Source organism: Sphaerodactylus townsendi, linkage group LG08 (assembly GCF_021028975.2).
Source record: "Sphaerodactylus townsendi isolate TG3544 linkage group LG08, MPM_Stown_v2.3, whole genome shotgun sequence".
NCBI classification, from domain to species: Eukaryota; Metazoa; Chordata; class Lepidosauria; order Squamata; family Sphaerodactylidae; genus Sphaerodactylus; species Sphaerodactylus townsendi.
In genome coordinates, this window is record NC_059432.1 from 88,292,274 (window position 1) to 88,364,362 (window position 72,089).

The window sequence follows — 72,089 nt, forward strand, 5'->3', positions numbered from 1 at the left end:
AAACATCTCTGCAATAACTGAGCGATGGTTGTAGAGAACTAAATATATAAATATATCTCAAAGTAGATCTATTTAGTTCACTGCATACTGTATAAGCCAAGAATAGGATGATTCAGTAATAACCTAGTAAATTAAAGAAAAAAATTAGCTTTTCAGCCAACAAAGACACGGCATGCTTCTACGGGTGTGTGAAAAACAAGGACAGAGAAAAACCTGCAAGAAGAGAAGAAGTCAGCCTAGATCAGTGATGGTAAACCTTTTCGAGACCGAGTGCCCAAATTGCAACCCAAAATGTACTTATTTATCGCAAAGTGCCAACACGGCAATTTAACCTGATTACTGAGGTTTTAGTTTAGAAAAAATGGTTGGCTCCGAGGCGTGTGTTACTCGGGAGTAAGCTTGGTGGTAATCGGTGGCTTTGTTTTGAAGCAACCATGCAACTCTTCCAACGGGTGAATCACAACCCTAGGAGGGTTTACTCAGAAGCAAGCCCCATTGACAGCAACTGAGCTTACTCCCAGGTAAAGGATCATGCTTTTGTTCTTTGCATGAAAATCAGTGGGGTTTAACAGCGCTTAACAGGGTTACCTACACTGCTTCCCCAAAACTAGGTTTGAGGTTTAATGCTAATAATTGAGCCCAGTGGCCCAGGCCAGTCTAGATATATGTGTGGGGAGGGCACTCTGTTTGCGTGTGCCCACAGAGAGGGCTCTGAGTGCCACCTCTGGCACCCATGCCATAGGTTCACCACCACTGGCCTAGATACACCTTAGATGTCTGCTACTATTTAGTTTCCAGCACGCCAGTAGGACATTCATAGCTTTTCCCCCTCTCCGAGAAACTGGGTGCTTCTTCATGATTGCTTCCTGAAATGCAGTGAAGTTAATTCTGCTGTTCTATCATGCTGATCAATGTCTGTTCCAGCTCCAACATCATTACTCTTCTGCCTCTCAGACCCCTCAGGCAGCTGTGGAGGCAGCAGATTCTGTTCCAAACATGAGAACTAGTAATGTATTAGCTAATAGGACTCTTTGATGTGCAACTTTACCTGGGACCCACTTATCTGAAGTGTGATTTCAATGGACTTAGCCTAGAATAACCTTGCAAGGGATGACATTGTAAATGCCTCTATTTAACTCTTTCCCCTTAGTTCTAAAACTTATCTTGATGAGTACGACACAGAACAAATAATCTGCAAGGTAACGATTTCCTTTTCTGTTGTCCCAGTTGGCAGGAAACATCCTTCCTTCTTTGGTCAGATCACATTTTTCTTCTCTTTGAACTCATGAAGGAGAAATTCTATCACTTTCCCACTTTGCCTCTACTGCAGCTTGATTTGTCCAGCTCTGCCTGAGTTTGTTAGAGTTTGAAAGCTAAGTAGGGTCAGCAATGTGGTTAGCACTTGCACGGGAGCCAAAAGATACTGGGTTTGCTACTTGGAGGAGGGCAATTGCAAACCACCTTTGCTCATCTTCTGCCTGGATGGGGTTGTTATGAGTTGGTTGAAACTGGGCAACCCATTCTTCTTTTTCAGTCTCTAAAGATGCTTTCCTTTCAAACAAGAGATTTATTTTTAAACACAATAGAGCCCCTACTTCATATACCTGGTGGAATATTCCATGCTTTTGTTTCCAGAAGGTATGAAGAAAGGCATAGCTCATGTGAATGTCTACTATACTCCAGGAAATTCTCTCCTGTTTCATTGACTCCTCCCCAACTGCAATTCTTCCTACTCTGATCAATTTCAAACTAAAGCTAACTAAAGAAGCTTGTTTGTTCTACCTGAGGCACATTCGATATTTATTTTTGCCAGTGGTAAAAGTGATATAAATTACCTGTGGGGGGAGGTATCATGTTTAAAACTGCACTCCTGTCATTTATGCAAACACATCAACAGACCCAAGACACATATGTAGGACATGTGAAACAGGTTTTCCAGTTTAGCAGCACGCAGGAGAGACGTGACCCAATATGATCTTCAGGTTCTTCTGATTTTGTCAACAGTGGTTGCAGCTACCCATATTGAAAATAAAATGTCAAAACAAAAGTCCTCTATAAAAATCTACCCTGATGAAGAGTTCTGGGTACCTTGAAAGCCAACGTACTGTTTTGTGTCATTTTAATAAGTTGTGTTATGTGGACTTTGTGTTGGGGTGCTCACTGTATAATCCTGTCATAGGAACTATGTCATTGATAACTTATGCACCTGGTGCACCACAGTTATCTGTATTGGATGCTTTCCACAGACCACTGCTAATCAGCTGGCCTTGGAGAGTTTGAGATGTATTACTCCTCTCAAGATCAGTTATGTATGATTACAAACACCTGTGAAATTAATTATTTTAAAGATATTTCTAGAGAAGCCCTGAGATTAGAGCCTCACTGAAGACTGAAACCATGGAACAGTATTGTGCAGCTGGTCAGTTCCACGGGGATCTTCTGTCATTCTCCAAGGGTTTCTGACTGCTGAGGAATGCAAGCATATTATATTCTTGTACTGACTCTTCTACAGATGGCATGCAAGGGAAGGTGGCATGCAAGGGAGGGGAGGCCTAGCATCTGGACATGGCCCACCCACCCTAACAGAGGAAGAGGGAGGGGAGGAAGGGGGAGGGGTGGCATGCAAGGAGGGGAGGGAGGGGGAGGGGCCCCGGCATCTGGACATGGCCCCCCCACCCTAGCGGAGGAAGGGAGAGGGGAGAGAGGGGGAGGGGTGGCATGCAAGGGAAGGGGATGGAGTGAGGGGTGGCATGGAAGGAAGGGGGAGGGAGGGAGGGGGAGGGAGGGAGGGAGGGGTGGCATGCAAGAGAGGAGAGGGAGGGGAACTTAAGTAGTCCCAAAAGAAACAGATGTATCAATGTATTGTCGAAGGCTTTCATGGCTTTCCACTCCACTCAGACCTATTGTGAGTGCAATTGGATCTCCTACATATGATTTTGCAAAGTTTCTGGCCACACAACTGCAAATCCATATTGGACTTACTACACATTACATTAAGGACTCAACTCACTTCATTGAAAAAATCAGCGAACTCAAACTCAGTCCCAATGACAAACTGATCAGTTTTGATGTGGTGCCCCTGTTCACCAAGGTCCCCATAGCAGACACCATGACACTCATTAACCAGAAATTCCCAAAGAACCTTTATCCACAGCCCTGTTTTCAACAACATGTTGTCTCACTACCAGCTACTTCCAGTGGGATAATGAATACTATGAACAGAAAGATGGGGTAGCCATGGGTAGCCCTCTTAGCCCTGTAATAGCTAATTTTTATATGGAACATTTTGAGAAACAAGCCCTGAAAACAGCACCAAAAAAGCCCACCATATGGTTCCGTTATAAGAACATAAGAACATAAGAACAAGCCAGCTGGATCAGACCAAAGTCCATCTAGTCCAGCTCTCTGCTACTCGCAGTGGCCCACCAGGTGCCTTTGGGAGCTCACATGTAGGATGTGAACGCAATGGCCTTCTGCGGCTGTTGCTCCCGATCACCTGGTCTGTTAAGGCATTTGCAATCTCAGATCAAAGAGGATCAAGATTGGTAGCCATAAATCAACTTCTCCTCCATAAATCTGTCCAAGCCCCTTTTAAAGCTATCCAGGTTAGTGGCCATCACCACCTCCTGTGGCAGCATATTCCAAACACCAATCACACGTTGCGTGAAGAAGTGTTTCCTTTTATTAGTCCTAATTCTTCCCCCCAGCATTTTCAATGAATGTCCCCTGGTTCTAGTATATTGTGAGAAAGAGAGAAAAATGTCTCTCTGTCAACATTTTCTACCCCATGCATAATTTTGTAAGACTTCAATCATATCCCCCCCTCAGCCAGCCTCCTCTCCAAACTAAAGGAGTCCCAAACGCTTCGCAGCCTCTCCCTCCCTTAGGGAAGGTGCTCCAGTCCCTCAATCATCCTTGTTGCCCTTTCTCTGCACTTTTTTCTATCTCCCTCAATATCAGCTTTTTTTTGGAGATGCTTGGCTGACCAAGAACTGGACACTGAGGTACTCCAAGTCTTGGTCAGCATCTCACTGCTTTATAGAAGGGCATGACAATCTTTGCAGTTTTATTCTCAATTCCTTTTCCTAATGATCCCCAGCATAGAGTTTTGCCTTTTTCACAGCTGCCATGCATTCGAGTTGACATTCCCATGGAACTATCCAACTAAGACGCCTAAATCCCTTTCCTGGTCTTGTGACTGATAGCACTTTGACCCACATAGCGATGTTATGTGAAGTTTGGATTTTTTGCCCCTATGTGCATCACTTTTACATTTTGCCTACATTGAACTGCATTTGCCATTTCTAGAGCCCACTCATCCCTAATAATTTATCAAAGGTCGCTTGGAGCTCTTAGCAATCCTTCATTGTGGTTCTCACCCACCCTCACATAATTTGGTATCATCTGCAAACTTTAGCCACCACGCTACCCACCCCTACTTCCAGGTCATTTATGAATAGGTTAAAGAGCACTGGTCCCAAAACGGATCCTTGGGGGACACCACTCCCGACATCTCTCCATTGTGAGAACTTCCCATTTACACCCACTCTTTGTTTCCTGTTTCTCAACCAGTTTTTAATCCATAGGAGGACTTCCCCTCTTATTCCTTCATTGCTGAGTTTTCTCAACAGTCTCTGGTGAGGAAGTTTTCTCAACAGTCTCTGGTTATGTGGATGACACATTCACCATTTGGAGCCATGGAGAAGAAGAACTAAACAAGTTCCTGGACCATATCAACAAGATCCACCCAAACATCCAATTTACTATGGAGAAAGAAAATGAAGGAAAACTGCCATTTTTAGATGTTTTAGTCATCCGCAAACCAAACCAGCAATTGGGACACACAGTATACAGAGAAAACCTACTCACACAGACAGATATCTACACAAAAACTCCAATCACCATCCAGGGCAAAAAAGGAGCACCATAAAAACTTTGGTACATCGCGCAAACAGAATCTGTGAACCTCACCTCCTACAAGATGAATTGAATCCGCACCTAAACAGGGCTCTACAGGGGCTAATGGTGCATACTGTAATACAGAAATCAGAAGGGCTGCAAGACCAAAGAGAACAAGCCCACATGAACAAAGATAAAGAGCCATCTAAGAGGGGAAGGTGTTTCTTACCACCCATGTACATCAAGGGAACCACTGATCGCATAGGAAAACTGATGAAGAAGCACAACCTACAAACAATCTACCAGACCCACTAGGAAAATTCCCAGCAGATGCCTCACGTTCAGCCAAAGGATAAGAGGGATCCTTTAGCTACTGCAGGGTCTATCGCATACCATGCAGCTGTGGACAAGTCTACATAGGAACCTTACCAAGCGCGAAGCGGCACAGACACGCATATATCAAAGAACCACGAAAGGCACTGCAGACTATTTCCAGCCAGAGAAAAATCCCAGCGAAAATAGCAGAACACATGATAAACCAACCTGGACATGGCAATATTATTTGAAAAACAGAAATCCGGATGCCATCTGAAAGCCACTCGATCCAGACTACCACCCAGAGAAGCAACTGAAGAATCCATAAGCACGGCGGACGAACATTTTTTTAACAGGAAGGGGAAGAAACTATGAAAATGGACAGAACTTACTGCCGCAGTGTTAGCAGAAAAAATACTAGGAGTCCAAGAACTGTGTCAAAACCAGCTCCCACCACGAACACAGGATGACCATAGAGCAAAAGAAACAAAAGGCCAGGATACTTCTATTCAGATGCTCCCTCCATGGTGACCTTACTATCCTACAGAAGAGGTTACTCCCAGGCTATAGTGCTTCATTTGTTGCTCATACTTCTATTCAGATGCCCACTCAACTTCATTGACCTGGTTGCCTCCTTTGTGACTCACAGACAAGGTTTCCCCACCCACCCTGGACACGCCAACAGATATATACTCCACTTGCTTTCCCTACATCAGATCCTCTGAAGATGCCAGCCACAGATGCAGGCGAAATGTCAGGAGAGAATGCTGCTAGAACACGGCCATACAGCCCGGAAACCACACAGCACCCAAACAGATGTATGTTTCTTTTGGGACTATTTAAGCTATATAATATAATCTATTTTCCTTCATAATTTGTGTGTTCTTTGCCTCCATATCCCTTTAAAAGAAAAGAACCATTTCCCATTGACAAGACAAATACATAAACTGTAATGTCAACCAACTTCACAGAATTTTTTCACGAATTAAAAGGTAATGGTGATTACTGATATAATATGTGTGGAGTTGGACTGTATAAAATTATGGAAAAATCTAGTTCAGTAAAAATATGATGCTAGGACTAGGCTGTTGAGCTACTTCTGCTCAATAGTATAAGAATCTATTCTATTTGCATGAAATGTTAGTACTGTTGCCTATATTCATACTTATTTCTTTTGGATGTTTTATTGGGCTTTGTCAGCTATATAAGGAGACTGTGCCGGCTGGGCAAAATCTGTGTTATACTCCAGGTTAGTTTTTGTGAAAAATCACTGAGCTAAAGATGAGTCCACACATGTAGGAGAATGAGAAGCAAAGAATTTGGTAGAGTGCTGAGATTAACGGATGAACAGATGGATGGATGGACCACACCACTTCAGGATGCAAGAGGGGATGGATTCTGGTTTTGAATACTCTCTCTGCAAATAGAAAAGCAGCATAGAAGGGAGAGATTCTGTCTGTTGTCTTCTGTGCTTACTTTTTTAAAAAAATGACTGTTTTATAAACTGTAGAGGAGCATTCAAAATGACCCCCTCCCTCGGATTTCTGAAATGGTGCTGTCCATTCTATCGACACATATGGCCCTTCCTGCACAAACCTCTGACAACGTTTCTAAAACATTTTCAGTGCCCTCCTTTACAATGATTTATGTCTGCACTTACCCACTCCAAGCCATTCCTGGCCACCAGTTTGTGATTTCTGCTTTTTATTTTGCATTGTGTGGAATTGCTGTTTCAGTGCTTCACAACAGAGTGCTGCAATTCTCTGTGCATTCTACATCCTCTCCTTCAAAAATTATTCCTTCAAAACTGGACAAACTCTGCTCAAACGTTTCAAAATGCTGCAAAAACAGTCGAGGGGCCAGGAGTGAGCTCACAAAATGGCACCAACGAGGAAGTGTGGGGAAGGCAGAGAGGTGTGGAAAACATCTTAAAGAGACCAGATAAGCAAATAAAGCCATTTAAAAATGTTTCAGCCAGAAAATCATTTTAAAAGGTACTTCATTTAAAACATTTTGAGGCTGCAAATAAAACGTTTTGGGATAAAAGCAATGCATAACTCCACAGAGAAAACATTTCATTTCCTGCCTCAAAATGTTTTAAAGTGTCTGTGCAGAAAGGACCTCTGTTACACATTTAGATGAGACCAAAGTCATTGCTAATTTTAATTCAACCTTGTATATCTTTCCCTCCCCGCTTCTTTTTTGTATTGCTTCTGTTTTCTCTTTAATGAAGCCACAAAAGTGAATGCAATCAGTAAGCCCAAGGGTAGCCCTCAATCTGACAAACAAACAGTACACAGGCCTTAGGGGGATTGTGCTAATTTGTTTCAATTACCAATGCAAAAGAGGCTACATATGGCAGGGTAATGTACCATCTTGTGAAATACCTGACATGAAAGTAACTTTGTGCTGTAAATGTACAATACCCAAGGTTTTTGAGGAGAGGGGGGGCTTATTTTTTTTTTACATATGGCAAATTGCCTGCATTTAAAATATATTATGCACATTAAATCACTTTGATTTAGGAGCACAAAATATCTTCTGGGCCCTGTGACTGATGCTGTAAGCAAGTTCTGATAATAATGTTCTAGTCGAGGTGGTGTGGGACACAGAGGCAAGGATTTAATATGCAGTAGGCTCAGAAAATGAAATCCCCCAACCATCACCAGGCCACAACAAGTGAAAATAAACCAGGACTAAATTTCCAGAGTTGAGCAGATGTAGCAGAAGATGAGATAGCTGGGCTTATTTATCCACACCTCCATCTGCTGTAGCGAATAGGGATGCCAGCCTCCAGATAGAACCTGAGGATTTTTCAGAATTACAGTTCAGCTCTGGACTGCAGAGACCAGTTCCTCTGGAGGAGATGGATGCTTCAGGGGGTAGACTCTATGGCACGGTACCACACAGAGGTCCTCCCCAGACTTCACCTCCAAATCTCAAGGAGTTTCTCATCCTGGTGCTAGCAACCATACCCTCTCTCCTCCCCAATTCCTGCCAGTGCCTAGGGGGGATCTGGCAACTCTGGTAGTGAGCAACAGGGCCGGAGCAAGGGGGAACTGTGCCCAGGGCACACATGCACCCTGCACCCCTGCCACATCCCTACCTGCCCCCTCCACACCCCACCATGCTATGCCCCCAAACCAGCGTGCGCCGGTACATTGCAAACACCCAGTCCCCTTGGCGCTACGCCACTGGTGAGCAGGAATCTAGGTGTATCACACACCAGATCTGGAAAGAGGACACACAACAGGACTAAAAGAAAAATAGTTGAAGAAGCCATGGTTGCTGCCTCCTCCACTTAGTGGGAAATATTAAAGATACATAGGGTTGCCAGGCAACATCCACACCATGACATCACTTCTGGGAAAACTGGAAATAAAGTCAGGTTGGTCTAGCGATAGTCAGAACCTCTATGGTAAAACCTAGTGCTACCTAACATAACTTTCAGGTCTCACAGGTGATTCTTTTTTAAAAGCGGGTGATGCCTTTTAGTTTTTTTTCCCCCACCGCTGTTCTGAGAAGTAGCAGGCATGAAGGACTGCTGGCAGTTGCCCTAAAGGTACATGTATATCTCTGGGTTATGGCTGGGAAGTCCTAGTTTGGGTTCTGAACTGTTTATTTACTTTATTTATAGCCTGCCTTTCTTCCCAATGGGGACCCAAAGCAGCTTACATTACCCCCCTCTCTTACTTTTATATCATCACAACAACCCTGTGAAGTAGGTTAGGCTGAGAATGTGTGACTAACCCAAGGTCACCCCATAAGCTTTCATGGCAGAGTGGGAATTTGAACCTGGATCTCCCATATGCTATGAACACCAAAAAAATCTCAAACTGACTACAATCAGTCACACTGAAACCATGATGCATTAGTGTAAGTAAAACCCATGATCTATCAAAATCAGTATGGCCTACTGTGATTGGCAACAGTTCTCCAAAGTCTCAAGCAAAGGCCTTTCACATCACTCGCTACTGACTGATCCTTTTATTATTTATTTATTTATTTATTTATTTATTTATTTATTTATTTATTTATTTAATTCGATTTGATAGACCGCCCTACCCCCGAAGGGCTCAGGGCGGTGTACTGGAGACATCACAGATTAAACCTGTGACTTTCTTCATCCCAATCCAATTCTCTGCTACTAAGTCATATCCCCTCCCAGCCCTAAAGCTACTCATGAGTAAGTTAAGCCCCATTACTTTCTCTTGGTTGTGCAGCCATGATTTTGTGTGTGTTCATTTAGACCAGGGGTCTGCAACCTGCGGCTCCAGTCTTTTGTCCTTGCACTGCAGCTCCATGTGGCTTGGGTCCTCTCAGCCTCCTTCAAAGAGTCTCCCTAAGGGTTAATGGGAAAGCGTCCCCGTTCTTAGAGAAGCACAGCCTAAAGCTATCCCAAGCCACTTCCAGCTTCTCTGTCCCAGTTGCCTGGTTAGCTGATGCCGGTGATGATGGCACAGGGTGGAGGCTTAGCACCGCTGGTGGATCCTCTTGAACAGGTGAGCGGTGAAGGGCGGGAAACGGGAGGGAGTTGCAGGAGTGCAGATTTTCAGTGTAATCCTAACCTCAGTCTACCCCCCTTGAATGGGGGTCAGGGGTCAACCCTGCTTTGGGTGGCCTCATTTCCCCCTCCCCCGAGTCCTTCTTGGGGGTTGGACCACATGGGGGACCCCAGCAATGCCACTTTGGGTTGCAGACCCCCCCCCCAGCAGCCCCACTGAGCTCCAGGAGCTTTCCTAGCGGATGGCATCCTGGCTGAGTCCAGGTGAGAAATACGATGTCAGATTTTAAAGGAGCTATTACCTGCAGCCCTGCAAGGTTGCACTCGTCAGGGCTGTTTGATGGGGAGGCAGAGGTGGGTGGTAATTGTTTGCTTCTGCATTGCCAAGGAGGGCAGGAGTGCATGGGGAAAGCCTTGCACATTGAACTTGGAAGGTTTACTTCAGAGTAAGCCAGTGGAGGGTAAGCTTGTAGATCGTGGAAGGGAGGAAGGCCGGGATCATCCTCAGCCATGGTTGTCGTGGGTTGCCAACTCCCAGCGAGCAAATCCCAGGACATTTGGGGGTCGATTCTCAGAAGCTGTGGCTTTTGGGTCCAGGGCGGGGGCCATGCTCAGTGAGGAATATGGCTGTCGACCCTCCATGGCAGACATTTTCTCAGGGGGCGGGGAGAGAAGTTCAGCCCCCCTGGAAGTTGACAACCTCATTAAAGGCATCAATTTTGATCCACCATCCAAGTGGAATTTGAGGGGGTTCTTTTTTGGGGGGCATAATCAGTGTCTTTCAACACAAGGAAATAGAAATGTGTGAAACAGGGGTTCTATTGCTGGTCATTTGAATCATGTACAAAAACAGGCTTCCCCCCCCCTCCCTTTTTGCTTTGATGGGCTCCAAAGAAGGGAACTTCTCCCTGAATGAGAATATATACAGTGTTAGCTTCATTTTAGATGTCAAAAAGTATTTGCGGCTCCAAGTGTTTTCTTTTCCATTGACAGGTCCAAATGGCTGTTTGGGTGTTAAAGGTTGCCGACCCCTGATTTAGACCTATTGTGTTCAAAGAACTTATTCTCAAGTAAGAACACACGCTTAATCCAGAGCTGCCTCCACCCAAAAAATCTTCAAAAGTTACTTTAGCAAAAGGATGTGGAAAAAATTTCCAGGATGAACAAGCAGAACCATTCAAATGAGCAGTATAATTACTGACTTTTGCCCTGAAAACCTGAAATGTGCTTCTCCAGTCCTTTTCAAATCCATTTTTGTTTATTTTTTAAAAGAAAAGTAAATAAAAACAAAGTAAAAACCTTTTTAAAAGATGTATAAAGACCAGAATAACAACAGCAGAAGTGGATCTACACATACATTTCTATAAATGGTTTCCAAATATCTAAAAATAAGTCTATACATAATTGCTGCCTATATGCCACGCACTCAAATAAGAGTTCTAAGGTCCTCAATCCACTGATATACCAGGCTTCAATGTTTCCATTTTCTTTGAGCTAGGTTAACCTTCGAGAAACAGTCAAGTAATTTAAAATCATACAGATATCGTCAAAAAGCAGTAACTAAAGTGCTTTTTGAATCCTAAAATCCATCCCTTTGTGCCAAAGGCTACTTCCTATTCCTAAACGTATCCGGAAGAAAACTGCTGTTGTGAGGCTACAGCACTAACTTCCTGTGAAGGAAACTGTCCTTGGAGAAGCCATCCTGGATTTCCCATTACTCATAGATAAGGGAAACAATGGGCAACCCAATTTAAAATTGCATCATAACAATCCTCTCCTGTCTACCAGCTTGTGGCAGTAGATCTACGACTGTAGAAGGAATGAGTATTTTATAGCCATGTGGAATGCTTATAAGCACTTGCCTTTTCTTTCCACTCATGCCCAAGCAGCATTCCCTGTGCAGCCACCACAGCTTCCTGATCTTGTGTAAGCTTTGCTCACCAATTGCCCTGGCATCACTACAGGCTAAGATACTCATACAGATTGATTGCTTGATTGATTATTTTTAAGGTTTGTAACTTGCAATCCTCAGTACAGAAGGGCTTGCATTTTTTAAAATTGCCTTAGTTAAACCAATTTTCAAGCACCTGAAAGAAGCTGGCTGAAAACAAAATATACAATACAGTTCTGTTTAATAATTTACGTTATTCATAGTCTGCCTTTCTTACCTGGATTCAAGGCAAATTACACCAAGTATAATTACAATCGATGGATGGGACCTTCAATAAAGAACGCAACAGGATTCTACACAGAAGTCTAAAAACAGAACTGAAGCAAAGCATAAGTGTTAACATGAGGCATTAAATGATATAAAATTCCATAAAAGGATCCTGTTTTCAACATGTTATGTACAGTAGAATAGACCACAGTCCCTAAAAAAAATTCTAAGAAACTTTGTGAATCATTTAGTATAGTACAACTCTATGGTCTGCGCAGAAAAGCCCTCTTGAATTGGTTCTGGTGGGTTTTCCGGGCTGTGTGACCGTGGTCTGGTGGATCTTGTTCTTAATGTTTCACCTGCATCTGTGGCTGGCATCTTCAGAGGTGTATCACAGAGAAAAAATAGACTTCTATGTAGAATCCTATTGAATTCTTTATTGAAGGTCCCATCGATTGATTGCAATTATACTTGGTGTAATTTGCCTTGAATCCAGGTAAGAAAGGCAGACTATGAATAACATAAATTCTTTTTTCTCTCTCTGTGATACACCTCTGAAAATGTCAGCCACAGATGCAGGTGAAACATTAGGAACAAGATCCACCAGACCACGGCCACACAGCCCAGAAAACCCACTAGAACCAGTTGAGTCCGGCCGTCAAAGCCTTCGACAATACTCTCTTGAATCATTCAATTTTGTATAGGTTGCAGAAAATCAGGAGAGTAGCAGTGTTAAGATCTGGCCCAGGTCTAAATGGTAGTGGGAAATCAGTGGTAAGGGAGGGGCTGTTGCTCAGTGAAACAGCATTTGCTTGTCAAATAGAAAGTCTCTGGTTCAATCCCTAGCATATCCACTTGAGGAATCAGGTAAATATCTCTGGCTGAGGCCTTGGAGAGTTGCTGCCAGTTTGAGCAGACAGTACATCTATAATTATGTATCTAACATATGGATGGGGTTATTTTGTACTTTTGACACCCTCAAAAAAATATGTGGCTCCGGCCCTGATTTCTCCTCTGAGTCAATAAATAATGTTTTATTTGATATGCATAGCAGGCAGGCAGTTTCAGTGGCTGTTTGCTTTTTATGGCATGCAATCTGCATTTTATTTGGAAAAATAAAATCGCAATGGGTTGGATCTATGCTAAACCGGCAATTTGCAATGATCCCCCTTCCAGCTGTAGACACTCCTCATGGCGTTATACGGCGTCCCTACTAGGAGCTCAGTGGGTTGCAATGGGAAAGGGAAGGCAGTAAGTTCCTTTTTCCTAATGGAAAAATTAGTCTGGACCCAACCCACTGGATGCACATGGTAAGAATGTACACACACTTTTAGAAAAGATGCCTCTTCAAAGCTTTATTAACTTCACAGGAATGCACCAACAGCTCGTGTACCAGGCCAACATTCAAATATTGTATTTTCATTCATGATGGAGTTTGAATTCATTTTTACACTAACAGCCCCATCCAAAGCAGGGCTATGTGTGTGTGTGTGTGGGGGGGGGGAATCCATCAGTGGAGGCAGCATAGGCCTAAGCCAGTGGATTTGCCCTCCCTGGGGCACTTGCCATGGTGGAGGGTGGATTAGCTGGTAGGTGGCTGCCAATGGCCTACTGAAACAACTGGACATGGCAGCATGTGCCATGCCAGTGTGCCTGCACCCCTGCAGTCTGCGTTGGTGTCATGGGGGCATTCTGGAGTCATCGCTGGGGTGGGGTCAGCATTAGTTAGCTCCCATTCATGCTTCAGCACTGGAAATGCTGGTGCCTGGCTCCTGGACTTAAAACACCTTTTCAGTTCATGGGAGTCCTGTGGAGGGCTGACAAGTGGCAGAGGGTTTTTTTTCCCCTTTTTGGCTCCCATGGTACTGGACAGCCCTCCTGGGCACTGCGGCATGGTGTCCAGGAGCCTGGCCATTTGGATGGGGTTGCCCACTGCTTATGCATCATCAGGGTTCACTTAAGAGGACCTCCATCTATCCATCTATCCATCCAATCTATCTATCCAATCTATCTAATCTATCTGATTTTGGAACCACCCACCCCCCACCCCCCAAAGGGCTCTGGGCGGTGTACAGCACACCATAAATCAACAATAATACAAAGTAAATAAATTAAAATCATACTACGAACTCTATAAAAAACATAGCAGCATTACATATACAGTACAATAATGGTGGCGCCTGCTCCCAAGGCCGGGAGGGGACAGGCAGTGCTGAACAGATGTTGTATCAGGCACGATGATGGTATAACATGCAAAACAGGGGCATCCAGGAGGGGAAATCCGTGGCCAGTCTCACCAAAGCCCGGTGGAACAATACGGTTTTACAGGCCCTAGAGCAATTCTAAGCAGGTGTACTCAGAATCCTACTCAATTTTTTCCAATGGGGCTTAATCCCACAAAAATGTTCTTAAAATGGCACTGAAACAGAACAATTCTAAGCAGAGTTCTAAGCCAATTGACTTCAGAGGACTTAGAAGAGTTACACTCTTCTTAGGGTTGCTCTGTTAACCAGTCCCCACCATGCCCCTCACAGTCAAATTCCATCCTGCCAGTCAGTGTTTCCCTACTGCCAGGAAACTCCCAAATTGGAGCTGGCCACCCTAACCAAAATTCAGAGCCCAGAGGGATGGCAGCTTCAGCAATTCTCAGTCAGACTTTCGGTGCAAATAGCTTGTGCAAGAGGTTCAAACAGAAGAATATGCCAGAATTTTTATTATTACGATTGACTTGGTAGAGATAATCACATTGGTCCAAAGTAAAATCTTCCCTTGCCCCAGAAACCCCTCAAGAACAGAAGTACATAATAATAACTTTTATTAGAACCAACCAAAATGACACTACACTGTTTCTCTCTTAGCTTAGCTGTCCCACTCTTTAGTTGTACGGCTCCCATCAGAGTATATTTGACACTTGCTAGTTTTTCAACCAGCCATTGACAATGGCCTGAACCTGTTGGGCTTTATCAGTTCTGCAACAGCTGATTTTTCAAGATCCTGTACTTTTCCTCTGTGGTTCTTTTGCTGTGTTTTCATCACAGCATCAAAGCATCACAGCTTTGGAGTTATATATAATAAGTGTTAGCTGTGCATGTAGGTGTAGATATGCCACTGTAACCCCACAAGTGATGTTGTCACCTCTGCAGGGGTTTTTTTTATTGCCCTGCTTTGGGACTTCACAATAGCCTATTGCCAACCAACCCACCTTTCATGGCTTTTTAAAAAATATCCACACACCCCCTCTCTCTCGGTAATTAAGTGCCAAGACTTGTGTCATTCAGCACAGTGTTGTGATACTCTCATTGAGGGAACAATTTTATCTTTGCGCATTGTTTCTTTCTCTGTGTGTGTGCGCCTAAATCAGATTATTGCTTTCACACATGGTCGGGCAGACAATTTGTATGCTGATCACCATAGAAACCTGCAGATATTATATGGAAGCATTTTGACCAAGTGATGTGACTGTGAGCTGGCAGAGGGAAGAGAAAATATGGGATGGAGGAAGTGCCACAGAAACAGCTCATTACTCTTTGTTCTTTATCAGGCTTAACCCTGTTCTCTTCTGATGATTCTTTCACTGGCTAAGGATTAGGTTTTCCTTTTAACCCTTGCCTTCTGAAATTGCACTGTCACACTATTCCTGCCTTTTTTTTAAAAAAAAATCTGTTTTGTTGTGCTATTTCTTCTTTGTTGGTGTTGTCAAGTGTCTGCCACACTCAGTCATAAATGGGTTAACTGTTTATGTGTAAACAGGATGCCGAGGTGATATTGTAATGAGCTGATCTATTGATTACCTACTGATCAGTCAGATAGCTATTGCTTACATATTAGTGAACACGTACATCAGAAGGTATAAAGTTAAATTGTTTTCTTTGTTTTAGCGGAGAAGAGCGCACGGACAGAGAGAAGTAGGAAGGAAGAGCAAGACGTAGTCATAGAATCATGGAGTTGGAAGAGACCACAAGGGCCATCAAGTCCAATCCCCTGCAGTGCACATAATCAAAGCACTCCTGACAGATGGCCATCTAGCCTCTGTTTAAAAACCTCCAAAGGAGGAGACTCCACCACATTATGAGGTAGTGCATTCCACTGTCGAACAGCCATTACTGTCAGGAAGTTTTTTCTGATGTTTAGGTGGAATCTCTTTTCCTTCACCTTGAACCCATTACTCCTGGTCCTAGTCTCTGGAGCAGCAGAAAACAAGCTTGCTTCCTCACCAACATGACATTTCTTCAAATATCGAAACACGGCTATCATGTCACCCCTTACTAAACTAAACATACCCAGCTCCCTAAGTCTCTCCTCATGGGGCATGGAGCCCAGACTTTTTACCATTTTGATTGCCCTCCTCTGGACCCGTTCCAGCTTGTCAATATCCTTCTTCAATTGTGGTGCCCAGAACTGTACACAATATTCCAGGTGAGGTCTAACCAATTCAGAATAGAGAGGTACAGTTACATTCCTAGATCAGACACTATACTCCTATTGATTCAGCCCAGAATTGCATTGGTTTTCTTGGCTGCCGCATCACACTGCTGACTCGTGTTCAGTTTGTGGTCTTAAGTGTATAGTTAGTACTGGAAATATATAACAGAGCAGTACAACAGTTATTTGTTTTATTCCATGTAACCCTGCCATTTAAGTTAGTAAACTTTTATATAAAGCAACTGAAAGTATATCTGGGTCTCTTCTTCCAATGGATCCTGCTTCTGCATCTCTGCTAATAAGTATCTCTTTTAATCAAATACACTTCCTCCTCCTCATTCTGAATCTGTTTACTACCAACTATCTTGTCCTTTTTTGTTCTTCTGTACACACCTGGGATGTTTAATGTCAGAACACTGTTCCCCATTCCTGTTAGTATGCTGTGACAATGTCCCTGGTCCACCAAGGTCAGTATTGTCTACCCAGGGTGATGGCAGCTGTCTCGGCTTTCAGGCAGAGTTGACGTCTTTCACATTATCTACTGCCTGGTCCTTTTAAACTGGAGATGCTCGCAAAGCAGAAGAGCTATACCCCCCAGCCAGTGTCCCTAGTCAAGCACAGTCCTTCTCTCTTCTCTTCTACACTTTTTTATTGCCAGGCCACCAACATTTTCCATAGATAGATGTGTGAGAGGAGTTTTTTTGGCACTTGTACTAACAAGTTAGTTTGCAGAGGAAAACCATGTTGGCCTGCAGCAGAACAGCTGCATTTGAGTCCAGTAGCACCTTGTAGATCACAAGATTTTGGGGATATGAGCTTCTGAGAGTCCAAGCTCCCTTCATCGGGTGTCTGAACATAGGGCTGAGCACAAGTGTGCTCAGGAAATTTTGGGTTTTTAAAACCTAAACATTTTTGATAAATCTGAATAAAGCCAATACCTATCAGCTTTATTTGGCTTTTCATCAAAATTTTTCAAGTCTCAAAAACCTGAAACTGAAAAAAATCAGTTTTCCCCACCACTGTTTCTCAAGACCACAGGGGCTTAAAAAACAGCACGAGAAGGTTGCTTGCAGAGCTTAGAGCGCTCTGTTCTCTGCAAGCAACCCAGATCCCTCTTTGATCCCAAAGACAGCAACCATCTTTGAGACTAGGGAGGCAGTGGATGGGGTTGATTGCAGAAAGCAGAACACTCTTCTCTCTGCAAACAATCCAGTTCCCTCTCAGATCCCAAAGCTGGCAACTTTTTTGCAATCAGAGTGCTGGGGATGGGGTGTTGCTTGCAGAGAGTAGAGAGCTCTGTGCTCTCTGCAAGCAAGAGCCGAAAAAGCTGAAACCTATTCGGCCCGTTTGGCACCAGGCAAATGCAGCTCAGCCAAATAACCGGGGGGGGGGGGGGGGGTGTTGTTTAAAAACCCTCAAAAATTAAGGTTTTTTGGGTGAGTTGGGTTTTCCTAATCACCACTCATCTGAAGAAGGGAAAAGCTCATGCTTCAAAAACCTTGTTAGTCTCTAAGGTACTACTAAACCCAAATCTATCTGTGCTAATAAGGTCACCTACCTCCAATCTAGTTCAGTTTCTCAACAAATAATCCCAAAAGTCTACAAGCCAGATGGAGAGTCCAGTTGCTTACTCCTAGTAATTGGATTCAGGGGGACATACACTCATGAGTATTCACCCTTTCTGGACCTCTCCTCCATGAAGTATCTGACTACATTTTGTGGTACTTCTACAAATTAAACATGTGTTTCTGTTACTAGCTCTGCTTTCAAATGTGTTTGCTTCTTGGATTTTTTTTTCTGTCCTGGATACTCTCTAGGGCAGTGGTGGCGAACCTTTGGCACTCCAGAAGTTATGGACTACAATTCCCATCAGCCCCTGCCAATTGGCCATGCTGGCAGGGGCTGATGGGAATTGTAGTCCATAACATCTGGAGTGCCAAAGGTTTGCCACCACGGCTCTAGGGTTCTCTCAAATATTTGAAAGATTGAACAACTAAGGGAAACATGACTAAGAGCTTTCTTCCCGTAACCGTATCTTTTTAAAACAGGGAGATGCAGTAGGAAGTTTTGACTCTGCATGGGAGGTAATAAGGCTATTACTCTTGCCCATGGGTAGATTTTGTCAAGATTTTCTCCAACCGGCAGGATTTCTGCAAACTCAATGATTTCTTGAGTGGTAACTTAAAGGAAACATGTTCTCTTTCCCCTTCCCATATAACTCTGAAAGTGCAATGATATATATCTAGGTGGATTCCCAGATGTTCTCTTTTTCCCCCAACATAGCTTATTTATTGCAAATTATGAGCTTGAAAAAACACAATAAGATAACATTATATTCAGCTCCAGTCTCTGCACAACTATAAAACAAAAGCAATTAGTTATCTAAAACCAGCAGTAACACTATTCCCATGACCTTCCATACTGCAAATTAAATACGTCTGTTTTGCCATTTTTGCTGTTTCTGAAAGCCCTTTCAATTATTCATCAAATAGTGCATATAATTGTAACTATTCATCAGCAACTGCATAGTTACAATAAGCCTTAATATCTCACCCAGTGTGTTTGGGCAGAACAAGATGATTCATTATCAAGCCTTCATTTTTATAAATTTATCATTAAAAATCTAGTCCAAGAATCTCTCTTTAGGGTCATGAGGAATCTTCTTCTATATATGACCTGCAATGTTTTCTTCCTGTGTTTCTTGGCACAGGCTCCCCAAATATAGCATAGATGAATATATGATCTGCTGCATGGAGGGGGCAAATGTCTGTCGCAGCAAGATTTCTTGTATGGATGTACTTCCTTAAGCACTGCTTCTACTTTCCATTCTCTCCATGGCAAGTGAGACCACTTGTAGCATGATTTTAATTTTGCTTCACCACCAGAGTTGGCATATTTGCCAGAGAACACAACTTTGTCCCATCATCTTCCCTCCACCCACAGCCAGCCTACCTAGCTTCATCCTTCCTACACTCTTGCACTGCATGTGTTTCCCCCTCACACTCCCCTTTGTTGCCTGTTCACAGAAAAGTCACAGAAAAGAAGCTCACTGACACAGGCTTAGCCAAAACACACTGACCTCAACCTTCTCATGCTGATCAAGATATTGACGTAAGAACAGAGAGTGCTTGGATATAACAAGCCTCTGTCCTCCGGCAGCAGGAAAGAGGGGAAGAAAATATTAGCTATGACACAATGTCCCCTTTTTTGGGCAGGAAGGCATCCTGGGCAGGGGGAGCCCGACAAGGTTCCAACATGCAAAAACTTTGTGGTGAGTCAAGTTGAGTTGCTCCTTCAGTCCACCTAGGTATTGAATGTGTCTAGTTCCCTCACGAACAACAAACTGGACAATATAGTAACCAGACTGCAGCCTGTAGCTTGAAAGACATAATGCTGCAATAAAAATACAATTACAGTAATCCTCCCCTTTTTACTAATTAACTTTTCACATACCAGTTATTTTATACAAGATGATTAGATCCCAGAAAATCTATCCAGTTCCCCAGCAAACAGATTGTCCCTCTGCTGCAGATCTCTGTTCACTGACTCTACTTCTATTGAGATAACAAACTAGTTATTGAGGATTACACCTCCACAAAATGACTGCCACAGGAAAGCAATCACAAAATGGGTCCATGAGATATTGTCACAAAATGAGGGGAAGCCGCAAGCCTCCATAATCCTCCTAGGATTAGGGTTGCAATTTGCTCCTGGAATTACAACTGATGTCCAGGTGACAGAGATCCCGAAGAAAACAGCTGCTTGAGAGAGTGGACTCTATGGCATCATACCCGCTGAGGTTTCTCTCCTCCCCAAACTCCGCCCTTCTCAAGCTCCACCTCCCAAATTTATTTCTGAATGGTGGCTCCCTGTAAACACAGAAGATAGGTAGTGTTTCATATTCTGAAACACTACCTAAACTAGCAAGGTAGTAGAAGTCCAGGACTGACTTTTTGTTGTAGAAAAGAGCTGATTAATCAAAGAAACAATTTTTTAAAAAATTCACCTTTGAAATATTAGTTGTCTGAAGGCCATGACACAGGTTTGACGCTGAGAGATCCATGGTAGGTTCTTCCCAGCATTTTCAAAAGGTAATAGCTGCTATGCAGTGGCCTGATCCTGGTTGGGTCATGAAAGGGAAAAAGTCTGCAAAAGTCTGTGTTGATTTCAATTAGTGAAATGAGGTATGGGTGGAAAGGTTAACCTTTACTCTTCTTCTCTGATAGCTGCTATTAGACTTCAAAAAATAGATGTATTTGTGGACCTGCTAGCATCATGGCTGCTTTAGCCTTGACTCAGTGGAAATTGTTTTCGGTATATGGGTAAAAAAGGAAGATACTACCTAGCAATTTGAAAGTTATCTTCGCTGCAATTAAATTGCCTAGAAAAATAAGACGTGATGAGTAAGCACATATGTAGAACTTGGAAACCAGCAGTCGTGGGTTTGAATGTTTATTTCATTCTACGCCTGCCTGTCCTATTTTTTTGCATCATTTCAAATTGTTCACTGTCTATCACATTCATTTTGCTAATGACGCAGCTGCTATCTGTCCACTGTTATGACGGGTAAAGAGCTCCGAATGGGTCAGCTGATGTCTACTTCACTTTCAGTTTAGCATATCCTCCCCCGCCCCCAGATCTGAAAATGTTATTTTGCCTCTTTTAACACTAGGTTTCATTTCCCTCTATTGCCTCATAGCATCAGATCAAAGACATAAAATATTAGCAAGTCACTTTTAAATATATCCCCTTTTCTCCTGCACCGGAAAATCAAAGCATCTTCTAGGATTACAACTGATCTCCAGACTATAGAGATCACTTCTCCTGTGCCCCTTCTGCACATAATGCACTTTCAATCCACTTTCACAATTGTTTGCAAGTGGGTTGTGCTATTCTACACAGCAAAATCCAGCTCCAATCCAGCTCCAAAGTGCATTGAAAGTGGATTGAAAGTGCATTATTCTGCCTGTGCGTAAGGAGCCTGGGAGGAAATGGCAGTTTTGGAGAGTGGGTTGTGTGGCATTATACTCCACTGGAGTACTGCCCCTTCCCAAGCAGTACTCTGCCCATGCTCCACTCCCAGATCACTAGAAATTTTCCAATGGGGAGTTGGCAGCCCTAGTTCTTATGGAGAGTTAGACCTGCTTAAAGATCTCAGTGACTGCTAGAATATTAAAAAGGACAAAAGTTTGGAAGAATACACTGAACACAAATGCATGTAAAGATGTGACTCTCCAATTTCCGAAAACGTCACCTCCTTCCATTCCCACCGGCAGGGCAAGATCCTTGCTTATGCAAATAGCTCCTGTCATTTACTGGGCCTTGCAAACTGATTTCTGATTGCAGTTCTTGATAATCCAGAAGTGGTTGGGAGGCATCCTTTCCAGTATTCATGTCATGCTGCCAAGGTTCCTGCAGAAGCCTGGTGACATTTTGTCAATCAGCATCAGGAAATGCTGCTTCCTAAACAGGGGAAACAACACAGCATGAAACAGCAGTGCAGTTGCAAAGACCAGAGTAATTACGCAAGTTAAAATAAGAACGCTATTAAAAATTTACAAATTATTAACGGTGAGGGAGGGATGCTGTACATTTTTTTTAAAAAGGCAGGCGAAAAGGGATATTCTTTTGGAAAAGGAAAGGGGTGAAGACAGCTGTCAAATACCTGGGGAGAAAAAGCAGTCTAAATACTAGCAGGTGTTTTGATTCCATGGACCAGAAAACATATGCTTACCTGCAGTAATGGACTGGAAGGGAACACCTCACACAATATCCACACAATATAGCAAAACACAAGGAATACTACCCAACAAGCCACACCCGCTTTTCTGAATTCACAATGGGGATATCAAGTGGCTAACCTTAAGGCTTACAAGATGCCCAAATTCTAGAGCTCAATCCCACCACATCAGGATAGAAATATTCAAAAATATTCTTTCATTTACATGAGCTTCAAGTCCTCATTATTTAGGGTTGCTTCATCCTTCCTACACTTTCGCACTGCATGGCCTTCTTCTACTATTCCAGCCCCCAAAATATTGATTCTTCCCAAATGCTCTTTTTTTTGCCCAGAGAAATCACCCTCTCTTAAATTGGAACGATATACTGCTATATTCTACAATTCTCTGCCACCATTAGAGGTAATGTAATCTGCTACTCACTCTCCCTTTAGGGATATATGAGTAAATTAGTTAGTTGTCACATTTAAAAAACAATCTCAGGTTGTCACCGTGCATAGTACGGAGTTCTACAGGCCTTCGGCCTTTGGACCACAAGAGAGCTGTAATCCACCATAGAATGTTACTGACAAGTTTAATTAATGCATCACACAAACTAACATGCAAATTATGCAGACTTACTCCAGCCTAAACTAATTAATTTCTCTGCATAAGACTGCACGGTAAATAGAACAAATTAATGCTGAAATCTGCAGTTTATTAACTCAGTCTTGACTTTTTAATGTCAAACAATGACAGTCAAGAGTCCTCCTGGGAGAACTGGCAGGGTATAAATGCAATAAATAAATAAATAAACTTGGAATTATTGTAAAGGTTGTCCCCTGTCAAAGCACCAAATCATTACTCACCTATCATGGATAACGTCAAATCCCGACATTTATTAGACAGACAATGTTTACGGGGTGGTTTGCCATTGTACTGGTACTAGCTCAGCTGGTTTGTGCCACAGTTGCTGAATCTCTACAAATCATTATATTTAGTGACCTTCTCATATTCTTTTTCATCAACTCTGCTGTCACCAGGTACCGCTATGTTAGTGATGGTCACTTTCTTGTCCCTGACCACTATGATGTCCAGTGTGTTAGGCACCAACCTTCTCATTTTCCATGATTTTCTCTGGACAATGATCCCGTCAGTTTCCAGCTGTTCCTATGTTGTAAAACTTGCATACATTTCAGTGAATCATCTTGGTCACTGAGCTGTGCTTCTGTTTGTACTCAGTCTGGGTGATCTTTTTGCAGGAGCTGAGTACATGATGTACTCTGCCAACAGCTTTTTGGGGAACAGAGTTGTATCGGGGGGAAATGGTGCCCGGAGACAGGGAGGCGAGGGGGCAGGGCAGAGGAGTAGCTGGGCCAAACTGCGCGCGTGTGCATTCTCCATTGCATTTTCTGCCCTCGCGGGCACTCCCTCCTTCCTTCGGGTATAGTATCCTTCTGCCTTCCACGGTAGCCTTCTTCCCCTTTTCCACATTTTGCATCTTAGTTTCGAACTTTTTTTTCAGAACTGTGTTGCGGGCTTCCAAAAGACTGATTCGCAGTAAAAAAAAAGGCCTGATGGGGAACTCGCTTCCCAGGAGACCTTGTGAGCCCCAAGGTCTTCTGGGAACGGTAGTTTCTCAGGCCGTTTTTACTGAGAACAAGGCCTTTTGAAGCCTGAAAAGTTCTTGGAAAAAGGAACTAAGGTGAGTGTGGGAAAGGGGGTGGGGCACCACGGGGAGCGCCGGGGTGCCACTGTGGAAAGGGGCAACTGCTGGGGAAGGGAGAGGGCCTCGGGGCAATTTTGCACCCCCCCCAGGTCTGCGTCCGATTGATTGCACAACTACAGGGGCTCAGTGGTAAAAGCGGCGTGGGACTCATGCCTGATTGATAATGCGTGGCAGAGCCCGGCGCCTCCCCACATGACACTGCTCAAAAAAAGGCATACGCACTCAGCGGTTACACATGGGTGACCATACACCTCTGCTGGGGAAGGTATGAGGTCTATATCAGTTATCACTCTACATGGGTGTATAAGGTGTAATGCATTGTCCAGAAGTTTCAAGTTTTTTCTATCCAACGATCCAAAATCAGCCTGTGTCCAGTTAATATCTCATGATGAAGGTACATCCATTGATGACAAGTATGGCCCAGGTGAAGGTGATGGCCTTTGATGGTATTCCCACCATTTAATTTGGATTTCAAATTTTTCCTGGCCCTCTGGGTATATTCTCTGCTGACTACAGTCTTCACTTGCCAGTGCTTGATGTTATCCAGCTGCAAAATGCCCCAGTATGCATAAGTTTCATTTTGGTTGCATTTAATTAGTTGGCCATCAGGCATTTCTATCCCATCACTCTCAGTGATCCGGCCCCTTCATTATTGCGATAGTGGCACAATTTTCCGGGCCAAACTCCATCAAAATGTCTGTGCTGAATATTCGGATTGTGTTCGCTAGTGACTGGATTTCTGTGACTGATTTCCCATACAGCTTTAAATCATCCATTTGCTGCGAATGTGAGATTTTTTCCAAGCCTTTGGCCATTTGATATCCCAATTTTATTTTCTTCAAAATTACTGTTAGTGGGATCATGGCAATGATAAACAGTAAGGGTGTTCTGTAAGGAGAACCTTGGAAAACTCCTAGCTTCATATTGACTGATCCATAGTTTTAATTTCCGACTGTCAGTTCAGTTTTCCACTGTCTGATTGCATGAAGATAGCCATGTTGTAGGTGGTTTGGCGACCAGGGTTAAGGGTCATAATTTCAGCAGCTCTTTCGATGGCGTTTAAGCCAGAGCATCTGTATTTGTGGCTGGCATCTTCAGATGATCCTCTGAAGATGCCAGCCACAGATGCAGGCGAAACGTCAGGAGAGAATGCTGCTAGAACACGGCCATACAGCCCGGAAACCACACAGCACCCAAGTGATTCCGGCCGTGAAAGCCTTCGACAATGCATTTATTATTATTTTTATTGGTTGCTATTATTACGATTAGTAGTAATAGTAGTTGTAGTATTCACAACCGCCAGATCTTCAGCTGGTGTTGGTCTTCATACGGCTCTTCCACATCGAGTTCTTCTCATGAACCTAGGATGACATAATGACATAAAGGATAGTGTAGTATATGTGTGGATCCAAACCATGTGGCCTTTTGTAATCAATAGATGTAGATTTTATTAATATGTAGATGGCTCATGTGCTAAGGTTTTTTGGTGTGTTACCCAGAGAGCTGATAACCTCTGGGACCACAACTCTGGTTTGTGCCATAATCTCTCAACTTCCATTCTCAGATCTAGGCATTTCATCATCTTTTCCAGTTCTTTTTCTTCAGCCCTGCGGTCACCAAGTATTGCTACATCAATTACCCACACTTTTTTTTCTTTTCAACCATTGTTATGTCTGGTGTATTATTTACCAGTATGTTATCTGTTTTTGGAAGTCCCACAATATTCCGACCTGCTAATTTTTTACTGTTTTTTCAAAAGCGTGTTCCCATTTTTTTTTCTGATGACACATTATAATCTGTACAAATGTTAATTTGTTATCATCATCATTTGCCTAGAGGAAACAAAAAAGGAGTTGCATAACCAGTAACTGAGCTCTGTGAGGAGAACTTTCAACATCTGGACATGACCTTGGTAGTGGCATACAGAGAGTAACTGCCACACTAACAAATCCTCAGCCTCCTATGCCATTAAACAGTCTCTTCACGATTTAATTGATAAGGTTCTAATTCACACTATTGACACATGCAGTCAGTCTCTTAAGCACTTAGGGAGGCATCTGACAATAAAAAATGTACACACAGCTTTTCACTGCTGATCAAACAGACAATCAGGATGCCATAATGCATCATATCAGTTTTGACAGGGTATTCATTTAAATCTCCAGGAAATGAAAATTATGGCTGGAGTTTTCCATTAAATTTGTTCTGCTTTTAAAATGTCTGCAATAATTTGGCTTGACTAAATTCTTGAAATACTGTGCAGTCATTAGCCTTCAAATGAGTACTTTTGGCTCTAGAAGTCTTATATTAATACTTTCTGGTAATTAAGAAGTCCCATGTCCCCCATGTGATGGGAAGGCCAAAGGTTTTGGGACAACTTTTTGGAGGATCTGTTACCTTGCTAGGTGAGGTGTAGAAATCTGTGGTTTGAATTAGGGGCAAGATAGTGGGACGTAATAGTTGGACTTTAGAGAAAAACAGGATATAAAGAACTAAATAAACATATAAATTTTTATACAATATCTGTTTGTTTACTGCTAATTGTATGGTAGCAGGCAACTTTCTGGATACATAATACCAGTCTTTAACGTACCATTGGTTGCCCTAAAAGCAGTATCTATATTAACTCAGAGGTAGAGTATACGCTTTATACACTATAAGGTTCCTGGTATCTTTAGTTAAAGGAACTGTGATAGTTGGCACCTTTCTTTATCACAAAGTGTATGAATAGTGGCTGCCAATCAGTGTGGTCAATTCTCGAGAGGACCAATGGTGTGACATTGTAAGGCAGCTTCCTATGGTGATATCATTCAAAAATGGTTTTCTTACCGGTCAAATTCAGAAACATCTGTTTCCTTTGCTGGCCACATTCCAACAGCCAGAATAAGCTCCAGCCAAACCAAGTGAACGATGCAAGCCTTTTCTAGGCCATTATATCTTTTAAGGAAGCTTCAAAAGATAGTTGCCTCATTATCCGTCACACCCAATAGAACTTCCCTAACACTGGCATGATGCACAAAGTTTTTCTTCACTTAAATAACACTGCATGCCTATGCATGCTTACACAGAAGTAAGCTCCATTTAACACAATGTGGCTTACCTCCAGGTAAACGGGCACAGATTTGCAACCTATACGTTATGTTTTGAAGTTGCAACTGTCTTCGTGGCCTATGAATATACATCACATCCTACAAATGTTTGTAGTTTACTTTCACTCAGCTGACAGTGAAGTTGTTTTCTCTCCAGAAAGTGCTTCACTGAGTCCATTTTAGCCAGCTACCTGCTAGGAGTTCAAATACTGTTTTTATTTTACTGAAAATGAATACAACTCTTAAATTGCATGAATCCAAAATTGGCAGGATAAACTTCCTGATTGTGATGAGCCTCTTGAAACCAAACTATCCATCTCTGCAAAATGTTTTCCATTCCCATAATTGGAATAAAAAAAGTGCATCTGATTGTATTTGGTCTAATTTTTTGCCTTGCTGAGGTTGATACCAAAGCAGCACAAGGTGTCCAGAGCAAGATTGCTTCTGATGAGAGGGATGCTCAGTTTTGCTGATTGGAGGGCAAAGGATCATTACACCCAGCCTTACAGAGCCCATTCTTTTATCATGGAGGCACCATGATTCTCTAGCTATAAAGCACAGTCCAGATAAACTTAAGATATATTGTGACTGGAATAGGGCAAATTAAGAAATACTGGGGTCCTAAGCTAGATCTAGCATTACCAGAAATGTGTTTTTAAGCAATTTCCTTTTGTGACTAGTTGCTCATCATAATATGAGGCCCTCAGATGTAGCTTATCTAGCTTGTACAGCTGCAGCCTTCTCCCACCCAGAGGCATACCAAGGGAAAATGGCAGCTGGAGACAACTAGGTCTCAGGGTGCCCACATTCAGGGGCATAGCTCAGGGGCATGCCCACGCCCACAAGGCCCCCATGGGTGGCGCCCCACCCTGGAACACCCCCAGAATGCCCCTGCCATGCCACAGCCCAGCCACGCCTCCACTGCAGCTCCGCCCAGGGCATTGTGTCCCCCCTGCCCTGTGGGCGTTACGCCAGTGCAAGGTGATCTTATTTGTCACAGGATAGATTTGACCATTTCTATGCATTTGCCATTATTCTGCTATGAAAATGAACAGGCATTCTGTTGATGTCAATTATAAACACAAACAAGCAAGAGAACTTTGTGGAAGGTCCTTGAGAGGATGGTAGTGGGCTTACGATTTTCATATGATCTCGAGGACCAACCAACCCGTGAGACTGTTCCCTGGTGCAAGTCTGTCCTTCAGTGTAGGTGATCAACATAAGCCCTGTCTTTGTGTCCGCATTATCAGCAGTAAATGTTACAGTGCATGGGATGTACATGTGGATGTTAGTCAGACACTGAGCTGACCCACTTCCCTGACATCTAGAATTTTGCAGAGAAATCTCTCTGCTGTTGTCAATCAAATCTGTTTGAAACAGGAACTTCAGAGGTAGGTTTTTAACACCTAGTGACAGTCCAGGCTAGCCTGATCTTGTCAGACCTCAGAAGCTAAGCAGGGTCTACCCTGACAAGTATTTGGATGGGAAGACATCAAGGAAGTCTGGGGTTGTGATGCAAACCACCTCTGAATGTCTCTTGCCTTGAAAACCCCACAGGGTTACCATATGTTGGCTGTGATTTGATGCCAAAAAAAGAGGGGGCATGTTTAAATCTGGATAAGGCCACTGCAGTTTAATAGGTGATAAAGGGACAAGGCTTTTAAAGAAGTTTGTAAGAAAAACTGGGATTTGGGCACGTGGGGAAATTTCTATCGTGGATTATGAAAAAAAACCCCATGATGTAATTATGCAATCAGAATTTTTATTTGCCCTACTTTTCCTTCTGATAGGGACCTCAATCCGGTTGCTGGAGCCACCTTGCAATAAAATGTACCATGAAGTTTGGCCCAAAGAGCAGCAATGGAGCAGAATCCTGGGGTACATTAAAGAGATCCAGCTGCCAAATACATTTTAGGGGAGTCAAGGTAGTCATGACTTAGGAATGGGAAATGTAATAGAAAACAAAGCATTTTAATCTCCTGGGCTGGAGAGGGTGCCGGTGAGCTCAGCGGATGACTATGTAATTGGTTGGGGGTGTGCTGGAGGGAGTTCTTGGCCCTAGAAACTTCTCCAATTAAGGAAATAGAAGATAGCATGAGATGGGAATGAGATGGATTTAGTTACCTTATCAGAATGTGAGGCGTCAGGTGAAAGGAGAACATTTCATTAGTTAGTGGCTGGTGTCTGCGTCAAGCCAGCGGAGCTCAGCAACTTAAGTGCACCTTGACTGAACTCAAATACCTTGAACGACAGGCTAAGATCATTTAGCACAAGGCTGACTCATTTTTCTCTCTAGGTGTCTACTGTGTCAGGGAAATGTCAATCTGAGCTTGTCATGCTGCCCAGAAATGCCTCCGTGGACTGCCATTGTGTTCTGATGTCTATGGTGTGATTAGGTTGGTCATCTCTGTTTCTATTTATTCTCCTGCCATCTCACCTCCTCTTATTGTGCCCAAAGCTATGCTTGCAAGATTGTGAGTGTGGCGGAAGACTGGCCAACCTTGAGCCCCAAAGTGGAGAGGAAGGGTAGAGACAGAGGAAGCCCCAAAGTGGAGAGGAAGGGTAGGGACAGAGGAAGCCCCAAAGTGGAGAGGAAGGGTAGAGCCCCTAAGTGGAGAGGACAGGTAGAGACCAACAAAATGGAAAATTAAAGGCTTTGTATTGGTAGGAGGGGAGCACTGGAGACCAGGTTTTTTCAGTAGTGGTAGTGCTCTGTGGAATTTCCTTCCCACTGAAACTTGCCTGGTACTAAGTGTACTGTCTTTTGGGTGACAGATAAAGACTTGTTTCTCCTGACCTAAGTCATTTAGAAAACGTCTCCCCTGCCTTGTGGAGTTTGTTCATTATCCAGTTCTTATACCACAGTGTTTTTATGCTACCAAAAACATAAAAGCTACCTAACATAAAGAACTTCTGCCGATGTTTTGCTTGCTGCTCTAGTAATTTTATCTGCTTATATGTTTATCTGATCCTGTTGATGCCATTTTGAATGGTTTTGTTGTTTTGGTGCTATGCTTTCATAAGCCACTTCATTGATATTTATGTGGAAAGGCAGGTAATAATACTGAGAAGGACTTTGGCTCAGGGCAGGCTTTGAAGGCAGAAGTCCTTGACATTTCTAATTGAAAGGATCAAGTAGTGGGTGATGTGAAAGAGGTTTTTCTGAGAACTTCTGCCCATCAGAGTAACCAAAATAACCTTAAAAAGGCAATGGTCTGACTCAGGTTAAGGCATCTTGTGCTGCAAGAACAAGATGTGAAACCACATTTCTCAGTATGGTAGAGGAAGAGTCCTGCAGTCACAATTTCTCCTGTTGTGTCCTTGGTGTGATTTTTATTTTAACACAGCAACAACAAGCTCTCTATTTCTAGTGGTTACCGAACGTTGGCTTTCCCAGTTTTCTTTTTCTGCCTTTGGTCATTGCTTGTGGTTTTCACAATTCATCTGATACAGTACAGGAAGGAAGGGTGGATCTGCTGAGAGTTCCTGTCTTGCTGTGAGTCACTGCTAGAGATTGCTGCTCTTGCATTTTGCTCGCTGCTGTTGGGATGTCAGGAATGTAGCTTCAGAGGCGAGGGCAGCGATGCTTGCGTTGGGAGAAGCGATTACTCAGTCTGATAGCAAAGGCTGATGGTTCTAGCCAAGGGTCTGCTTAAACTGGGCCAAAACCACAATAAATGGGAGAGAGAGAAAATAGTCTCAGTTGCACTGGGATCGGGACACTGTTGTTGACCAACAGCAACATGGCAATTTCCAACTTCATTCACTTACAAATACGTTCAATTGTAATGGGTTTTCCTTTGAATCATGTGGGATGGTGACCTTAGTGTTTGTAATTTTTGTACTTGGGCATTAGGAACTTCAGTGTCACTGGCCTTCTCTGCACACACAGCTTATCACAGATTTCCCCACTGATCAAACCTTGTGTCTAGGAAATGTTTTCTGTGAAATCATTCCATTTCCTGCATTGTTCCCCATCCCTTGTCTCTTCAGTTGTATTTATTCCACATGCTACTGCTGAGAACATATCATTCCCAATGGTGGTGGCATGTCATCCATGATGCAGAACAACCCACCCCCATCTTTTCTGTGCAAGCCCTCTAGTATTTCTGCACAGTTCAACTCAAATGGCAACTCAAAAATGTCTCAACTGCCATTTCTACCACTGAGAACTATCCACATGAAATGGAAGCCCCCCCCCCCCCCCCGCTAGAGCAGGTTTCATTACCAGAAGGAACATGAACACACAGCCCATCCTCCCTCAAAACCCTACATTTTTTTTGGCCAGATTAGAGTTATAGTAACATTCAATCATTTTTGTGGCAATGTCTTGTCAATTTCACTCACTTCTAATTGTGAGCATATTGTATTTTTGCCTTAAGGTTACTTCCCTAGTTCAATACAAAATTGACAAAGGTGATTCAAATCGGCCCTGCTTCGGTGCCTGAACTTAACATTGCAAGTTTGATTTGAAATTGACAAAGCTGGTCTAATTGCCCCTGCTTCCTTGTATCTGTTATGAACATTAGCATTGCAAGCTCTATGTGAAATTGATAACGCTGATCTAATTGCCCCTTCTTATCTCAGCCTCAGTGTTACATCTTTAGTTCAATATGACAAAAATGTTTTTTTTAAAATAATTTCAAAAATGGAAGGTGAGGAGCTGGAGAAAATGGCTGAAGGGTGATTACACCGAGGCTGGATAAGGGCTAGTGTTTGGAGGGATGGAAAAATAAAGACTGTTTCAATGTAACTGCATGCTCAAGGAAAACTGGCTCAGAAACAGATAGAAAATTGATAGAAAAAGAAGTGTGCTGGAAAACAACAGAAGAAAAATGAAGAGAAAACATTTCTGGAACCAAATGGAGGAAAAAACGTGCAAAATTCAAAGAAAAATACATAGTATTTGGCAGCAAGATTTGTTGTCAACAACTCATGTGGAAAAGGCCATTGTTTCCTTCCAAAAGTAAAAATGAGCATTCAAAAATGAAACATGGAGCTAGAGCTATTGTTTTTTAACCAGATAACATTACTATGGAGTACTTCATATTCCAGAGAATGTTTGTATGTCTTACATTGTGCCTCATGTTTTATTCCAAACTGCTTGCCTTTATTATTACAGTCATTCTATGGCCATAATACACAGCACATTTTCAGTGCTAACCTAAGCAAAGTGAAAATCTTCTAATGCTATTAAAATTAGTAAGTTTAGAAGGATGTGATTCTGTTTGAAATACCCTGTTCGTCAAAGGGGCTTGCACAAGTGATACAAGGGGAAAATGAAAAAAATGAAAAAAATTCCCCCAAATGCAAGCTTTATGAAAAAAAAATTCCCCCAAATGCAAGCTTTGTTTTTGAGCTAGTCAATGTGGTCTGTCATTGAACATAATGAAGGGAACATCTTTTATTCTGAATGTAAAAACTTAGCCTGTGGCTGATGAATTTGCATGACATGAGTAGGTAATTTTCCTGTTCCTCTGATCAGATGTGCCATACTGATTTAGAACTGGGAGAAATAACCCCTGTTGTAGGTGGTAAACGTTGCCAATCTCTTACTACAATTGATCTCCAGATGGCCAAGATGAGTTCCACTGGAAAAAAAATGGCTGCTTTGGAGGGTAGGCTTCATAATATTATACCCTGCTGAAGCCCCTCCTGCCCCAAACCCTACCCTTCCCTTCCCAGGTTCTACTCCCCCCCCAAAAAATCTTCAGGTATTTCCCAACCTAGAGCTGACAATCCTACATTATACCCTACTGAGGTTCCTCCCCTCTGGCTCCACCCCCAAATATCTAAGAGTTGGCAATAGGTGCCCTGTGTTTAATAGCTGTTTTGCAAGTTATTTCATTGCTTATGTTTGGGGGACTAGTCACATATGGGCAGTGGCGAAGCTGCAATGGGACTGGGGGGGTACCGTGCCCTGGGCATGCACCATTGGTGTCAGTGGGGGCAGAAAATCGCCCCATACCCCCCCTTCCCAGGGGTGGGGTGTGGACAGATTGGGGAAGGGCATGGGCTGGCTGGGGGCAACATGAAAGCAGAATTGACAAAGCTGATAAGCATGCATAGTGTGAGCTGGTGAGCTGCCATTGTGGAGACTTGCAATTTGACTCAGAATTCCATCATTTTTTGCAAAAAGCACTTAAATGCTCTGTACCCAAGTATTCCCTTGTCTTATGAGATTAATAAACTCTCCTGTTCTTGAAAAAGTTATGATGTGGGGTGATTAGCACAATGTCCACTTGCTCTTCCTTCCCGCAGCAAACAAATTAATTAGGTGTCTATGTTCAGCATGATGTACTGACTATGTCCAGAGGTTACAAAACAAATGCATTGCCTCAAACAGCTATGGATGTCAAACTGGTATGTGGTAGAAGCACTGCTGAGTTCTGCCAAGAGGAAAATATGGAAATTCATGTAAAAATGTGAAAAAATGGGGTTGTAAAAACTGGCTTGCTATCTCAGATTCCAGTCCTTAAGATAAATTAATTTCCTCCCTTTCATTTCAGCAGTTGGTGTTAGTGGATATGTGAACAAGAATATTTTGAGGTGGCTTCCACAGTTCTTCTGGGAAGTCCTTCAGCAGAAATTCTAAGCAATTCTTTAGTATATCAGTGCCCTTATGTTTATGCTTCAGTGGTCATTTGACAGAAAGGACAACTAGTCAAAAGCCGGCTGGGCACAACAAAAAATGTACCGAGTTTCATTTTAAGCCACCTCAAAATCTGCACCAGACAGCTGTTGGTGTGTGTCTTCCTGTACTTCTGCTCAAAGTAATGTATTCATTTTGTCCAGACATGCTGAGGCCTACAAAAGCACAAAACTGATAACCCAAGCAAATATTGTAGAGCAATATACATTATGCTTGCAAAAGCAAGCTTCCTCAGTTAGCAAACCCACATCTCGATATGTTCCTAGGCCCAAAAGAGTAGGTAATGCATATATGTTCTTCTATGATGGTGAAGCTCTGAGCTGTGAGATTCATTTTACAGAAAGAACCAGCAGACATGGTGTCAAGATTTGCCCAGTTCTGGCCTGATCCTGCCATATCTCCCAGGCATCCTCTCTCCATAGACTCCTTCCTTCCTTCCTTCCTTCCTTCCTTCCTTCCTTCCTTCCTTCCTTCCTTCCTTCCTTCCTTGGACTATCCATTCTTTGTCTCAAAGTTTTGTTTTCTAGGCGAAGCCTAATCTGCTCATTAGACGCCTGCTGGCTTTTTCACTTTAAAGCAGTAGGGAGTGTGAGTTGTTTGACCTAAGTGAAGGTCTGTGCTGCCTCATGACAAGGTCATTCTGTCTCCTTCCCATGAGAGTGAAGGGGCACCATTCCCCACATAGGAACTGGTCTTGCAGGGGTGATGTTATGTGACATGGAGGGGCATGGAGTGGGATATAATGAAAGAGGTTTTGGTGCTTAACCTTAGTTTGGCAATAGAAGTCTACATGCCTTTTCCTGAAGCTGTTTTTCAACAAAAGAAATAGTCTGAACACAAAGTCTTGTTATTGAACAGTCCAGGGGAACGACACATTGTCTAATGGATATGGTAGAAAACTGCTATTAGCCAGTCATTTGAGTTACTTTTCTCCACAAGCAATAAAAATGTGGAATTTGTTGCCAGATGATGCACTGATGGCCACTTGCACAGACGGCTTTAAAAAAGGATTAGACAGATTCATGCAAGATAGATTATACCTTTTCCAGAGATCTGGTGGTAGAGGCTTTCTGCAAGTACAGCAAACAGTGGAAGAGGAGAAACATACACTGGCTGATTATGTGAAAGTCAAGAACAGGCATTGATTGAAGTGAAGAACAGACATTTTCGGAAGACCCAGAAAACCAAACAAGAATGTAGAAAAAATGTGATTAAAATGAAAGCTGGCACAACAAAGCACTGCATGGCAAATTTCTGGAGAAGAAAGATCAAAGACAAGGTGGACAACGAAAAGACCTGGCTGTGATTAACAACTGGGACTCTGAAAAAAAAACCTGAATCTCTGATTTTAGCTGCTCAAGAGGAAGCCATTAGAGCAAGTTCGATCAAGGCCAGAATAAAAAATCTTCTGATGATGCAAAGTGCAGATTGTGCAAGGAAGCTGACAAAACTGTAGATCCTCAGCTGCTGCAAAAAGATCGCCCTTGCTGAGTACAAACAGATGCACAATTCAGTGGCCAAGATGATCCACTGGAATTTATGCAAGAATTACAACATAAGAGCAGCTAAAAACTGAGGGGAACATTGTCCAGAGGAAGTCACGGAAAACGAGAAGGTCAAGGTCCTGTGGGACTTTTGAATCCAAATGGACAAAGTGTTGGCACATAATAGATTGGACATCACATTGACATAGCAGTACTTGGTAACAGCAGGGTCATTGAAAAAGAACATGAGAAGGTCACTAAATACCATGATTTGAAAAACAAGCTTCAGCATCTATGGAACAAAACAACTGAGGTCCACCCAGTGGTAATCAGCACCCTGGGCACCATTCCTAAAACACTAGGGAAACCCTTGAAACATCTTCAAATCGACAAAACTAACATCTGTCAGATTCAGAAGGCAACCCTGCTGGGATACACACAAATACTACACTGATACATTACAACTTCCTAGGCCTCCGGGTGAGGCTCGAATTGTAATGAAAGGCCAACAACCAGCTAAAAAACTGGCAGCTGTGATATCAATTAATAATAATAATAAAGTGGGGAGATTTGAACCCTGCTCTCCCAGTTTAACACTCTGACTAGCACACCACACTGGCTCTTTTATTCTCACTGCTGACGAGATAAGTTAAACTAAGAGACGGAGGTTTCCTTCAAATTTCATCTTACTGGCCAAAAGTCCCAAGGTCTATCTGCTGTACTTCATTAGCTCTTTAATCTTCACTTGAGCCATTGGCTACCAAATCCTTCTCAGCTTCTGAGACAGTGGGCCTTTCCCCACTTACCGTAAGCCCTGCGCTACTTGAGGAGAGTAGCGCGGGGTTCCTCCTCCCTCCCCACGGCAGAGGCAGCCACAGCACAGCCGCCCCGACGCTGCCGCTGTCGCGCCCCCTTAGCGCGCGGCATCCCAGCCGCTCTTCCGAACGGCTCCTTTTGACAACCCCGCACAGAGCGCGGGGTCGTGGGGACGCCTGGGCACGCGCCTGGGATGCCGCGAGCTAAGAGCAGCGCGCGGCATAGGGGGGATGGAAGGGGATGGGGAAAGGCCCAGTAGCCCAAGCAATGCATGAGTGGTCATTCGGCTGCTAACGAGTTCCCTTGTGGTGTTGAATGAGTAACAAGCGATTGCAGAAACGTTCTGGACATTTTCGGTTTCCTTTAAAACAACCGGCCTTAGCTAGGCAAAAAGAAATAATTGAAACTCTTGTTCTTCTTCTAGCCTCTGAGGTTTCACCTTATGACAGCAGCCAGGAATGTGATAATTCATTGGTGAGAAAGCAGAATGATAAAGCCGCTGCTTAGCTTTAGGGTCCCGTGGCCTCCACTAAATGTGGTAACATATCGACTGGTTTTTAATAGAGCATCTACCATGTTGTATATATGTGTGTGTGTGTGTGCGCGTGTGTAACAAAACACATCTGCAACAGCAGTGATTAATTTTTTTGGCAACCAATTCATTTGAAGCTCCTGTTCTCTTCAGAGGAAAGACATATTTTAGGAAATTAACACATCTTGGCTATCAGTACTTAAAAAATGGACTGATAACCCCACCCACAATACAAAGCACTCAACCACACCTTTGCATAGCAAGTTCCACCCAAACATTTTCTGATTTGTTCCCCACCCTAGACATGGACACAAGGACGTAGATAAGGTGTGGTTCTGGGGTTCAACCCCCCCATTACATGTCCGAAGCTCCGCCCCCCCATTTGTGGTTTTAAAAAATATTTTAAGTGTTATTTTGTTTTTGGCTTGCAGGGGGCGCAGTTTTTAGGCTAGCAGCACCAAATTTTCAGGGATGTTTTGAGAGACTCTCCTGATGACACTACCCAGGTTTGTTTTAGGGGGTCCAAAGTTATGGACTCCCAAAGGGGGTGCCCCCATCCCCCATTGTTTCCAATGGGAGCTAATAGAAGATGGGGGTATACCTTTGAGCATCCATAACTTTGAACTCCCTGTACCAAACTTCACTAAACCTGGGTGGTATCATAAGGAGAGCCTTTTACTGATACCATCCAGTTTTTGTGAAGTTTGGCTTAGGGGGACCAAAGTTATAGAATCCCAATTATAGAATGCCCCATCTGCCATTGTTTCCAATTGGAGTTAATGGAAGATGGGGGCTACACTTTTGAAGGTGCATAACTTTGGACCCCCTGAACCAAACTTCACCAAACCTGTGTGGCATCATTAGGATAGTCTCCTAGAGATACCCTGAAAGTTTGGTGCTGCTAGCTTAACAATTGCACCCCTGACAGCAGGCACCCCCCCCCCAAGTTTCCCCAGATTCTCCTTTTAAATCTATCCACTTAGCCATGGATTTAAAGGAATAATCTGAGGTCCCCAGTTTAAACATTGAAAGTGATGCTGTTCCAGGATGGGGGATAATCCACCCCAAAACAGCATTACTTTAAATCCCTTTAAGGTGGATTTAAAAGGAGAATTTGGGCTCTCTAGTTTATACACCATTGAAAGTCATGATGTTTGGGGGTGGATTCCAGCATCACAGTGGCCACCCATGGGGGGTGGGGTGCGCAAAACTCAGATTTTGCACTGGGCTCCATTTCCCCTAGCTACGCCTCTGCCCAGAGGGTAGGACAGAAGGGGCTGCTGGCTGGGAGCCCAGCTGGTGGGGGGAGGGTGGGGCAGGGGAGTCTGCTGTCCCTGGCCTTGGAGAGCTGCTTTTATAAGTACCGAGGCCGTGGTGGGGCTTGGGGAGGTGTGACCATGCCCCCAGAAGCGGGTGGGGGCATGACCCCATCCCCGAACCCCCCCATAAAAATCTATACCTATGTCCCTGCAAATATACCTCACTAAACTTTCCCTTCTCACTAGACACAGTGTGAAACAGACTTTTCTCTGTGATACACCTCTGAAGATGCCAGCCATAGATGCAGGCGAAATGTTAGGAACAAGATCTACCAGACCACGGCCACACAGCCCGGAAAACCCACCACAACCAGTATTTTAGAAAAGTTTGTCTTACTGTCAAGTTATAGCTAATGTTAAAGAAATACCATGGCAAATGTACAGTTGTTTCCAAACAAAGGAATACATGAGCAAAAAAAAGACTTTATGTTCTTAATTTCATTCATGTTTGGTCTTCACAGTCTGTTTTAAAGGGTTTAATAAGCCTCCAGAAAGAAAAGGAAAAAAAGCTGGAGAATCAGAAGGTACAGAACTGACATCTAAACTTCTCAAAGGAAGAAGTTGGGGAAGTCAACTGATACTGGAACTGACCAACCATCAAAGTCACAGATCTTTCACCAGAAGACAATTGTGGTGATAGGGTTTTTTTTATTCCTGCACAGTATTTCACAGTTTTTCCATTTGTAATTGCAGTGTCAAAGGCTTTATGGTACCAAACACTGGAATTTCCTCCCTATGCCCTGATACAGTGCCGTCTTGAGGATGCCAGGTGCCATGTTTTTTTAAGGTAACTGATATAACTTTTGTCCTGAATCGCCCAAGTCAATCCATTCTTGTTAGATCTCAGAAGCTAAGCAGTATTGGCCCTGGTTAGTGTTTGGATGGGAGACAACCAAGGGTCAGATTACATTTCTCTCTTGACTTGAAAATCTTGTGGGATCACTGTCAATTGGCTGCAACTTGATAGCACATTCCACCACCAACTCAAACCGCTATTTTTCTGGGTGGTCAAATATGTCTGTAATGTTTTCCACCTTCTATGTGCCACATAAACCTTTAAAAATATTCCATACATCTTAAAGTTATTTTTAATTGCCTTTAAAACCATTTGCACTCCAACACACGCCAGCTGGATGACCTTGGGCTAGTCATAGTTCTTCTCAGCTCTCTCAGCCCCACCGACCTCACAGGGTGGTTGTTGAGAGCAGGGAAGGGAAAGGAGTTTGTAAGCCCCTTTGAGTCTCCTATAGGAGAGAAAGGGGGGGATATAAATCCAATTCTTCTTCTTCTTCTTCTTCTTCTTCTTCTTCTTCTTCTTCTTCTTCTTCTTCTTCTTCTTCTTCTTCTTCTTCTTCTTCTTCTTCTTCTTCTTCTTCTTCTTCACTCTCATTACTGCTTGGGAATGAGGAGATGTGAATTTTATCAAAGTAACTGCCCTGAGGGAAAGGGAAGCACTGATTGATGGTTTCCCTATAAAATGTTTTTGTAATCAAAATCACACCCTAAGCTGTTTTCTTACCAGCATGAGTGTGGGGGAGGGGATTTAGGGAACGACTTCCCCTCTCCTCCATTTGGAAAGCAATTTTTGATTGCAGAAGTGGCCCACAGGGAAAAGGTTAAGTACCACTTCCTTAAGCGCTGCTGTACTGATCAAATTTGCATTCCCCTGAATTTTACATTTCATTTACAGAATAAAGTCTAATCATGGAGCTGCCATATGTTGTTTGGCTATAACATGGAAGAACTATAAACTGCAATCTTTTCTCTATATTTATTTTAATGGCAGCCTATCGTAACAAATGAGGGTGACTATAGTTAATATTCCATTTACCTTCTGGACTTTATGTGCCTCTCACGTGTTGTTCGCTGCTACACTTCAGCTTTCATAAAGCAGAGCTTTCTTTCTTTTCACCTTAATTGCATAGAATTGCAGTTTTGTCATCTAAAATATTGACTTCTTGTGGAGACTACATTGAAGTTAAATAAAAGGTTGATGGACTTTCAGTTTTGATAACCTATCTTTTCTTCTTGGCTGACTAGAGGGTTATACATGGCTGGCTGGCTGGTTAGATGGAACCAGTAAAATATTAGTGATAATTCATCCCACAACCTATTTCCATAGGGAAGGCAAGGGGGAAAGTGTGCATGCCAGCTGAAGCTGTTTAGCAGGCTTCTATTTCTGGAAAAGGAACTTGTCTTGCTTATTCTTTGATATAACAGCTCTAATAGCCCACAGTAGCCCAATCTCATCAGAGCTTGGAGGCTATGCAGGTCAGTACTTGGACGGGAGACCACCAAAGAAAATCACTATTACTATGTAGAGCAGTGGTTCTCAACATTCCTAATGCCACGACCCTTTAATACAGTTCCTCATGTTGTGGTGACCCCCATCCCTAACATTTATCCATTTTACAGATGGAGAACACTGATGCAGAGAGTCTTAGGCGACCCCTGTGAAAGGGTCGTTCGACTCCCAAAGGGGTCCCGACCCCCAGGTTGAGAACCACTGATGTAGAGGAAGGCAACGGCAAGCCACCTGTTTTAGGGTGGGATTCCATACAGTTTTTTTTCCTCAAAATATTTGGGAAACATATTTTAATTTTTCCCCCTCAAAATATTTTATTTGGAAAATGCTAAATAGCATTTCTTTTCACCTCAAACATTTTCAAAACATTCCCTGCCTAACCTACCAGCTTCTACTTCCATTTTCTCTTCAGCTAGCATCTGCCGTTTTGTGCTGCTGCAGAGATTCTCTGCCATTTGCTGAAGGTTTGTAATTGCTCACCCGCCCATGATTTTACTGTAGAAAGTATCTGAATAAAGTTAGTTAGGACTGGCAATCCTGTGCATGTATCATTTTTTGTTTGTTTGTTTGTTTTGAGGAAGGTGTCTTCAAAGCTACAATGACTCAAAATATGCACATATTGCCAATTCTCATATCGTGTTGTTGTAGCTTTGAAGATACCTCCCTCAAAATAAAACAAAAAAAAATGACACGTGCACTGAATCACCAGTCCAAACTAACTTTATTTATCTACTTTCTACAGTGAAATCACGGATGGATGAGCTGCTAGCAGATGAAACCTCCATCGCAAACTTTCATTGGGCGGGATGGGGAATCTCTGCAGCAGAACAAAATGCCAGGCACAAGCTGTAGAGAAACCAAAATTAAGAACTCCTAATGCAGGGGGAGGAGGTGGCTAAAAAAATCTGTTTTTGGCTGAAACAGTTTCTCATGCTGTACGGAAGAAAAAAAGGCAAAAAGAATTCTTTTAAAAATGTCTGCAAGATGTTTTATCTGTTTGCGCAGAATAGGTTAGAGTTAAAAAATCTCCATTGTGTTATTAGTAAAACTCATTGCATATGTTAATAAAACTCACAGGAGCAACATTAAGGGCATGCTCATACTAAAATTAAGGCCTGGTGTGCCCACTAGTTTTGGTGGAAGAAATAAGTACATGTTGCACAGTCCAATGTTCAGTGTGATTATGGGTGTGACTCCCATCGAGATGAATGGACCTTATTCCTTAATTAATAGATTTACAGTTGCATCTTCAATCTCTCCCTGAAGTCAGTGAAGCATTAAAATTTTTTCCTTTGTACAAGTTCAACAAAGGATCTATCAAACTTTAGGAAGTGTTTTAATGTTTTCTACAAAACATATACAAATCAAAGCATAAATGAACCCAGATCATTAAAAATAAGGTGGGTTCTTGTTATTAGACACAAACAACTAGGTTTCCATTCAACATGACTGATTAGTTTTTTTAAAATTTTCAACCATCTTTTAAACATTTGTCCCGTCATTTAAATCATATGAGAATCACATGCAAAAGCTGCTGGGAAGAGGCATCACTTTTAACATTTGACTTTCAAAGCTCCCTTTGAATTCTAAGTTCTCGGATATCTTCAAAGAACGATGAGCAGTCCCCCTCAAATTAACTAATAATGGGACTTACATTATATTCTTTTATTTTTGAAATACATAATTCTGTAGTCCTTTTCAAAATCCAGAGTTTCATTGACCTGAAGCTAATTCAATATGCAAAACATACAGCATTGACAAAGGATTATTATCACTGGCATGTGATGCTTTGCCAAATATCCTGGGAGGTTTTTTGGTTTTGTTTTTTGCTGTAATCTGGTATCAACTGGATGCATTGTGTAACTGCTGACTTGTACGCAACTGAACTGGATAACCTATATTGGGAGATGCTGAATGAAAAAGCCCAACTGAAAGAAAATAAAAGATTAGCCTTCATATGGATAGGTTTCTTTCTCTTGAGAAAGGCTGTGAATTTAAGAAAACTAAATGTGCAATCGTTTCCTGAAGTGATCCTAAATGATTGCACACATGGGTTTTTCAAAGGACAAAATAGTGCCCCAGGACCATTTCATTGACAAAGTGGGGAAAAATGAACCCCCTTCTTCATGGAAGCCACAATCAATGATCTGGAACCTGGGGATCCCCCAGAATTTCAGTTCATCTCTTGACTACACACTCAATTCCCATGGAGAAAATGGATGCTTTGGGAGGTGGTCTCTATGGCATTGTACTACACTGAGGTCCTTGTCTTGCTCAGATTCTATCCACAAATCTCCAGGAATTTCCCAATATGCATCTGGCAGCCCTATCTCCCCACTCTATCCCCACTGATGGCCAATTCTACTGTGGATGGGTCAACTGCACAGGGCTACTGACTTCCTGGGATTGCAAGCAGACCACAATACATGACTGGTTTGGGACCATACTCAGGTTTGTGGGTTGCAATATTCTAGAGCCTTATTTCATTCCTTTGCCCCAAAAGTGATCCTAAATAAACACTTTGATCTCAGGAAGCCAGTTCATTATTTCCAGTTGCCTTACCTGGAGCCAGTGATGTTGCAGGCTGTTCTCCAGGTGTGCACAGTAGTCAGGGTACAGATAAAGACAGCATGTCAGACTGGCTATGTGTAGTCAAGCATTCCTAGGTCTCATTTAATTTTTGAGGTTTAGCAGCATTCCAACCACTTTCACCCAAGTGAGTGACAATTGCCATGGAAATGCAGAAGGGCTCATTAGAGCAAGAAATTCAGAATTATGCATGAGGAAATTACTGGTCCCACCACATTCTCTCAATTCCTTGGCATCATTTTTCTCCTTCTAGAAATGAATAGGAGAATAGCAAATTTTGCTACTCTACCTCTGCAAAAATGCAATTATCCCCAAATCCAGGACTAACTCCCAAGCTATACTGCTGCCTACATTTTGGGAACCTGTCCCAAACATTCTGGCAGCTGTAATAGGTGCCATAAACACTTGCTAGATAAACCTGGATGATGGTTTCTGTGTCCTTTTCCATAATGATTAGTCTGCTTGCATTCTCTATTCTTGCTCTGTTTGCCGTTATTTGGATATGTGCACATCTACTTATTTAGAGGTGTTTTTTTTAACCACACAATTTCTCCTTCAAATTCCACACTCTAATTCTCCATACCCTGCTCCTCAGTCCAAAAATTATCTGGGCAGCTCCATCTGATCAAAGCTGCAATAAATGTATAAAGACTTCCCCAAACCCACAGCAAATCAATCTAAACCAGCACAGCCACAATAAAACAATGAAAACAGCTTGAAAACAATCCCCTCGTTTAAAGAACAATCCCCTCGTTTAAAGAACAAATAGCAAAAGGAGAAGCCAGTGCAAGTGAAAAGGCTGATAAGCGTGGGAAACTTTCATGTGGGTCGTGGGACATGTACAATGTTTAGGTTTATGGCAGTAATATGTAGAAAGGGTCTCCAAACTTATTAATTATGTAGGCAGTTTGGAGAAAGGGGAGTGGGCATCATTACAAAATGACAGCCATTGGAGGCGGGACCATCACAAACTGTTTTCTGTGGAGGGGCAATCACGAAACCTTGGGAGGTTGAAAGTCAGCCTTTTTCTGAATAATCAAACAATAAAAACTATCTGCACCAAAAAGCTTAAGGTACCCATGAACTGATTATTTCAGAAATGAATAAAGTACTTAACACTTACACTTAGTACATAATCAGTTTCCAACTGAACCAAAGTTTCCAACTGAACCAAGGTTTCCAGCTGTACCTAAGTTTCCAGCTGTTAACAGCTGGAAACTTTGGTTCAGTGTTAAGGACTTGATTCATTTCTGAAATAATCAGTACTTAGGTACTTCAAGCTTTTTTGGTGAAGATATTCATTACGGTTTAATTCTATCGGTGCACCTCCCACTATTGTTTGACTATGGTGATTTTTCTGAATGGTGTCTGCTGGAGTCTTCTGAAACACCCCCTGCTTTGTGAGAAAGGAGGAAACTAGAACTGGTCTTTTGCTTTGGGGAAAGAACAGGTGGCTGCAAGGAAACACATTATTGAGCATCGTGGTGCCCTCAGGCTCCACTACACTGGGGATCTCTGATTCAGAATGCCTATGCCGCTTAATATATTGGTAATTGAAAAAGACAGCCCCTGCCCCGAGGAGTCTACAATGTTGTCACTGGGGAGAAGCAACACAGGAAAGAAAAAAATGAAAGAGGCAAAGTTTTTTTAATAAATATTATTCAGGTTTTCCTGGAAAATAAACATTTGCCAAAAGGGATTAAAAAATTTCCACTGTGTTGGATCAAGTGTTGCCAGCTGGGGAGAGGGAATCTTTAGTTTGGAGATGAACTGTAATTCTGGGAGGTTCTCCAGGGATTTTGGGGATGGGATTTTGAGGAGAGCAGGGTTTGGGGAGGGGAGGGGCCTCAGCAGCATATAATGTCATAGAATCTACCTTTCAAAGCAGCCCTTTTCTTCAGGTGAACTAATCTTTGTCTCCTGGAGATCAGTTGTAATCCCAGGAGATCTCCAGCTACCACATAGAGACTGGTAACCTGTGCATAATGGCAACTTGTAAATCAATTTAAGGGCTCCCTCTTGTTCTTGATGGCACATAGGAAAAAATAAATCTAGTCTTCCTTTCAGATAAATCAGGGTGGTAGTAGGAACTATGAGATCATAAAATAGAATCATAGGCCCCTTCCGCACAAGCAGACTAATGAACTTTCAATCCACTTTCAATGCACTTGGAAGCTGGATTTTACCGTGCGGAATAGCAAAATCCACTTTTAAACAATTATGAAAGTGGATTGAATGTGCATTATCCTGCATGTGCGGAAGGGACCATAGAGTTGGAAGGGGACATACAGAACATCTAGACCCCTATCCTTTGCTCAATGCGGGATCAGCCTGAAACATACCTGCTAGTGAGAGGAAGATTCCCCACTTCTTTCCTAGGTAGCTGATTGAACAAATCGTACTGTATTTTTGTTCCCCTAATATCCGACAGAACCTTTCTGCCTGTAATTTAAACCCATTACTGCAAGTCCTATCCTCTGCAGCCAACAGGAACAGCTCCCTGCCCTCCTCTAAGTTACAGCCCTTCAAATACTTAAAGAGAGCAATCATATTACCTCTCAACCTCCTCTTCTAAACATTAAACATTCCCAATTCCCTCAGTCTTTCCTCATAGGGCTTGGTCTCCAGGCAGTGGTGTACCACCCACAGGTACAGGTGGAGTCAAATGACCCTGGGTGCAATGGTGGGGGTGTGTGCAAAATTGCCCCCCACCCCCTCCTCCCCACGTGGAAGAACTGAGTTGGAATGGGGGAGCTGCCTAAAGACTGCTGCGGTGCCTGTCTGAGTCGCTTCCTTCCCTCCCCAGGCCCTCGGGGCTTGGGAGCACTGCCGGCCTGCAGTTGCTGTGCTGCCCATCCAAGCCGCCACCACCCTGCCCCCAAGCATGGGGGAGCGGGGGGACCTGGCGCAGGTGTTGTCCCCAGGCACCATTTCCTCCCAATACGCCTCTGTCTCCATGCCCCTGATTGCTTTTCTCTGCACCTGCTCCATTCTATCCACATCCTTTTTGAAGTAAAGCCTCCGAAACTGTACACAAAACTGTAGGTGAGGCCTCAACAATGCAGTGTACAGTGGGACTATGTCATCTTGCAATGTGGCAGTTATATCTCTGTTGATAAACTCCAAGATTGCATTAGTCTTTTTTGTTGCTGCATCACACTGGCTGCTCATATTTAACTTACTGCCCACCTGAACCCCAAGTTCTTGTTTACATACACTGCTACTCACTAGTGTATGCCCTATTTAGTATTTGTGTTCCTCATTTTTGTGAACCAGATGTAGAACTTCACACTTATCCTTATTGAAATGCATCTTGTTCACACCCACCCACTTTTCCAGTGGATTCAGATCTTGTTGAATTCTATCTCTGTCTTCAGATGTGTTCACTACTCTTCCCAATATGGTATCATCTGCAAATTTAATGAGTATTCCCTCCACTCCCTCATCCAGATCATTCATAATAATATTGAAAAGTACCAGGCCCAGAACTGAGCCCTGTGGCACTCCACTGGACACTCCTTCATTCAGAATTAGCTGTCTGCTATGTTAACAAACAGCAAGAAATTGTGGAACCACACACATACCTTAAATGTTATGTGACAGCCAATTAACTTTTGTCATTGAATGTGTGCTCAACAGGGAGCCACAGCTGATCCTGGCTACCTGGAAAGCGTGCTGATGTGATAAAAGTTGTTTGAAAAACATGCATGTGTCCTTCACACTATTTTTAATGGACTCATTTGAAAACTTTGGTGAGTACACCTTTAAAAAAGAATGCGTGAAGCTGCTCCCAGATTTTTTTAAGCTTCCAAACTTCCATTTCTTCCTCACAGTAATTACATCTTCTTCTAGTCTGCTGGTAGCTGTTGGCTTCCATTTTGTCCATTCTCTACAAGTATACTTGATATAATTTTCTCACATATTTCTTCTACTTTCCTCATTTTATTAGTTTATCCTTGGAAACAATATTTCATCCTCTTTGGACAAGAGAGAGGAATTGGAAAAGAATGCTTTAGCCAACTTTTTGGGTTCAGGAAATTTAAAACCTGTCATAACACTCCCTTAACATGGTCAGCTGGATATGTTCTCTGGAAGAAAAATAAGCCAAGTCATCAGCAATAAGTAAACCAAATTTATCATCAGATATTCTGTGTCGAGATAAATTGAGCAGCAGATGCTACTCTTTCGGACCAAATCTTATCTTTTTGTCAGCTCTCTTACATGCAAGTTGAAATGCAATTTTGCCCTTTGCTCAGCATTTTAAAGTGTGATGCTATCACCCCAAACTAACATGGAATTCTCTGTTGACCAGGCTCTGATTCCTCCCCCTTCGTTGTGCTGTGTGATAAGAAGCATGTTTACTCAGGCACACATTCCACTGAGGTCACCAAGATTTAATTCCCAGTAAGTATTCTTAGAGTTGCAAACTTAAAAATCTACATGATATGTCAACAGGCACCTTAGGAACCTAAGCTTTGAGCACCAGCAAAGCAACTGCATGCTATTTCAGCTCCTCTGCAAACTTAGAACTGATCTGAATGGAAATCTGTCTGGGTCTATTGCTATCTGCTGTAAAATGAACTAGAAAGAAGTTGCATGGGTGGCTTTGGATGTGAGCAATAGGATGGTTTAGGCAGGTGGAGTTTCTTATAGGGAGTTGGGAGTCAGGGACAGATTAAGGGTCAAGACAGCAAGAACAACAACCAGAAGCTGGTAAAATAGGCAATAAAGGGTTACAGTCACTGAGGACTAAAGGTCAAATATGAGAAGTACACAAACCGGAATTATGGTAAACTATAAACTGGACTAGACGTCACAAGGAAAGCCAAAGATCAAGGCCTAGAAGAGCAGGAGGTGACATCATCCCAGGCTGTTATCTAGGCACTGTGATTGCAAAGAAAGTCAGGGTCAGAGATCAGAAAGTCAGAAAGGGAATGACCAGCAAATCAGGACTGGCAGTAAAGCTGTTGGTCAGAATGGAATCAATAGCCTTTCTTGGAGTTTTTATGGTGTTTGCTGCTGCAGGGAGCCAGTGATCTGTGTGTATAGGTGGACCATCCCTACAGTTGCAATCCCAGTGGCTTGTCAGTCACCCAGGGAAACAGAACCCTCAATCTAAGGGATGCTGGTTCCCAACAACTGCTGATGAGGGGGAGGGATGGATGACTTGGTTTTTTGTCTCTCATGAATACAGATTTCATATGAGTGATTCTGGTTCAAAATCCAGGAATGTAGGGGGTAGGGGGTGTTAACCATTTATATTTCCCCTCATCACTGCATACATACATAGTATATCACATTTTCTTCTCCCATATAATACACTAAGGAAACAAATCATGCATTGCATTGCACAGAAATAGGCCACTGAGACAGTATTACAAAGCAAGTTGATGATACTTTTACAAAGTGGGTTGTCAAGAGCAAAAATGACTGGAATTGCTAAAATTCTGATTCTTTTGGCATACTATTAATGCAAGTTTGGAGTTCAAGTGGCAACAGCAATTACTATGTGGGTAGTTGTATGCCACACTTAGCTTTTAGAGTCGTATTCTTTGACTCTATTGTACTTCTTGTTTGTGATTTGAAAAAAACACTTTAAAAAACCCTGGTAATTTGAACGTTTTTGTTCTGCTTATCATTCAAATGAAACTGCTGTAAACAGAAATGGGACTGGGCCTGAATTAGCCTAGCATGGCAATTCTTAGAGCCACCACAAAACCAAGGTTATAGAGACCCAGGGTTAGGTGGGCAGCAACCAGGGTCCTTGTGGGTATGGCTGCCTGTTTTTTGAAGGAATTCATTTAAAACTGGGAGGAAATACTCCAATTTCCTTTGCACGAGCTTAGGACTTCTGTATTTGCTTTGGAAGCATATCTGAGCATGCCCGGTATCCCGTATTCTGATTGGCTGTTGTTTTTTGAGTAGCAGCTGCAAGCATTTCTGAATGTGCCTGGTGTCTCATGTTCTGATTGTTGTTTTTGAGTGGCAGCTTGAATGAACATCAGGCGGGGAGACCAGATGACTGTGCGGGAAAAATGAACTGGTCCTGCTCCCGATTGGTTTTTGCATGGTAGCAGGAACCAGCAGGGTCACACCGGGATTTTCTAAAAGAACTTCCAAACTGGAGATTTTTGAAAATCCCAGGATAAGGGAAATATCATGGGGCAACACCAGGGCAGGCCCTCTTTAGGCCCTCTTTAGTGTGGAGTTCTTGGCTGCACAGGGATATTTTTCTTACTCAACCCAGAATATTTTGATTGTGCAGAAATGGCCAGATTGTGTTTTGAGCACAAGCAGACTAAACCAGTGAATTGTTTGGCACTAGGCTTTAGAGTACATAGAGGTTTGTGGACAATCCTTTCTTGGGAGACTAGGGAAGTCTCAGAATTTGTTTTTGGTAATAAAACATGCTAGCATAGTGAATGCTTGAGGAAGAGAACTCAAGTTGCCTCAAGGCCTAGTTCCTAACAAAAACTGACTAATCTCATTTTGGAAGGAATTCACATTTAGGCCATTTATGTACTTGTGGTCTCCTTTTGTAGTTAGTGTGCATTCCCTTTGGGTTGGATTCTCAGTTATGTACAGTTTTTCTCCTCTCCTGAGCTCACTGTGTCTCCAGTCAAACAATCTCTGTGGTTTTCAGAACCTTGGAAACCATGACTTTTCCTCTGCCTTTGCAGAGAAGGCAATCCAAGCAAAGGTGGGTAATCCTTCCTTCAGGTTTTCCAGCCTCTTTCTGTTTTCTCCTACCTACACAACAGCTCTTCTGGCTGTTTGGAATTTAGGTCTTCAAGACCCTTTCAGTGCTTTGCCAGAAAATTGAAGAGGACTTTGGACAGTCATCTATTTGTTCCATTGAAATCAATCACTTTCCTTTCCTCTTTTGCTTCTGGCCAGGGGAACTACTTGGATAACTAGGGCTGGGGACAAAAATACAAGTAACACCAGCAGGATTCAAAGTTGGCAGAATTCACAGTCCATTCTGTGGTCTTGCCAGCACTTGCTCCAGACTGAGACTTGTCCCAATGAGGTACAGATCAAAACACAAGTGACTATGGTGGGGACGCTTCACAGCAGGAGACTTTCCCCTGCAAATGGAAAATCACAGGGAACCCCACTAGGAAACACACAGTCCTGCCAGAAAACAGAAGTACACAAAAGGCCTGAGACTGTGACATCCTTAGGTTGATAGAAAGACAGCAATAACCTTGAGAAAAAAAGCTTGCTTGCTGCTCTACATATCCAAAAATTAACTTCTGAAATATTATGACTTAATGTGCCCAGCAAAAGCTGTGAATTATCTGTAAATAGTTTTAAGTTTTATTACTGAACTATTTCTTCTCAATAGTGAATAAAAGTTATTGCATTTTTCTCCTGTTTTCCTGATGTCTTGTATGCAAGAATTGGCTTCCCAGGTGCCTACTCATGGTGGGCAGACTCTGCAATTTTAGTTGCTGCTGACCAATGCTCAGCTGGACAGCGAGCAATCAGGCTGGCCAAACGGGGGGCACCAATTTTTGTCACTGCATGATGATGTAACTTCCTATGTGACTCAGAAGTACTGGCATCATGCAGAGGCAATGCTCTTCATGACCCAAAAACTCAGGTCTCGCCAGACATGACATTTATGGCAATGATTATCTCTGTCATTCCCACACAGTGAATTCCTGCCTCTTCCCATCTCCCACCTTGCAATCCTATGCAAGAACTACATTTAAAAGGCTACTTAGGATCAGTCTGTCAGTACAAGGCTGGGGTAAAGGCCACTGTGGTCACATTGCACAGCATATTATCTCTTATTAAGTGACATATAGGAGTAAAACCTCAATTGTCACAATTGTTGAAAGGATTACTTCATAAATTATGGCAAATGCTGTGAATACACAAGAGTACTGTATATTACCTAAATTTATTTTTATTAAACTAACATTTTTGAAATAGTGCAAATCTAAATAATCAGCCACCATCCAGTGATATTGTTTTATGTTGGTGGCTTTTCATATAAACAATGGGTTCTGGGATGTTTATGTAATTGGTTTATCAAATATTTATATCTCAACTTTCCTTGTGATTCAGCATGGCTTGAAGAAAAAATTGTATTTTATATCCTGCTTTTCCTCAACCATTGAGGAGTCTCAAAGCAGCTTACAAACTCCTTTTCCTTCCTGTCCCCCCCCCAACAGACACCTGTCCCCCCAAAAAAGACATCTTGTGAGGTAGGTGAGGCTGAGAGAGTTATGAGAGAGCTGTGACTAGCCCAAGGTCACCCAGCGGGCTTCATGTGTAAGAGCAGGGAAACAAATCCAGTTCTCCCGATAAGAGTTCACCACTCATATTGAGAAGTGCAGAATCAAACCTGGTTCTCCAGATTAGAGTCTTAACCACTACACCATGTTGGCTCTTAAACTGCAGCTTAAAATATACAGAATTAAATAAACCACCATCTAGCCCCTTTTTTATAAAAGGGATCAGGAATCCCTCATAAATAGAATGGCCTTGTACCACTTCCTACACATTTCTAGAGATGGTGCCCATTGATGTTCCTCAGGAAGGTTGTTGCATTATCTGGAAGCTACAATAGAAGAAGGCACAGCTATAGCTGATGCCAAGCAGTACGTATGGGGACATATGAGAAGTCGCTGCAGTGTCCAATCTGTTTCTGGTTTTGGAGTCTGAAAAACAGCCCAAAGAAACAAAGTGGTTTTTGCATTCTTTCAGTAACAGTCTATGCATTTCATCCTGAAATGGTTCCTTGTGACTGCAGGAAAGTGGGAACGTTGTGCCTGAATTAACCTATGAACCCTTTGACAAGGCTAATAGTGCTAAAGCAGACAGATGGCTTATTCAATATAGCCTGGATCTAATATGGATAAGGTTGAATTTGATTGCTTGTTTGTAACTGCTAATCCATCACTGAGTTCTTGTGAGTCAATACAATCAGAATCAAACCACCATAGTAGATCAATTCAAGTAGTGATATATGGCATGTGAGCCCCTGATCGATACAAATAATCAGCCTAAAAGGGGCCGACAAGGAGAAGTGTCATAGATGACAATACTGCGGTTTACAGCATTAAATGTATACGAATGAGCACCCTAAATCAGTTGTTTAACCATCATGTTTCTGAAAAACCTATGCCATGACTTTTAAATGAAACAAGATGCTTCAGGCTATGTTCAAGCCTTGCCCTGGGAACCTAATTTACCTCCCCCAATAGACTATTTGCCTTATACTATTGGATTATTGATCCCAGTAGCTCAGTATTGTCCGCTCTCTGGCAAGCTGTGGATCTCAAATATTTTTCCCAGCCATATTATCTGAGCGCCGTACAAGTGAAAATACTGGGAAATGCAGGTAGAACACAACATGTGAGTGTTGATGCAGAATCTAGCTTCTTGAGAATCTCTGCTGTCAGGTATTTGTTTTTAAAGCAAGTTTCACTTGTGGCTGTGGTAATATTTGCAAGTGTTTGCAATGGCAGTTAGAAAATATGAATTTTTAGACAGTTTGGGGTTGTCTTGGCTGGCAATCCAAGAGACACTGAAGGAAGGGAGATTCACTAGAATAGCACCTCATCAGGTTATGGCATCAATTCAGGCTGCATAACTGGAAGAGATATTGGCTTGTTCTGCACAGCACACACAAAAAGACGTCTGTGGGACATTTTAAAAAGAAGCGACTATTTCTTTTTACCCTGCACACCCAAAATAAGACATCTGGGGAACATCTGAAAAAGAGGCAGCTTCTGGTGTGTTTTCCGGACAGCAAAAGCATCAGAGGGGGAAAGAATCCTTTCAGCTGTAGACAAAATGTCTGGCACAAGCTGAGGGTGAAACTGACCAGAGACCAAAATGCTCAGGTAGAAAACATGAGACACCACCTGAGCTCTGCATCCCACACAGCCAGGTAGAAGACGTCTTGCAGGTGGCATAGGGAGAAAAGGTGCACTTCAAAGCATTCTCAAAAAAAAAAGATGCCATGAGCAGAAATAAGGTGTTCTGAGGACATCTTGAAGAAAAAGCTGTGTGGAAGTCCTCTCCAAAACACTTTTTTTTAGTGTCCTCGGGATGTCTTTTGTCATGTGGTGCTCTCAGCTTCATTGGAAACTGTATGGTAAAACCATAGTCGTTCAAGTGAATCCTGGAGTATCTTGCTGTGTGGTGATGTCATTTAGAAATGATGCTCAGGCATTGCTGGATGCTGATTTTTCTGGTAATTCAAGTAGGACTTTAATTTCATTTAAAAATTACAACATCACAGTACATGTAGAAAGTACTTGTCCTGCTTCCCTCAGGAGGGAAGCATGTTAAATTATTTCTGTCATCCTTGGGAAAAGATGTTTGTTATTATCGAGATCATTAAAAACATCATAATTGATTAATCATATAAGTTTTCATGTATGAATTCATTTAATCAACTTAATCAGTATACATTTGTATGTGAATTAAATCAACAGCAAGAAAAAGAGCATTTTATATTATGCATGTGGAAGCGGCTCTGGTTCCTGTGCAAAAGAGAAGAGGGGGAGGTTAGTTTTTAAGAGATCACATTTTATGTGTGGATTTTGGAAGCTGCCCACATTAATTTCCAACTTTAAAAGATATGCCACCCAATTAATCTGGGATACTTGTAAAATTTATTACATTTGATTAACTAAATATGGTGACACAGCACTTTACTTTCTCTCAGAGTTGTGAATGGCTCCTATTAGCCTCTATGGGAGAAAGTATACACCTAACTCTTTCATAACTACAAAGCAGGACCATTTGTTACTCATGTGGTGGGATGAAGAATAGTGATAACTGACTCACACAAACATTATGTAGTGCTGTACTAAGGAAGTTTACAGAGACTTTAGGAAGTGTAACCAGAGGCGTAGCTAGGGAAAATTGAGCCCGATTCAAAATCTGAGTTTTGCGTTCCCCCACCCTTGTCCGTTGGTGTTTTTTGTATTTTTAGTGTTTTTTTCAGTTTTTGGCCTACAGGGGGCACAGTTTTTAGGCTAGCAGCACCAAAATTTCTGGGTATCTTTAGAAGACTCTTCTGATGATACCACCCAGGTTTGGTGACATTCAGGGGGTCTAAAGGTATGGACCCTCAAAGGTGTAGCCCCCATCTTCTATTTGCTCCCATTGGAAACAATGGGGGATGGGGCACCCCCTTTGGGAGTCCATAGCTTCCTGGAGCACACTTCCTGAAGATGCCAGAAAACCTTGTGACATGCTCAATGGTCCAGATTCTGAGACTTTCTTTGTTTACATCTGCGATCACAAGTCTGATAGGAATGCCAGGGCCTTTAGTGGTCAGGGTGTTGAAATAGCCCTGGGGAGACCCATCTTCATGAAACTCTCTGGAAGATCTTGGATCTTGCCTGACAGTGTTGTTGTGATGGTAAATGGAAGATAGAAGAATCATAGATATCAACTGGAGCTTGTTGGAGGAACAGAGAGCTAAAGTGGACAAAAATATGTTTATTTGCTGTCTTTAGTGAGCTAAAATATACAGGTTATTAGGTGCTGTGTGGTTTCCGGGCTGTATGGCCGTGTTCTAGCAGCATTCTCTCCTGACGTTTCGCCTGCATCTGGGGCTGGCATCTTCAGAGGAATACAGGTTATTACTTTGTGTCGATAAATCTAATTCACAACTTGGTCAAATCTGTGATTATCTAATTCCAAAGATTAAAGCCATCAACAGACAAAATATATATTTCTACAAACTTTAAAAATACAGAAAAATTTTAAATCTTAAAAAAAAAACCTTAAATCTTAAAAATACATATCATGGGGGTCAGTTCCTTAAAATAACAGAAGCAGCATTTGGAACTTTAAGAAATGCTCTCAGGGGTCATTGCTAGGTAGCCACAACAATATTGCCAGCCTTATGCATTGGTTTCTGTCAGTAAAGGGCAAGACCCTTTCCATGGCTGTTTTGGCCTTTGAGGGGAGACTTGTATAAGCCAAGTCTAGCAGCAGTCACCAGATCACTTGATAGCCCATGACTTGCATGATTCATCCAGGATTGGCCACTTGCCACTGTTGAACATCAGTCACCCTACAAAATCCAGTATAGTATATTGGTTAAAGTTTAACAGTAGGATCTGGGAGACCCAGGTTCAAATCATTATTTTCCCATGAAACTCAGTGGGTGATCTTGGGCCAGTTATAACCTTCAGGCTAACTTACCTCATAGGACAGTCGAGAGGATAAAATGGAAGAGAGTAGAATGATGTGTGTGGAGAATAGTGTGGAGAATATGAAGTAACCCTCTGGAAGCCCTTGTAGGTTCCCCATCATGTAACTGGACTTGCCCCAGTGACCAACATTGGCCATAGTTTTCCCAGGTAGAGGCTGCTAGAGAGAGGAAAGGTGGGAATGTTGATGGCAGGGGGCAGATAAAGGTAGGGTGGCTGGTGGGTAGGGAGGAGAGAAGGAAGCAAGAATAGTATGTGGGGGTTTTTCATGAAGGGAAAAGAGAAAACAGTGGAGAAGGCAAAAATGATACCCTCAAGCCCTTGGGGAACCCCTGCTTGTTTCTATATAACTGTGTGTACAATCTGTCATGCATTCTAGAGGAGGATGTGAGTAGTGGTAATCTAAAATGTCTATGATGTTTTGAATTAGTTGAGTAATCCCTTGATTCAATAGTAAATAAGAGTGTTCAGTTATAGCTAACATCTTATTTAGATCATGTCAAATCCTTAAATCCTTGCAATTTTATATGTCAGTTGCTCAACTGGCAACTACCTATTATCTAAGCAATAAAAGCAGGGAACATTTTTAGATAACAGGTGATGTGCTGTTAAGAAGTTCTAGAATGCCAATGTAAGCTATTGTATATCATGAAATTGATCTGAGACACTTTTGCAATTGACACAATAAACAGGACACACAAACACACACAATTATATTACTTCAAATACTAAATCTAACAGTACTTCATATTGGATATATAAAAGACAGGGGCCAATGCTCTTTAAGGTGATGAATGGAACTGAAGGCAGAACCATTTAAATGAAGAGGTGGAGTCATTCAGATAAGAGCAGTCAGCAGCAGCAGCAGCAAGCCTTTATTGGCATAGACAACAGTATAACAATAATAAAAAATGGATTAAAAAGCATATACAATACAGGAAATAAATGTTAAGTCGAAGGAAATCTACTGGTATTTAGTAATTTCCAGGAGAAAGTCTGCCACTATCATACAGAGAGAAGGATCAGGATTGTCCAACAAGTAGTGTAATCTAATTAAATCGGGGAGATCAGGTAAATGTAAAGGAATAAGATTCACATACCTGGATCTGATTTCCTTGAATCTGAGACAGTGTAGTAATTGGTGGGCCAGAGATTCAACTGAGCCATCACTACACGGGCACAATCTTTTAGCTTTTTCTTGCTTATTAAATCTGCCATGTAACAAGAGCAGTCTTGAGTTTCAATAGTTGGGGTCACCAGACTTAGAAAAAAGTTTTGATGTGGGGGGTGGGCAATGGCACCCAGGCCGAAATGGTGCCTAGGCCATGCCCCCCCCTGTGGTGCCACCCCCTGTGGTGCTACCCCGTGGCACCCCCATGGCCCCCACTTACCTTAGTTCAGTCAGCAGCAAAAAGCAGCTGGCTGAAACAGCATCCTGGTTGGGTCTGCCAGGCTGCTCTGGGCTTCTGCTGGGCCTGGGGGGAGCAGGGCAAGGGAGAGGAGTGATTTTCCACCTCCCACGTGATGTCAATGGCGTGCGCCAGGGGCAGGTGCCCCCCCCCGGCCTGTGGTAGCTATGCGACTGCCTAAAAGTTGCCTGTTTTCATGTGAACCTGCCTGCTCTTTAAGATGAGCTTCAGAGGCTGACTTTTGAGAGTTCCTACCATCACAGTGACTATTAGAGATAAAGCCTTTTCAATGGTGGCATCCCATGTATACAACAACCTTTCAGAAATACTATCCTATCACCCACTTTATTGAATTTTAGGTGCCAGATTAACAATGCAGCTCTAACAAGAGTCACTTGAGTGTATGCCCATTGATTGCAATCAGCTCAGATCAGAGTAACTCTGCCTAGGATTGCACTGTAAATCAGCTTTCTTTTCCTAAACTGTTCACGAAAGGTTAATTGCTGCATCTGTTGCTGCTTTTGTTTGTTTTGCGCTGTGACACCTGGATTGTTATGCATATTATGCATCTGCTTATTTTATTTTTATTTTATTTTTTCTATTTGTTATTGCAAGCCATCTTGAAAATGCATTCTTTTACCTATAACTCTCTTCATCTTTTGTGGCTTCTTCTCAGCAATGTTTATCTATAGTATTATATATGAAGAAATATACTGTTTTGTTTTGCTTGCTTCCTGAAAAGCAGACTTTAAACAGTAGGAAGGATGGAAAGGTAAAAAAAAATAACAATACATAACAAAATATGCCGAACGTGATTCTTTTATTTCCCAGTGCATGATGGGGGAAAACCTAGGGATTTTAGCAATGACACAGAGTTGACTATGACTTTATAACAGTTTTGCAAAATGGCATCCTTGCTTCAAAGTGGCGTTCAAAACAAAGGGGGCACATTTCCACCCTCTTGTAAGAAAAGGTTTGTGCTCAAATAGGTTAATTTCGTATTTTGGAAGGTACAACTATGAGCTTGCAAATAATGCAGGCAACATTAAGAGCTTGCAAATAATGCAGGCAACATTAAGAGCCAAATGTTCTGTGCTCCCTCCTGTTCCTATGTACTTGGATTACTCAAGCAAAACAACATCCTGCAGGGGTCTAATCATTGTGATGACTCTTTGTCAAGCACTGAAAAACACATTTACCTTTTCAATGCATTTTTGTACTTAACGGTATATGTATGTCTAAACGCCTCAGAGAAATTTTACTATTGAATTTAGCAATGGCATTTGTGTGTTTTGCAGTAGCCCAGGAGCCACACTTCTCAGATGACTGAAACTTTGCATTGGGAAAGTCTGGGAGCTATTGAGCTCCATCCATACCTGTCCTGGTAGATTTGATGTTCAAGTGAAGGACCAATTTTAGATTTCTAGCACACATGGAAATAACATTTTCGTTAACTGATTGTGGTAAGAACACCAACCACTGTAAAGGAGCCAGAGCTCTATGTTAAAGCACATATTTTAAGTGCCTGAGTTCCAATTATTGGGTGTGATGGACACATTGTCAGACGTAGTACAAGGCAGCTTAATTAGTTACACAAACAAAACTCCACCTTCATTTGTCTCCCCAATGAATGTAGAACTGATCTGTGGAACTTATAGCTGCAGTAGAGGATACTGATAAATAGGGTATTGGAGTTTTGTTTGTTTTTTAAGGACGTAACAACTTACTGAGGTGTAGGGAGAGAAATGGGTATGCATCCATGAAATTTCTCAACAGAATATGCCTTTGTCTGTTTGCTTGGTATTGACCTTTAAAGTCTTAAACGGTAGAGACCATTGTATCTATGAGACTGCCTCTCCCAATCAACCCCTTGGGGAGCACTGAACTCATTTAATAACAACTGGCTGGAAATCCCTGGCTTGAAAATTATCCAGCTGTTCTGGGCCAGGGCCAGAGCCTTTTTGGGCCGGCCAAGTGAAACACTGTCTAATGAGACCAGGGCTCTGTGGGATCTGTCGCCAAATTTCCAGGAGCTTCCCAACCTGGGTCTGGCATCCCTGCTTCTTCATCACCTGCCAGTGGCCAAGGAGGACCTGGCAACCCTATGGTTGGTTGCAACTGAGTGAACCATTAGAATCTGTACATTGGATCAAACCACTTTTTTTTTCACTCACGTTTTATCCAGTTCTCATCCTTTCTCATCCTGTGGCTATTCAAAGTTGCTGGATTCAATTTACAAACCTAATTGCTATGAGTCAGATTATTTGCCACAGTGAGATTGTATTTGTGTGTTTTAGGAGCATTCAAATTGTAATTGTAGCATGTCTTCTTCCACCGAGTCTCTACAGGAGGCAACGACGAACCTGGTCCCCAGCAAATTTCATTTGATATTAATGGAGCTGTTATTGAGGAATGTTTAGCAGAACTGCCTGCTTTTATCTTAAGTGGTTTTGCAAGGCTAACCTTTGTGTGCAGTTAGAGTTCATTTACATGTTACTGTAGTATAGACTGATGACAGGAAGCACAGAGTTATTTCACAGTTCAGTCAATGGATGAGTCATAGTCACCAGATAAATGAAAAAAGCGCTGGCTGACCTATGCCCTCTCTTGGTTCAAGTAACGCTCTAGAAACTCTCTTATTATATAAGTAAAACATTAAACATATATGGCAAGGTATTGCATGGCAGCTATAGAAGGAATAGCTCAGAAATTCAGCCCTTGACTATAAATGGAGATCAAGTAGAGCGGGTGGCTAGTTTTAAATTTCTGGGCGTTATGATGAAAGAGGACTTGACCTGGGGCGTACAGACGGCCGCGGTGGTTAAGAAGGCCCACCAAAGACTGTACTATCTGAGACTTTTAAGGAAACAACAACTGAATGGAAAACTCCTGGTGTCCTTTTACGGCTGTGCTATAGAGAGTGTCTTAACCTACTGCATCTGTGTATGGTTCTCCAGTTGCACCGTGGCAGATAGGAAGGTGGTCCAAAGGGTGATCACTACTGCACAGAAGATTATCGGCTGCCCTCTCCTCTCCTTGGAAGAACTCTATAATTCCCGAAGCCTAAAGAAAGCCCAAAATATTCTGAGAGACCCGTCTCATCCAGCACCCTCTCTTTTTGAACTGTTACCATCTGGCAGACAATACAGGTCTATAAAAACTAGGACAAAGAGGCTTAGAGACAGCTTCTACTCTAGAGCTGTGGCTATGCTGAACTCCGTGGCTTCGTGTTGATGTGTTTGGGGCTGTGTAGGGATGGGTGGAGAAAGGGGAAAGTGAGGATGGGGTATGAGTCTGAAATTGTGTGCATCGAGGAATGCTGCTGTAAATTTTGTTGTGCGTGCACAATGACAATAAAATGCTTATGCTCATGCTTATATTTCTTGAGTATACACATGATACCTTAATTGAAAACTGCACCGCAATAATTTTTTTTTAGTGGTGGTCTGATTCAGTGGCCCATTATGCATGGTATCCTTGTCTTGGGGCTCTTCTCTGCACAGTAGGCTTGTAGGCCTTTGCTTTGTAATCTGTTAAATTATGGTTCAGATATAAAACTCATGATATACTGGATCATCTATAACGTTTATTAATGTTGATGCATGGGTTTTAAAAAAATATGCGGAAGAAGAAAAGTTAGTTTTTATACCCTGCTTTTCTCTCCTATAAGAAATCTCAAAGAGGGTTACAAATTCTTTGCCCTTCCTTTCCCCACAACCGACACTTTGTGAGGCAGCTGGGGCTGAAAGAGTTCAGAAAGACCTATGTGGAAACTTCAGAAATTGAAGGCTTCTGTGTGTCTGTCATGTTTAAAAATATTGTTGTATTTTATTATAGTTTTTTAAAAATCCATGAAGATCTGTTACAAAATAGAAGTGTATGATATAAATGCCCTGATAAATAAACAGAGTCATCAGAAGGACTAGCAAAATTTATTCGAGAATAATTTATCAGGGAATCATTACCTATTTCATCAGATGCACAAGATCTGCTATTAATAAAATAAAGCTGTTACAGATCAGCAAAGCTAACCCCTCCCCTCCTGGAATGATCTCAATGACTATTGAGGGGTGCAATTTCCATCCAGGAAATGAGTGGAAGAATCACATCAAGTTTCAAACACCTTCTCTTTAACATTTTCCAGGTTTTGTTGCGTGGTTAGAGAGTACTAGGTTAAAGAGATCAGCAAAGCTAAGAGGATTCACTGTTGATTCTAGGTTAAGGAATACTCTGAGGCTGTTTCTCAGGGGTGGAATACAGAGTCCCAGGGACGCTAAAAACAACGTCCCTGGGGAGGGGTTCGCACGGCGCAGCAGCGGCGGTGGCCTCGCAACCCCCGAGCGGCGCAAAGCTGCTGTTTCTGAACCTCGCTCCAGCCATTTCCGCTTGGTCACACTGCAGGTGTGCCTTGGCGTAAACGAAGCCGACGCACCCCCCGGGATCGTTTGTGCGGACGGTCCCGGTAGGAGCTGGGAAGACGGTGCAGCTTGCGCAGAGGCTGCTCCATCCCCCAAATGCCTTATATCCCTCTGACCTTCCGGCGCATCGCCCAGGCCAGGGGACACGCCCTCCTGCCCTGCACGACAGCTCTGGAGTCGCAGGGCAGGGGACATGTCCCCTGGCCTGGGCGATGCACTGAAAGGTTGGAGGGACGGTAAGGTGTTCGGGAAAGGGGGGGAAATGGCACCTTCCAGCCACTGCGGTTTGCACAGCAGCGGTTGGAAGCTGCTGTTTCTGAAAAACCTCGTTCAGGGGGCGAGGTTCAGAAACAGCGGCTTTGCGCCGCTTGGGGGTTGCAAGGTTGCGACTGCTGTGATGCAGCATCGGCGGCCATGCGAACCCCTCCCCAGGGGCACTGTTTGTAGCGTTTCTGGGGCGCTGTATTCCGCCTGTGCGGAAACAGCCTCCCTGAGCGAGGTTTTTCAGAAACAGCAGCTTCCAACCGCTGCCGTGCGAACCGCAGCGGCTGGAAGGCACCATTTCCTCCTCTTCCGAACGCCTTACTGTCCCTCCGACCTTCTAGTGCATCGCCCAGGCCAGGGGACATGCCCCCCCGCCCTGCAACTCCAGAGCTGTCGGGCAGGGCAGGGGTGTGTTTCCCCTGGCCTGGGCGACACGCCGGAAGGTCGGAGGGATGGTAAGGCCTTTGGGGGATGGTGCAGCCTCTTTCCCACCCCTATTGGGACCGTCCGTGCGGATGGTCCCGGGGGGTACGTTGGTGTCGTTTACGTGGCCGTGCGGAAACTGCCGAAGAGAATTCACTGGAATTATTCTCTTAGAACTCATAATAACCAGTAACATAAACACTAATGAAGAATAAGAACAAACTTGTCTGAAGCAGTCATTGGGGAGGGGAGATGGGTTATAGTCCTGCTTTGCCTCCTTATAGAGCCCCCACTGATGATGTTCCAAGTACAATGCTAGCATGTTGTGTCAGTGTAATGTTTCACTGCTGATGCAGCAGGTCACAGGACACTTAAGAGTAAGATGCCACTAAAATATAAAACTGTTTAACAACATGCAGTGTGACTGCAGTGCTGCACTCATTCCAGTGTTCTTGGGATGAGAGCCCAAATGGATGAAACAGAAAGGGCAGTTTCATTTCTATTCACATAACATGTTGATGAGCCACAGTCAAATTTAATCAAAACTCAAGGATCTCAGTTAACCAAATGGATTTCTATTGCCTCTTGTGTCATAAAACAATTACTGAGCTGGAATTATTTTGGACAGCAAACAATAGGGACATTTACACACTTTGTAAAAGATCAGCAGCAGTTTGGCTCATTATGTTATAAACTTTCCCCCTACGAGACTGATGTAGTTAACAAATGAGAGCACTCATAATTCATCCACACAAAGATGTACTTAATTAGGGTGTATCCACATGGGGAAGCTTTCTGTGCTCTTGGCTCATGCTTGAGTGGAAAACAGGAAATGCAAAAAGAACTCTTTATGGGAGGTGTGGAAGAAGGCATGATGGGACAAGGCCAGAGCTGGGATCCAACCAGTTCTCACCACTTCTCTAGAAGTGGTTACTAATTTTTTCTGAGTGCCGAGAAGGGGTTACTAAAGCAACCTCCCTGCCCAATAGTGTGTGCAGCGGTGTCACTGTTTGCATCCCACCACCATCGGAACCTGTTATTAAAATTTTTGGAGCCCACCAGTGGACAAGGCTTCTGTGGTTTGCAAAGAAAGCAATTCTCTGTACCTGGAACATAACCTAGAAGGACATTCAGGATCACTGGTGAACAGAAATACATTGTGTGAACTAGGGCCATTTCATATGTTACTTTAAGAAAACTCTGTAGTTCTGATCATGTGCAAAAAGTGATGTGAATTGATACTCTTGACCCAAATCTCTATGGCTTCCATAGAGTGCTAGAGCATCACTCCAGTTCAATGCTGGTGCTTCTAGGCCATGTCAGAAGGGACATCCTCATACAGTGACGAAGATTGCTGCTTCCGTCATTTGGCTGGCCTGCTTCTGACCATTGACCCACTGAGCATCAGTTGGCATTGGCAATAAGTACTTGGAGTATACCTGCCATTAGCAAGCATCTGGCAAGTCCACTGCCAGCATGAAGGGCAGGGGGTCAACAAAAACGACTCTTGCTTCTTGCACCCATGGAAATCGATCCAACCCATTGTTTTGTTTCACAAAATCTCATGGTCAAGAATCCATATTAAAGGGAATAATAGGTCATCCTTTTCTCCAGGCTCTTCTAGCCATGTTCTGTTTCAGTAATGTTCATGGAAATAAATTACTGGAAAAAAGAACAATACAGTAGTAATGGATAAAAGTTAATCAAAGAAATTGAGAATCAGAGGAAATTATCACACTACCACTTCACGTCTTGTGAAAATGTGATATTGCACTGCATAGTATACAGCTGGCCTGGTGATACTACTACACAAAATATTTCAAGGCAAACAAGAAAAAAAAAGACTGATGGCAATTACCATACTTGAACATTTCCACAAAGGATAGTTTCCTATTCTCTAGTCCAGGAAGGAGTAGATTATTCGATTAATGATTTCATCTAAAATAACATGGGTTGTGTGAGAAGTATTTTAAGGTTTAAATTCAGCATTAGACTATGCTGAAATCAAACAATAAAGTTGTTAGAAAAGTGCCATATTATTTGTGATGCAATTTAATAATATGGCATAGGCCCAGCAACTTGCAAGCAGAATGAATTGTCATTCTGGTTTCTATGGAACTTCAGCACTAACACTACAGCTGCCTAGAAGGTTCTAGTCCTTCAGTAATGACAAGACCCAAGCTACCACAAACCTGGAGATGCCACCTCTAGATAGGACCTGAAGATTTCCCAGAATTACAGTTCATCTCCAGACTACCGAGATCATTTCCCCTCGCCTGTGGGACCCACCTTCCCAAATTGAACCAAGTGGCCTCTGCTGTGGGACAGCCCAATCAGGCCAGGCCAAGCAAGGGACGCTGTGGACACTCTGAAGTTTCCTTCACTGCTGCCGAAGCCGGGAGGGTCGTGGCAGACTGGGAGATCATGGAGGAGGCTGCTGTGGTTGGCGGCAGAGGGAGGTGTGCTGGGCTCGGGTGCCTCTCTGACAGAGGGGTGTGGGGGTCATTTTTCACCCCATCACATGAGTAAATGGGTGCCGCCCAGGGACATTTGCCCCCATACTCTGAGTGGTACGGCCCTGTTTCAAGGGGGGGACTCTCTGCCATTGTACCCCCACAGAGATCCCTGTCCCCTCCAGGGTACATCCCCAAATCTTAAAAAAGAAGAATAAGAGTTTGGATTTATATCTCCTTTGTCTCCTGTAAGGAGACTCAAAGGGGCTTACAAAGTCCTTCCCTTCTTTTTCCCACAATAAGAAATAAGTGAGACTGAGAGAGTTCTAAAGAACTGTGACTAACCCAGGGTCATCAAACATTGGTATCCTTCACTTCTACACTATTGGTGGATCTCTTATTGCATTACAGAGACTTGATTGTATTTGGATTATTGTATTTGGGATCCTCTGTGTGTGTATTGTTTATTGTTTTATTGTTGTTGTCATTTATAATATGTATGTTTTGTTGTTGATTAAGTGTTGTGGTTCTGGTATATAAATGTTTAATTATTTTAATTAAAAATAGAGTTTTACAGTTTGCACTAGAGCCAGACAGGTTCTTTTCTCTTCTGTAAACTAACCCAAGGTCACTCAGCTAAAATGCAGAAGTGGGGAAACAAATTTGGTTTACCAGATAAGACTCCATCGCTCATGTGGAAGAGCAGGTCAGTGGGTCAAATGTGGAAAGATTAAAGACCAGAACTTTCAAATGTGTTATAATAGAAATCGTTAAAGTCACCACACCCATTACTGGATGCAGTAGTGTGGTGATCTTACCCTGTATAATTCACTCAAAATATCTCAGCCACAAACCCTGAACCAGGACAGTCCTGCACACCCATTGGTTCAGGGTTCATGATCATGACCAAAACACAGTGAGAGGCCGGTTGGCTTCCTTGCTCACCAGTGCCCTCCCCACACCCAAATGACTCACCATTCTCAAGCTGGCAACCAAAGCAGCACTGGTCAAAGCCACCAGTGAGCTGGTGGCAAGATGTGGTGGTGCAGGGACTGGCGTTGGTGGCTGGCCAAGAAAAGCAGCGCTCCTAGCCCCAGCCCTCCCTATTCCCCTGCACACCTCCCCCCCATCTACAGCCAATTTATTCCCTCTTAAAATGGGTCCTCAAAATAGTCTAACCCCCCCCCCCCCCCGTCCCAGCAAATGTCCTTTGGAATAAAACCATCTTGCATACTTTTTCAAAGCTATTAATGAAAGCACCATTTGCCCTACTGATAGGCCATCCCAGAGGAACAGACCTACCACAAATTATGCCTGGTACCTGCTTGTTATCATACAGACAATCATAGGAGAGGACAGAAGGTTTTATTTCAGATTTCATTGTCAAAAGGAAGGACAAGAACAACTGGCTATTGGGTCACAGTGATCTTTCCTGGTTTCTAAATGGTCCCTGTATCCAATCGGGGATCATCACTATTCTTTTTTCTTTCCGTACTGAGAGCTGGAACTATGTACACATGAACAAGGAACGATTTACAAAAAAAACAGTGAGCAAACATTGAGTGCGTTTGAGAGGAAAAATAATTTCAGGCAAATGATGAAGACTGTGTTGCTGAATATACTGAATGCATATTTTGTTTCTCTGTACTATTTGCCCACCTCCATGGCAGCAAAGGAAAGTACTTCAGGGTGCCAGAACAAGGTGCATTTCAGCATTTTGGAACAGTGGCTAATCACTTGCAATTAGCACCCTATTGTGCATCTTGCACATTTATTCACCATTCCGACAATCTTGACAATCAAAGAAACAGAAAGCTAAGCTCCTGATTCTTTTTTTTTTGTACCTGCTAATAGCTCTCAAAGCAATTTAGCGATTTGGAAAATTGAAAAACCAACAATTTTATACCAATGCACAACACACAATAGACTTGCTAGAGTGTCTTGAAAAAAACATTGTTTTTAGTGCTCATGCACTAAAGCCATGCATATTTGCAAGCTACATTTTGCCCCATATGCTCATGCACTAAAGCCATGCATATTTGCAAGCTACATTTTGCCCCATATGTAGCCACTGAAGATGCATTTAAACCTATAACCTCCTATGAAATAATGAAAGCATAGCAGTTGTGCAGTGTAGCAACTGGATGCGCAAACTCTGTATGCAAAACCTACTTTACCCATTCTCCCTCTTTTTTCAAGTCTTTGGTCTTCTGGTCTTCTTTATTTTATTTTTAAATTTATTTTATTTATTTAATTTAATATACCGCCCCATCCCCGAGGGGCTCTGGGCGGTGTACAGCATAAAACCACACATAAAATCATCAAAATCAACTGACATAAATATAATAAAACAGAAGTTATATCCTAAAATGGCATCCCACCTGACCTAATCCTTCTAGAAGGAGGGGAGAGGCAGATAGTCTTGATGGTATTAAGCCCCATGTGTCCCAGTAGTAGGTCCCAGTAGTTGGTCCCTCTTTCTGTCAGTGTAGACTATACATTGTGATGAACCCATGGTTTAGTGAGATATAAGGCAGATTTGTGCATTCAAGGTTGATGGATAGTATCTTAGGTTAAAAAATAGTAGGGTTGGATCCAGCCAGCTTTTCAGATAGTGAAAAAAGAAGGATGAGATCTCTTTGAACCCTCCCGCATCAAATATCGTGCTTGGGATCATAGGACCTGCGTATATAAAAGCTATGACTGGTGGCTGGAATAACGAGGAGAGCTAGACATGATTGAGCAGAAACTGTGGCTGGATCTCTCCCACATTATCAATGGAATCTCATCTACACCAAAAACATCTGTGTCCAGATATTCTGTAACCCAAGTTTATCTTTGCTGTAAACATATTCTAGCATCTATGTTATGCTAGATAATTGAGCATTGTGTGTGTGTGTGGGGGGGGAATAACAAAAAGCAAACATCTGTTACGGCCTTAACAGGGGTAAGGATTTTATTAAAGGGATTCTCTACCAGCTGCTAAAAATATAACAGCACAAAAGTAGCAAAGGGGAATGAGCTCTCACGTTGGCAGCGAGAGGGGCCGAGAGGGGATCTTTTAGACTGTATCTACGGGGAAGGAATTCTGGCAATTGATATTCCACAGAGAAGCAAGAGTCCAAATTGAATTTAAATGTTTATATAAATTTGTTTAAAAATACACACACACAGTGAGACATAAGAGCACATACATTCAAGTTCCTAAGATATAAAAAAGGTTTTAAATGATAGATTGGATTATAGAAATGGAGGGGGGTTTTCAGGGAAATACTTTACCTAAGTTCAGCTGAAGAAGATCTTGTAGAAGGCAAGGATTCAAATGACCAGCATCTGAATCCAGGCGAAGGACGATATCGTGTCTCAACCCAACCAGACCAAGAGAGGCACAGGCCAGAATTGAGCACATGTGTTGGGGTGAACTGACCTCTTATACTCTTTTGCCCAGATAGAGGCAGAACTAGAGAGTTTTAAAGTTTCCTTTTTCTAAATTCTCTGGAATTTCCCATGTGTACTGGAGGCTTTGGGGGTGCTGAGGAGTGAATTAGTCCAGCTCTTCTATTGTTCTACACCTTGGGACAATAGGAGTCAATTGGTGCCTAGAGGATTATATCAGAAGCACAGACTTTGGCTTTTTTAGGCAAAGTAACTCTTACAGTCTCTGCCTTCAGTATTCAGATTTGAATGAGGCTTGATTGATTCAGGATGAGGTAAGTGGTTTTAGGACAGTCATGACAAAAGGGAAGGAAATGCAGAGAAGCAACCCTTTGTTGCTTACTTGGCTTCCAGAAGAGATAGGGAAATGCAGAATCTGATACTGAGGTGGCTTTCCATATTCTTTGTCTTAACAGTATCTTTGCAAGGTGTTGGTAATCAAGATCATGCCCACAAACAAAATGAGACCTCCAGGTATGCTGGAGTAACTCATTCTCTTAATTAGATTTTGTAAAGCAGTGAACCTGTGGGACCTTTTTTGGACATGCTGCTACCTACACCCATAGGAGTGCTTTTGGCAACTGGCTTTTGCCAATATGATTTTAAAGCAGAAATATATATAAATAATATTCTGGGGGTCCTTTGGGTCATTACACATCCTTATGAACAAAAATGTTTCTCAAATGCAGGGTGCCAAGATGATTCACCAGCTGGTTTTCAGTGTGATTCTTTGTCTAACAGAAGGGTCACTATCCACTCACCATAAGCCGCGGGGTCACCTCTTTAAAAGCCACGGGGGTCCTGGACGCTCCCCACATCTCCGGCGCTCACTGCGCGGCTGCCAGGGATTTACCTCTCTCCCGCCTCCTGGCCGCGCGGCAAATTAGCTCCTCTAAACAAACCTTTTTAAAAACCCAGTGCCCAGCTGGGTTGTGGGGAACCCTCGGCTGTTTGCTTGTGGCTGGCTGATTAGCTGTGACGCCAAGCAGCTCCCGCATTAATCAGAGAACAGAGGCGCCATCTTGTTGAGTAGAGGTGTCCCGATCTAAGTCATGTGAGTGATGGCGTATGAGCGCGTGATCGACACCCAGTACGCTGAGGCTTTAGAAGTGTGGCACACAACAAAGGCGTCTCTAACATTTCTTTTTTCTTGCTTGCTCGAGCTCCATGATTTGTCTTGGGTTTGCAGTGCCCATTCAAGAGCAGCCGGTTCTAACTTAGTCGCGTTTTTACGTTCCGATTTTTTCTTTCATTTTCCTGGCCGACATATATTTGCTTTCTTTATTTCGATCTGTGGCGCTTTCTTGCATGCGTGAGCCTTCATTTCTGTTTTCGCCGGCATTACGGCTTCGGACGCGGTAATCTCACGAGGCTTTGAGAAAACTTCGGCGATGCGTGAATTATGCACGGGAATTCGGAGGAGCCTCCGTTTACCACATCAGCCAATTCAGATAAGCAGGAGCCAGTTGGGCCTTGATTGGCGCATGCCGTAGCTGAAACTAGGGATCTCTCATCAGTATCTGGGGAGGAGGGTCCAGAGTGCATTGCAAAAAAAGCATACAAGAATATGGATGTTTTAGATTAATGGGTGGCCCTACTTGAATCGTGCGCGGGTATGGAGCCACAATAGATCGGGCGGTGGAGTGCAGAGCGAAATAGCCAAGGAGCTTGAAGAGATCTTAAAAATGCAAGCAACACAATTCCATCTCTGGGAATGCCGGAAAACCATCCCCTTTCTACAGTGAACTGGACCCGCATTTTGCTAAATGATAAGTCCGTTAATAACTTGATTAGTCCCTATAGAGCGGGCTGAGTGCGTTTATATGTCAGCGCCAGAGGCTCCTTCTGCAAGAGTATACGCGATGCATCACTGGGGGCCACACAGAGAGCGGATGTGGCCGGCGAAACTCCACGCGGGACTTTTATTGACAATAAATGAGATGGACATTACGCCTACAAGGATCCATCTTTTCTACGGAATCCGGTGAGTGAAAGTCTGACAGGTGCTTTTTTTTTTTAGTGTTGGTGTTTATTTTCTGGGTTTATTTCTTATTTCTCCATTAGAGTTCTGCAAACACGTTGGCGGTAGAGATGCTCCAAGGTGAGTGCTGTGTTGCAGGAGCTGGCGGTAGCCTCCCAGAAAGGAGTAAAGAAGGTCGGCTGAAGCACAGGCTTTGTGCACTGCATTGTAAAAAAACCAAAGGAATGGATGCCGGGCATGCAGTGCACAATCATCCTGAAGCGAAAGATTCTCAGTCAGACAAACCCTCCCTTGTCAACGGTCTCCAACTATGGGTGAAGGCTTCGGTCAACAAAGAATGTTAGTAGCTTCTATGCACTAATCCACCGCCCGCCAAAGGCATTTTTTTAAACCACAGTTCTTGAGAATTCCTTGCCCGTTCAGAACTGGCTGGCATGGTCTGTTGCTCACCGGCTGCAGCTGAATGGCCAATTTCTCCCCACTACGGCCTTTAAAAAAGCCCGTCTTTATCATTGGATCACAGGTGCGGGCCAAGTCACAGCCAGGAACATCAGCTGCGGAACTTGCGGGAATGGGTGAGTGATCAGCGTGGTGCTGTTGAGAGACAATTGTTTTTTCCCACAGCCACATGAAATGTGCTACACATTTGAATCTTCAGCGACTATGGAACTTCGCCCGGGAGCACACCAGGCAGCAGGTTGGGCGGGGGTGAAAGCCATTCGCGGGCTACCGCATCGGCTTTGGCTTTGCTCTCTGTAGGGTGCAGTCTGAAAACTTCGTTGTGTAATGTCTCATCGGAGACGCCCGCTGTAGATTTGATGACTATCAGCTTTGAGTGTCACGTAGCTTTGGCCCCCTGGAAAAAACACCAAACCACAAGCATTGGATTCAACAGGGCAGTTTCCTGTTGAGACACTGAAAGTTTTGCGACTGTGCCTTCAGAATTCCCCCCCCCCCCGCCTACGGCCCCCTGCCGGGGGGCCCATTTTTTGAATGTACCGGCACAGAGATTTCAGGGCAACATCTGGTACATGTCCTAATGGAACCCCCGAAGTTTGGTGCAGTCTTGTTCAGGGTGCCAAAGTTATGAATCCTCAAAAGTGGTGACACATCACCCATTCTTTTGCTGAGGGAGATGGGGGGCTAGCCTTTCTTTGTCAAACCTTTTGAACACCGTGTACCACACTTTGCCAAACTTGGGGGGTTACCATCATCCTCAAGCGCATTCAATAGAATTTGGGTGCCAACACATCCAAAGATACACCCCTGAAGGGACATCATAGAAATATGCACAATATGCACAACAGACCTCTGTTCTGAATTCAGTGTTCTGCATTGCTGTCATTGTTGGCTTCTGGCAGGGGGGGGGGGCTTTCTGAAGGCACAGGCACAAAACTTTCAAGGGTTTCACCCGGGGAGACTGCCTGAAGAGGCCACCCCAGTGTTTCCTACAGCAGTTTTACTCCATGTGGGCCAAATTTATGGGCCCATCTCCCATTAGCTGCGACTGGAAACAATGGGGGGGATGGGGGCACCCTTACAGGAGTCCATAACTTTGGACTCGAGGAAAAAAAAAAATTCAGCAAACATGGGGGGGGGGTTGCATAGGGCCCGGTCTCCTGATGATATGCTGAGATTTCCTGTGCCCTAAGCCCCTAATGCTGGGTAATAGTGTATGGGTTACTGCCAAAGGGATGCATGCCCTGGCACTGTGGCCTGCCTCTTTGTAGCAGTGAAAGCATCAGTGTAGCTGGGCCAGGAAGCTGGAAGCCCTTGTGTGTTGCAGCGCTGTACAAGGGGGCAGTGTTGGGGCAAGCATAGAAGGGGAAACAAAGCGCACCATGCAGGCCTGGAAACCCGAAAACCACTAAAATTCACAAAACAATAACCGGCTCTAGGGTGCCCCACCCAAGGTTAATGCACTGGGCAGCTACCCACCTTATACATTATTGCATTCGCCCGGGGTCCAGACACCGCGCTAGGAGGATGTTTGGCTGGTGGTGAGTTGTCAGAGGAGCAACACGCGATTATTGCGCGATGCACTTCTCCAGCTAGTTTTTTCCACTTGCTGAATGCGATTTGGCGTCATGGGGTTGTTGAGGCGACATCATGCGGTATTCACTCTCCATTCTTTACTGCAGGAGGAGGATCTGGATGCCACCATGATAGATCAAAGAGGCCCTTCGAGGAGGCAACCCTGCGCAGATGGAGTGGCGCAGAAGGGTGACTGCATTGCAGAAGCCTTTGACCTTCTAACCTGTCATGACACCCCATGATCTCTGCACTGTTAATTTGTAGGACTGACGGTTCCTGTCTGTTCTGCGAGGGCTGCATGGGCAGCTGCCAATAGCTCTTGCCAACAATCATTCAGTCTCCTGCACATTCCCGTACTTTCTACACGCTTTTCCCCTGCCTCTCCTCATAATCCACGCGCTGGATGATGCTGCGGTGGGTTGGTGACAGCAATGGCCCGGACCAGGAAGAACACCAGCCTCCTGGGAGGACGTGCTCCCACCAGCAGCCAACACAGGTGGGGGCTGAACTTTGATCTTTGTAAATCCTCTTTCTTCCCGGTCATGGCGTGAATGTGGCCCTCTGGCGCTTCAGTCAGCCTGGAAAGGCACGCCAGCTATTGCCATTTGTGCTGTAAAATCCTCCTCCCATCATGTTCACATTCTAATATGTGCTCTGTCTCTAGCGCGGGACCAACCCTCTCTGACCCTGAGGCCGAACAAAGGGCAACTAAGGCAAAGGGATAAGGCTTATTGTGGGGATTCTGGCAGATTTCGCCAGCGTACCATAGTGGAGCAGGGGAGGGCGAGGCCCAGGCGATGAAGTCACGGCGGGAGGACAGGGCAGAATCCCGTGAGAGATTTGACTCCCTGATGACAGAAATCATTAGGGGAACAAGCGCGATGGAGAGAGCATAGTGGGACATCTTTCGCCATGTGATTTGGCAGACCAAAGCGGGTCGAAAATATATTG